Consider the following 72,089-nt stretch of genomic DNA (forward strand, 5'->3'; position numbering starts at 1 on the left):
CAGGGGCTTAGTGCTCCAATAATGCTGCTTTTATCCCCCTTGTCCAGGGTGTTCAGGATATATTTCCATTACCTGGATTCACTGACCCTAACAGGATACATTTTCACACACAGCTGGTTATCAGCCTGATCTTCTAAGAAAAATGATCCTTATTACTTCCAACTACCCGCAGACATTCAAATTTAAAGTGGAATGAACGTGATTGGCTGAACAGTGCGATGTGTGTTCTGTGTTATCTGTATTTCCATCAGTGACTCAGCTGCAGATTAAAATCAAACTGGGCAATCTACTGTGGTAGAAAGGAAACCACGTGTTAAACGTGCTATACAAATACCATATTACTGATGGTAATCAACCAGGTATGATACTTAAACCTACTGTGGAACAATAGCAAAGCCCTCTATTCCACTTCTTCCATGTACAAATTGGCCACAATGGGTGAAACTGGGGAGCCCATGGCACATCCATGTTTCTACCTGTTTTACTGACCCTTGTATTTGAATATGTGTAATGAAGACACAGGAGGGTCAAGGGTGCTGAAAGTGATCCTGTTGCTGAGGTTGGGTTCATACTGAGGTATTACAAGCTTCCTCTGCTGCTTTGGTCACTGGGACACAAGTAAAGAGAGATCAAACATCGTACGTGTCATGATACGAGTGACCAGTTGTTGTTTAAGGTGCAGTTCATGTGGAAGCCACCGGAGGGTGGTGTGGAGACATAATAAAAAAGTGATGGCAAAACCTAAAAGACGGTGTCATGTCTGCTTCCTGGAGCAATATCATAACATGGAGTCAGAAGTGAACTGATAAGGCTATACAAGAGTGTCGCACACATGGAAGGGCTTAAGCTGCCGGCTAGACTTGATTTGCTGCAAGGGAACCTTGGAGACTGTTTCGGCAGCGGTTCGAGCTGTATCTCGCAGCTACAAGAGGTGCTAGCAAGCCACCCAAGGTACAGTCTTTGCTATTTCTTCACGTTGCTGGAGAGGAGGCGGTTGAAGTGCACAATATCTTCAAGTTTGTGGAAAATGGTAATGAGCATAAGCTGACGAAAATAATGGAGAAATTTGAGGAATACTGTAACCCAAAGAAGAACATAACGTATGAAAGGAACAAGTTTTTCACGTGTGTGCAAGGGGATATGCCAATTAGCCAGTACATCACGGAGCTAAAGCTAAGGGCAAAGTCATGTGAATTTGGACAACTGCAAGAATCCCTCATCAGAGATCGCGTAGTGTGTGGAATTACATTGGATGCAATGAGAGAAAGGCTGTTAAGAGAAGATGACATTACTCTCGAAAAAGTAGTTCAGCTTTGCATTGCAGCTGAGACCACAAAAGCTCAAATCAAGCAAATGCATGAGGAGGATCACAATGCTCAAGTCTCTGCACATGAAAGTAAAGCCATAGATGCAGTGAGACATAAGCAGACATGCAAGAAAGACAAAGTAAGATGAAACCGAACGACAAAGACCACGCAAGCACGTTTAATTGCAAACGATGTGGAACTAAGCATGCATCACGCCAATGCCCTGCTTATGAAACGGTGCAAGAATTGTCGGAAAATGAATCACTTTGCCAGAATGTGAAGATTGAGAAAAGTGCACACTGAAGCCTCGGATCAGCAGGCAAGTCTGTTCATTGGGACTGTAAATGCAAAAACACAGACACGAACAGATGAATGGATGGTAGAAATAAAAGTTGGCCACAAACCTGTGAAATTCAAGGTTGATACTGGTGCACAAGCCAATGTGGTTCCATACAGTCTACTACGAAGAATAGGAAATAAGCAAATGCTTAGACCCACAAATGTCAGGTTGGCAATATACACCGGAGACAAAATAGCAGTTAAAGGAAAGTGCACTTGGGCAGTGAAATACAAAAAGAAAAGTTTTGTTTTGGAGTTCATCGTCATAAATTCAGAAACCAAGCCAATTCTGGGAATTCAAACGTGAAGAAATGGGACTCATGAAGAGAGTGATGGCACTGAACAAAAGTGATGAAATGGACATCTTCAAAGAATTTGCTGATGTGTTTGAGGGCCTAGGTTGCCTTGAGGGAGAACACACCATTCAAATTAATGATAAATTAATTCAAATTAATTAACTACACCAGAGTGCAAAAAAGATGTGGAGCGATTTCTGGGTATGGTGACATACCTAGCAAAGTTCATTCCAAACATGTCGCAACACACAGAGCAATTACATGGCCTTACCAGAGATGATGTTGCATGGCAGTGGGAAGGTGAGCATCAGCATGCGTTCAACAAATTGAAAACAATTCTTACTGAAGCTCCTGTGCTCAGATACTATGATGTACAGCTTCCAGTAACACTATCTGTCAATGCTTCTAAAAGTGGACTCGGTGCTGTCTTACTACAAGAGGGCAAGCCAGTTGCTTATGCAGCGTTATGCACAAATAGAAAAGGAGATGTTGGCAATTGTGTTTGGTGCAGAGCGTTTCCATCAGTATGTGTGTGGAAGAGAAGTGAACGTGGAGTCAGATCACAAACCACTAGAAGTGATAATGAAAAAGCCATTGAGCAGTGCTCCAGCAAGAATACAGAGACTCCTAATGAGACTTTAACCAAGGAACCAGAGTGCTTCAGCAACTGCAGGTTGGTGACACTGTCAGAATGTGGCAACAGGATGTATGGAATCCAGCCAAGGTGACAGGTTTATCTGAACATCCAAGATCTTATGTCGTTCAGATGCCTGATGGACAGACATATAGAAGGAACAGAAAGTTTCTAAGGCAGTCAAGGGACAATCAAAACATGACACAGCAAAATGAGTGTGATAAAACACAGGGACAAAGCGAGATGGACATGCAAAGTAAAAATGTCACTCCCACAGAGTTTCCAGGTTCCCCATCCAAAACTGCGAGTGGACGTATTGTTTCCAAGCCCAGAAGGCTTATTGAGGAATAAGATGAACATTATGTTTTGAGTATATGTTTTGACCTAAAAAAAAAACATGGGAAGAAAAACAAATATGTTCACTAGAGAGAAATGTGAGTATGCCAAGATGCATTTTTTCTCCCTTTCTGTTTTTTTTTCCACTGGTCATGGGCCTTGACTTGTGTTGTGAGTTACTTTGTTGTTTGCCCCTGTTGTTGAAAAAAAAAAGGGGGGGGGGGGGGGGGGGGTCATGATACGAGTGAACAGTTGTTGTTTAAGGTGCAGTTCATGTGAAAGCCACTGGAGGGTGGTGTGGAGACATAATAAAAAAGTGATGGCAAAACCTAAAAGATGGTGTCATGTCTGCTCCCTGAAGCAATATTGTAACAGTACGAGACCATCTCTCACTTTCTCAACAAAGTCCAAGGTGTTCTGGATATGATGTTCACAGCTGCCTACCAATGGGCTGAAGATTGAAGCCAGAAACTTTGAGATGTAATAGGTGACCAAGTTCATAATACAGACAATTACACTGTGTTTATGTTCAGTAAACTATACAAACTTGGTGTAGATTCCCCTGGGTATAGGCTGTGACATGAGGTCTGCATAGTAGCATTGTCTTGTTCTAACTGCTTCAGACAATTTATCACTCTCTTCACGTAACCGCTTACTGGGTCTCGTTTCAGGGACTCATAAGCGTTTTTGTCCCCTGAAGGGGAAAAATCTGGTTAAACCTAAATAGTTACTAATAGTTACAAGCACTGAATAAATAATCACCAGGACTCACCAGCAATAAGGCGAGCTGGACGGGAAATGCTGAAACAGAGGAGAGGGGGGTTACTGGGACTGGAGTTTGCATACCTGCAGGTCGACAATGAGAAGCTTTTGAGGGGGGACTGAGAGTGATGATGAGGAGACCATGTCTAGAATTTACAAAGAAAGCTAGGCAGAGCAAGATGGGCAAGAGGGCAGGCAGGTAAGTGAGGTGAATGACTGATCTTTAAACAGAGTCGGTTCTAGGTGAGTAAAGCAAGTAGGAATAGCAGCATAGAATGGATCCTGGAGATTATGACCAGGAGCTGTAGCACAAAGAAACAAGATTATACACAAAAAAAACTAGCGTTAGGCTAAACACAAGGAAGGCCTAGTGACCACCACAAGGTAGCTCATTAACTGGCAACAGGTAGAAGACAGTGCTGGCTTAAAGAACCCTCCTGCAGATTATTCATGGCTATGACACAGATGAGACACCTGAATCTCTACTAAGGTCGGACACAGGACGCACACCAACGTGGGCTGGAAAATCCACAGACACTCACCAGGCTCACCACCTGGTTTGGATTGAAAGTCTCCTTGCCTGTGTTCCCTTCCACTAGCCTGTCCCTCTGCTTGCTTGCCTGCCTGTGGCTCTGGAGATGGTATTCCTCAGTCTGAACGGACATCTGCCTCGCGCCTACCTGTGGTTCCAGAAGGCCTCCGCCTGCATCTGTATTTTCAGTTGTATTAAGTATGCTCTCCAACTCTCCCCGTCCGCATGCGTTTTTTTGTTAAAAATTCTATAAATGATATGTGTCAGGGCTTAAAGAAGCAAGGTTACCAAAAGATGACTCTCCTTCACTAACATGAATATCATTAGGAAAATTAAGTTAATAAAATGAGAAACAAATGTACACAAGATCATACAAGGTCCTAGACATAGAAAGGCATTTTATAATGTTCACGATTAAAGACATTTAATGACAGATAAAAAAAAAACATGCAAGTGGAGCAACTGCCAAAACTGAATAGTGGTATTTTTGCTCAAGTGACAGTGCCCAATTTTCAAAAAGCAAATTCTGTAAATGATGTTGTTGTAAGATTACCAAAAGGTGACTCTCCCTCACCAACATGAATATCATTAGTAAAATCAGGTTATTAAAATAGGAAACAAATCCGGTAAGCTCATATGTGGTTTGAGGAACAGACAACATGCCTATAAAATATATATACCCCCTTGGATGTTTTACTCTTTTATTGCTTTAATCAAATAAATCATATAATTTGACTTTGTTGAGATGAAAACCACTTCTTCCATGTCAAAGTAAAAGTAGAATTGAAAAAAAGAGAGCAAATACATTGAAAATATATAATGTAAAGTGAGTGACTGCATATACATTTAACCCCTTCAGGTCCGGGTGTAGTAAATACACCTTTGGCACACAATTTGTTGTGTCAGCAAATAGTTTGATAGCTTACTTTTTTCCCCAGACCAAAGAACCTTCTTCCATGCCTCTGGGTGAACAAAAGACAACACTTTCTTAGAGAGATCTAAGCTGCCCTAGATCTCCTTAAATCTTTAAATTAAAGATCCCTGAGATAGTTCAACAACTTCTTGGTAGCTGGACCCACTAGGGTGGATGATATTTGCCCTAAGTTTCTTAATGCTCAGGCTGTTGTAGGGCTGTTTTGTTTGACATGCTTCTGCAACACGATGTGGAGATTTAGGACAGTACCTTTGGATTGGCAGACTGGAGAGTGAGTCCCAATCCTTAGGAAGAGGGACAAGAGGTCAAATCTCACTTAGAGATTAGGTTCAGTAACAGAGAGTAAATGTAGTGACTTTTATAGGAATGGAAGAGAGAAGAAAAAAATCTGGTTTGAAGCATTGCTGTCTAAAAGAAATCACATCAAATTCCAAAAAACAAAACAATAGAATAAACTTGTCATGAAGCGCTATGTGGCAGGCAGGAGTTGGACCCAAAATGCAGGACTCAGATACAAGGGATGAACTCAAAACTAGAAATCACACGAGAACAAAATAGAATCACAAAGAACTAAAAAAGCGGGGTCAGGACACTCAGGATCCTGGTTATCAATTTTTTTGTTACAAAAATAGATTTTTCCACTAAAAATAATATGTGAAAATATCTCTGTGAGTTACTTTTACAAATATTCCTTGTTTATTTAGAATATACTTTTAAATGCCTGCTTTACACTGTAAATACACATCTAAAATTTGGTGCATAATGGAAAAAAATGTAATTGTTTTGCTTAGTAATTACTCCATGCTCCTCATTCTCCAGGTTATTTCAGAGTCTATTTCTAGTTTCTTAGTTTCTGGTTTTTCAGTTCCTTAGTTCTTTCTTTCTATATTCCAGTTTTTGGTTCTGTTTTCTTGTACTCAGTTGTTTGTCACAGTTCAATAAAGCTGCCTTCTTGAGTTCACTCCTTTGTTTCTGCGCTGGGTCCTCTTCCCACCTGCCACAGCAACGCTACATGACAGAACGACACAACCACACAATGGAAGGATATGAAGGATATGATTGTCATAGTGGAGCAAACAGTGGCTAAAAAGGCCCAGTCAGGAATACTGGAGAGCAGTCATTCACACACTTCTCCAGTCTCCCTTGGTTACTGGACTCATTACATCCACTAAAATTGGACTTTGTATTCATCACACTTCACCTTGATCCATCTGCTGCATCATATCTGTTATTAATCTCTGTTTCTCTTCCACAGCATGTCTTTATATTGTTTTCCTTCTTTCACCCCAACCGGTTGCAGCAGATGGCCCCGCCCCTCCCTGTGCCTGGTTCTGCCGGAGGTTTCTTCCTGTTAAAAGGGAGTTTTTCTTCCCCACTGTCGCCAGAGTGCTTGCTCATAGGGGGTCATATGATTGTTGGGTTTTTCTCTGTATCTACTGTACAATATAAAGCGCCTTGAGGCGACTTTTGTTGTGATTTGGTGCTATATAAATAAAATGGAATGGAATTGAATTGAATTGAATTGAATTGAATTGAATTGCATTGCTATGATAGCCAACACACCTTGGCCTCTCTTGGAAAGGGAGCCCTGCTTCCAGTGCTCTCAGTCACAGCCATCGTCGTTCTGTTCTCTAGCCTCCTTTCCATTGCCTGGCCCGCAGATATAAACTCCAGCTCTGCAACCAGTGCAGCCTGTCCAGCAATCTCCTGCAGCTGTCTCCACTGAGAGTTTAGCCGTGTCAGTCTCCTCCATCGTCTGCTTGGAGCTCAGGTGAACTTATCCAGCCAAATACAGACACGACAGCACGGCTTGATCTGGAGAAGTCAGCCTGAGCTGACTGTGTGCCCTGCACAGCTCAAGCTAGCTCTGTCTCTGCCAGAGGTCTCCACACCGTCTGGTCCTGTTTCTGTTCCCCCAGAGGTTTCCACCCAGGTGGGAATGGTGGAATTTGGCACCTTTCACATGCTACTCATCTCTCTCGTTAACCAGGCTCGTCAGTGAAGAGGCTTCTCCATGCTTTTAGGACTTGAGCCGTTATATCTGTATGGCTACGCCACTGTCTGACTGTACTGATTCATAGTCAGTGTCACCCACTCACCGTGTGACCACCACCTCCACTCTGCGAATTACTTTGAGCTAAAAGAACAAAATGATAAAAGCACTTTATTTCCTGGTAAGATTTCCCTGAGATTGGCTTTTAGTGGGGATAACCTTAATGTATTAATATTATTTGCTAACATCTATTATGGATTGTTACCATAACTTCTACTGAAACTCCCTTCCTCATTCTCATTTGATAGTAAAATATATGAAAAGATCAAACAATGACCTCTTTAAAAGTCAGCTTCACTCAACAGATGAAGAGAAGATTGATGGGTGAGTTATCTAGCATCAATTCTTCTATTAATCTCACTGGATTTTGAATTAATATGAAATACAGATGATGTTCTGGGTGTGTAATTTTTAAGGACTTTGATAGAAAAGTTAAATATTAAAATATTCTAAAAGTACTGAATACAATTATTTTGTTAATGTGCACAAAACTATTTATTAACAACTTCTTTTACTGGCAACGTAGTATACCGGAGAGAAGGAACATTAAATAATAAATATGGTACAAAATTAATAATGATGACAATATCCATGATAGAGAATGGAAGAAACCAGTTTACTGCTCATCCTGCTGCTCTCAGGTCAGTAATATTAAAATCTTAATTCTTGGAACTTTAGCCAATAAATATACTAAGAAACATTTCTTTTTAGATTACATGTAAAAATAAATTAAACAAAAAACAATGCATTTAATAACACATCAAGGACAGATTAAGAAAATCTGTACCTTCTCTTACCACAATAGCTGCATACATTTTGAAATATGAGTTTGTTGTTGCGTCTTATTTAGATTTTGATTCATTGAATGGCTTTTTTGTAGCTACATAATATTATATCTATCAAAACAACGACCGTCTTTGAATACAGGTGGTGACTTTCGACACCAACTGTGTGCCATCTATAATCCAGTTTTGAGATCCTTTCTTAGACGCTTTAACACCCACTCACATCCTGGGCCGTCTGACCTCAGTAAATCACATGCTAGGGTGGGGCCAGGTTTCAACTAATATGATTGTTGTCTCTTAGATGATTGCGTGCATATGTTGACATACAGATGCTTGGGGTAAAAAAGTAGTTTAATACCATATTTTTCATTTTTTCACTTAAAATCCTGTCATTTTCTCAAAAATCAACAGTACGCCATATAATCCACTATAATCTTATGTATTTATTCTGATTGTGCTTACTGACTTCAAACCGATTTTATGTGCTACACGGCACTCAAAAATCTGTGAAAATGTATAGTTTGATTTTGCTAAGCTACAAAGCCGCATCGCTTGATGGGTTGTCGGACCATGACAGCTACTGTAGTCAGGAGCCTCACGGTGTAATACGCACTGCGCTTCAACATAATATTACCGTATTGTGTGTTTAATGACCCTAAAATGGCACATGTTAAGAGACGCTTATGAAGCGGATTTCAGACTCAAGGCTATCAGTCATGCAGTAGAACATGGGAATAGAGCAGCTGCGAAGAAGAAGAAATAGATGGATCTGTGGAAGAGGATCGAACTCAAAAAGTGAGTGTATTGAACTGTATTTTATGTGTTACAACTGAACAATGTTGAGTGTTATGGTGAATGAGTTGAATGAAGACTGATCTGCCTGTTGCTCCTTAGAATCCAGTGCGCCTTATGGTCCAAAAAATATGGTACTGATTCAACTTAAAGTAAAAGCCAGAAAGTACAGGCTCTAAAATGTACTCAGAGTAAGAAAGTAATCGTTTTTGGACATTTATTTTCGTACAAAGCTAACTGAACGCTATGCTATATTAATAAAATGATATTACTGCATGGTAATAGAAACATGACCTTATCCTGGTGGAGGGGTTTGTGTGTCCCAGGCATTCGAGGGGTAGGTGAGAAGTTTTACTGAAAATCGCTTTAGTGGCATTCAGCCCAACTGGAAATGTCCTTAAGTCTCGGCCTTGGGTGATGCAACTCACCAGCCATGGGATGCAGTAAAGATCTCTCTCCCTCTCATCATGAGCTGAGTCTGTTGGGTCCGTGTTGTAGTCCTGTCATTTTTTGTGATGTTTCCTTTTTTATTATTAAATAGTAAATAATAGTATAAATAGTATAAATAATATGTAAACAACTTAACAACCCCCAAAGCGTCTAAGTCACGTCAGTGACGGCAAAGTAAAGTGTGCGTGCTCTGCGCTGACAGAAGAGCAGCAAGTCCGGTGACCTGGCTTTTTTTGTCTTTGCCAAAACCACAGCATTGCAAACAAGGGCGGAACTTAAAGTAAAGAATCGATCTCATTGGGCTAGTATCAATCCGATACCGATGCAGAATACTAGGTATCGATACAATCTATATTTGGATCAATCCGCCCACCACTACCATTTTTATGTTTAGTCTTAACAAATCTCATAATGATGGCGTATTTTAGGGCTGGATTAATAAAAATTGATTTCCTGATTCAAATCGATTTGAGTTTGAATAAGGCGATATCGATTAATTAAATCCTGAATTGATTTTTACATATAAATCTATTTTGCCAGAAATAACAGATTAAAGCTTAAGAAATTATTTCAACAACCGCCAAACAGGTAAAACAGCAAATGAGAGCGTGTAAACAAATTCTGCAAAAAGATGAAAACACAGAGCGTTTGCATACGTGCCCTTATCAACCAACGCCACATACGTGGATACGCCATTGCGTGATGAAAGCCGACATCTTACAGATTCTGAAGCTGCAGGTTTTGTCACTCTCTCACCAAAGTTCACTGAAAGTGCAGGAAGTAAAAGTAAACTATGCGAGTTCAGTTCCCACCACTCTTTGAATTTATACAGTATGACTACCCAGATTGTTTTCATTTTTATTTTTGTAGATTTGCATTTGTTATTGATTCATCTACAAGCCAGTTTCACAAATAAAAAGACTTTGTCTCATTTTTCTTTGTGAACCAGGTGATGACCTGGACTGAAGCTCAGAGTTACTGCAGAGAACACTTCACTGACTTGGTCACCATCTACAACAGCGACATTAACCAACTGCTTGTGACAATGGCACAAAATATTGACTGGGTTTGGACAGGGCTTTATAATGATCGTTACAGCTGGAAGTGGTCCATGGAGGGAAAACTTTTTTACGTTGGCAGTACACATGAATTTTTGATCTGGGCTAACGGCCAACCAGACTGTGTAAAAGAAAAGGAATACTGTGTGGCTCTTCAGGGACAAACACAGATGAATGATAGACCCTGTGGAGATTCTTACCCTTTCCTGTGTTACAATGGTAGGAAAAAAGATTTGTTGCCGTAGTTTTCCCTACAACTTTATGAGCTTCATAACGTGTTTCAAAATTCATCCTTTCTTGAATTTTTTACAGCCAAAAATATTTTGGCATTTTTTGATATATAGTTGTATATGTTTACAAAATGTACAATTTATATTTGCACTTCAAGTTATAAAAAATTCTGTCTGTGGGTTTTTTTACAGTAAAAAATACTACTAGGATATTAAGTTCTTTGTGTGATTTCAGATCAGTAATACTAATGCAGTATGTCAGTGAAAAAACAACTAAATTCAGTTGAGCTGAAAAGATACCAAACAAGACGAGGGGGAAAAAAATAAAATGAAACAATTTGAGGGGGAAATACAAACGTAAACTCAAAAGGAGTCAAAAGTGGCCGATTGTATTTCAGACCTCAGTGGGTTAATCCAACAAATCATGAAAAATTAGGTTTAAATTCTTGTTCATGACAGTGCAGATTTCTGACATTTTGTGTAGCTTAAGCTGTAACAATGTGATTGTTTTCTAACAAAAAACAGTGTGAAACTTAAGTTAGACTTGTGTTTGTAAATGAACCACCATGTTGTGTAGCTTTCTGGATTTTATACTTATTGGGCTACATATTTATTTATTATACAGGCTATACAGTACATAACATCAAAACTCACATGTTTTATGTAACTAGTATGTAAATATGATTTATTTATTTGATTTTGCCACCCCATTTGATTTCTTTGCCACCCTCATGCCACCCTAAGACAATTTCTCTAGATGACTACGCTCAAAATGTTAATGCTATCTTATTTTAATAAACAACAATGTCTTATGCAAAACTGGGGTGGCACTTGGGGTGGCAAGGGGTCATTTTAGGGTGGCACTTGCCACCCCATGCCACCTTTCTAGATCCGTCCCTGTCTTTCAAATCACTTACTTACGACCCCGAGCTGACTGTTGTGTCAGCTCGGGGTCGTATTCTTATTGGTTTCTGTTAAATAAACCCACAAACTAAAGTAATTCTGCAGAAAGACGACAACTGTGGCTCTTAAATGATAGCAGCAGAATAGTTAATAAAGTTTTAAAACATGTGAGGCTGCAGGTCAAAGTGACTGTAAACAGATTAAAAACTGACTTTTGTTTTTTGACGTCTGAACGATTCTAAATTGAAACTGTTGAAGTGTCACAGTGCAGTTTTTTCTTTCCTTCACTGATCCTTTTATATGATGCATGTCTGTGTCGTGGTGATGTTAGTGTCCTACCTGAGCTCCACAGCATCAGCAGCATCAGCAGCAGCAGGGGATTCATGTCCATGTTGACGTCTCTCTGCTCTGATCATCACATGTACTTTGCCTTTATACCTGACACAGGAGGAGTGGGAGCTTCACGCTTCTCTGACTGGTTTTGATTAATCAGTGTCATCTCACAGACTCTCGGGCACACATTGACCTTTTTTGCTGTCAGCCATGAGCAGTGGATCAGACAGTTTTTATACTGATGTCCACTCTCAGACCAGTTCTCTCCCAGTTTGTCTCTGAATACAGGAGTCTGCCACTGTGACTAGACTGCAGGCCAGAAGCTGCATATCTGGGCTGATCTGACTGGTGTTGGGATTAAATAATTTGCAGTGCCTTAATAATGCTATGCTTTTTTTTTTATTAATAAGTGTTATAAAGTCAGATACTTAAGTGGACACAGCCCTGAAAAATAAAGGCATGAGACCATATGTCCTTGGGGAGTAGAAAGCTGCAGACTCTCGCTCATGTTTGCCTGGGAAAATGTAGATAAGAGGGGACCATATCTAGTGGAAAGTTACTGAGACACTGTTGTTTAGACTAGAATGAGAGAGATTATGTAATAAAACTGTTAGGGGCGCGCCACCATTTTTGAGATCTGTGGCAGCGTGTCATGCAGTACGCATCTCCCTTCTAGAAGTAATAAAGTGTTAAATGGTCTACAGAGCAGTGTTTTGTCTTCCATCGGATGCCTCTGAGGAATGAAAAGAACTCGGTGTACTGTTGATATTTACACTGGGAGGGGGAAAAGACCACATATTGATCGATTCACAAATCTGCTGATGAAGTTATATGCGAGGGTCAAAGGTTATAAAAGGCTTCTTTATTACAAAGAGACTACTATTAATTCTTAAAAAAAAACCTGAATACAATAAGTTTACATACCCCTTAAAAATGCCTGGTTTTTGTAATGTTAAAAATCATTCAAAGCTTTTAACACCTTTAATGCTAGCTGTAACTTTTTAACTTCTATTACAAAACAAATCTTTTAGGGGGGAGAATATTTCTTAAAAAGCATGCCATGCAGAAGAGATGCCTTTGTGATCTGAAAGATTTGGAGTGTTTTGCAAGGAAGAGTAGGCAAATATTGCCATGTCAAGATGTGCTGTGCTGTTAGACCACAACTCAAGAAGACTGAATGCTGTGATTAAATCAAAAACTGTGTGAACAAAGTATTAGTTTAAAGCTGTGTGCACTGATGCAACTCGCTTAGTCTACCTTTTTTATTTTATTTTTTTTATTTTTACCCTTACATATTGGTTTGTCTTTTAATTGACTGCACATGTTATAATTTACATTCATGGTGGGACAAGTTCTTTTTTATTCCTTGTATGTCCCAGATAGCAAGGAAACATTGAAACAATGTTGAGTCAATATCAGGCGACATCATTGAATCAACGTTGAAGTGTGACGTTGACCTAACGTCACTCTTGCACCCATTTTTAATGTTGAAACAACGTCAGGTTTTGATGTTGAATCAATGTTGAAACCTGACATTGATTCAACGTTATATTTTCTAATACTGTTGACATTGAAACAATGTCAGATTCTGATATCGAAACACTGTTGAGCTATGGTGTTGATTTTCCACCTCTTTTGCACAGTTCTTTTTCATTGAAACAACAGTTAAATCATGACTGGAAATCTATCTTTCTTTATAGTTATTTTAACCAATACTAAACTACTGCATGTTTCCATCAATACTTAAACCACCTAAACACATAATTGCATTTATTCCTCAAACTGGACACCCTTTATAAAAATCAAATGTCTCACAATGTATCATGTCAATATTAATATCCTAAAATAAGAAAGCATTGCATGTGATGTAACAGAGAAAAAAAACCTAAACAAAAAAAAGTTAAATAGACATGTTTCGTTTGCTAAATACTTTATTAAAACACAGTTTTCTATTTACATTTATATTTTAACATAACTTTGTAGTTTTTACTCCAGGATGGGGACGGATGATGTGCGTCCTGCGCCACCCAAACGGTCTGGGGTCAGGCCATCTGCTGCTGCGTCAGGCCATCTACACTGAAAAAAAGGCCATGTTGGATTTACTTGATTCAATAGTGGACATTGGTTGCACACAAATGTTTTGCTTTGGCAGAAACTTAAACGACTGAGTTAAATCAACACAACTTTTTCATATTCAATAAACCTGTGCATTTTGTGTTCATAAAATGCGATTGAAACATGTTTAGATGAAGTAAGCTGAGCTCTTGGAACATTTTAATCCTTCGCAATTTTGTCATTTTATTTCAACACTATTCAATAACTTTTACCCCAATACTACTTGGTCACTTAAATACTACATGTTGTCATCATATTACATAATGTTCAACAAAGTCTAGATACTGGTTACCATAAAATTTAAATGGGTTTACAACAACTACCATCCTCCTATCTTTATCCTGGTTGCAGGGGGGCTGGGAAATAACCCTGAAGGGATAGGTTACAAGGCAGGGTACACCCTGGACAGCTCACCAGTCTATCACATAGAAACAAACAACCATTTGCACTAGTGATGGGATTTCTGGCTCTTTTTAGAGAACCGGCTCTTTCGGCTCGGCTCACTATAAAGAGCCGGCTCTTTCGGCTCCGAACCGGCTCTTCAGGTTGTTTTGTTGCTTTAATTAATTTATTATTACAATAATATAAAAATTATGCACAAAAGGAATTACTAATGTAAAAAAAGTGGTTTTATTTATATATGTTTATATATAAATATATACAGTGGCCCCTAGAGACATGTACAAACTCCAAAAAGCACGTACAAACTCTAAAACACATTTCTAGCGTTAACTGAACTTCCAAAACAGAGCTACCTAGATCACTTAAATTACACAATTGAAAGCATTTGTATATTGTTTGTGTATTTATACACAAGCACTCATATATACTCAAATAATTAAAAAAAAAAGTTAATTTACCTCTTACTACCACACACCGGTCGTTGGTACTTGCTGGCTTGTGTAGCCTCTAGGTAACAAAAGCTCAACATTGCGCATTCTGAGCACTTCTGTTGTCTTTTGTACATGTTTTGGAGTTTTTACGTGCTTCTGAGGCTACGTCCACACGTACACGGCTATTTTTGAAAACAGAGATTTTCCGTTTTCGTTTTAAAAAATAATCCCGTCCACATGTAAATGCAGAAATGAAGGAAAACGCTGCTAGGAGCATGCCAAAGCAACAGGTGCCGATATATTCCTAAACGTGTAGAAATGTTGGCCAATCAGAAGTCTAGAAGCCTCGGTGGGAAATAGTAAACAAAGATGGGGCATAGAAGCAGAACCGAGTGGTATGTGTGGAGGGACAGTAACTGTGTGTGTATATGTAAGCATTTAAACACTGCAGAGAGTACAATTAACAGTAACAGTATTGTAGAAATTCATTTCACTGAAACAAAACGTGGCGCACAGTGTGACGTCAAAAAAAGGCGCACATCTTTGACGCTGCGTTTTCTCCGTTTTCCTCATCCACGCGTAAATGCAAAAACGGAGTTTTAGAAAATATCCACCCTGACAGGCATTTTTTAGAAATCTCCGTTTTCAAAAATACCGGGTACATGTGGATGTAGCCTGAGTTTTTATGTGTTTTGGAGTTTTTACGTGCTTCTGAATTTTTACGTGTTTTGGAGTATGTACGTGCTTCAGGGTTTGTACGTGTTTTGAAGTTTGTACGTGCTGCTTTGTCTCTAGGGGCCACCGTAAATATACTTTTATTTAGTCACTCCACATAAAATGTAATAAATAAATCATATAATACAAAAACCAACTAGTCACTGTTCAACTTTTAACTATTTAAATTTTCAGCTTTTCCTTTTAAACAAATTTAAAATGAAACACAAAACACTGCAAACCACAGCACAATTAAATATAAATTAAGATATGAAAACAAAAAGAACATGCATATTCTCTGTCATGTGGGCCTGCATGAATAAACTTTCTGAATCCTTTATCATCTGCAACTGAAAATAGTTGTGGATGATTACTATACCTTTTTAATGTGAGGTTGTTGTCCCTGGCTCTCTTTCTCTCTCTCGCTCTCCCTCCCGCTCTGTTCCTCTACTACTGCGACTGTAACTACCGCCCCTCCCCCCTCTGCCCAGCGCAAAGCACAAGGCTGAGTGAAGCGGAAAAAAAAGTGCGAGAGAGAGAGAGGGTGAGAGAAAGAAAAGAAAAAAACCCACGGCTCGCGATGAGGAGCCGGCTCGCGTCGTTCACTTCAAAGATCCGGCTCTAAGAGCCATTTCGTTCGCGAACGACCCATCACTAATTTGCACTTACATTCACGGGTAATTTAGAATCACCAGTTAACCCTTACTTTAATAACTGCATGACTTTTAACTGTGGGAGGAAACCAGAATACCCAGAGAGAAACCACTGCAAACTAGCCAGAATGTAGAGCTGAACCCAGGAACTTCTTACTGTGAAGCAACAGCACTAACCACCATGCCAACAATCTAGGAAATACAGGAAAGCTATGATTTCCTGTATTTGATTTAGAATTTTTTTGTTTTTGTCCTTCACAGGTTAATCCACAATAAATAGCAATAGCATGCACGTGGTGTGTGTGTAGTTGTCTGCCTCTTATAACTCCACTGATTTTCCTGCAGTTTGAAATCTCGTGCGATCTTGTGAATTTCATGAGTTCAGCAACTAACCACTCTTACTAGATTGTATCATGTCATCTCAACAAGAACAAATTAAGTTGTTGAATTTCGTACAGATCCTTCATGATTTAATTACGTTCATAGAAACATGAAATTATTGTGTTCAAATTACAAGTTAGACTTTTTTAATGTAACAACCACCCAATTTACTTTTTTCGGTATATCAAAAAAAGTAGAGATGGCTGCTCGACTTGACTGAGATGGATGCCTTCCTCAAACCACAATCCAAAGAGCGCGAGACTGAAACCCGTGCAGTGTCGCGGGATTTAACATTGCTATATTATTGACTTACTTCACTTGAACATGATATGAAAAATTTAATCTAGCCTCTCTGCATATCATGTAGTTTCTACACTATATAGTTACACTTAACTTTAAAGCATGAGGCACTTGTGTTAAATACACGCAAGATGCTTACATAAATCCAAGAGCTGGCCAATCCCTTTTTTTCAGTGTAGGACAAAAATACACACACACACACACAAACAAAAACAATAAGTGATGGTGTAACATTCTGCATTCAAGTATTAGTTGTTTTAACTGCTAAAAGTGTTTGATAGTTTTTGCCTGTCACATATATATATTTGTATATGTAGCTTGCCATCACCAGTGCGTGAATGTGTGTGTGAATGGGTGGATGACTGAATGTGTAAAGCGCTTTGGGGTCCTTAGGGACTAGTTAAAGCGCTGTACAAATATAGGCAATTTACCATTTATACCATGGAAAATCTGAAATTCCAAGATGTTAGAACTTGCCTTGTAATAGTGGCCTCACAGAGTCTCTGGAATCTACAGAAAAACAAATCACAACAAGATGACATTCAGGAGTATAAACTGGTGTTTTGAAGATAAGAACACAATGATATTGTGATTCAGCTTTAAAACAATTTTAAAAGCATACCATCTATAGGGAAGGCCTTGACATCAGACTCTGCATGCTGGGGAGATCGCAAAGCCATGTTGTTTGGAGTGTTCTGCCAGAGTGGTGAAAGGTGCCGGAAGCTGGGAGGGGCATTATGATGCCTGCTGTCAGTGGGCTGGGGGGAAGACTGCGGAGTGGTGAGGGCTGTTTAGAAAAAGAGAAATTTTTTTAAGTATTTAAGAATACAGACAACTTGTCCAAAAAGTTTCCATGTGTCACACACAGATATGTACACAGACACTGGACATTATTTTATTACCTGGTATTTTCACTCGAGGTGCCTGGGGAAACCGTTTTTTGTGGGCTGCTCATCCTCTGAGTCACTTTATGTGTACAGGGGATTTGGTCTAAAGAAATAAGTAGAAAAAGTTCTGAAGTAATTACAAATGTGCTAATTACATATTTTTTCCTAAAGTTACAGTTTGATTTATAATAACAAACACACAGGAAACGGAGATGTGCAAGAAGGTGCAGTATACAATGAATTTTTGAAGTCATGTACACATAATATAGTCCAAAAAGTGTAAGTTTGGCTTTGCATTTTTTTAAAAAAGGAAAGCCAAACTTACATTTTTTGGACTATATTATGTGGTTATATTGCAGTATTCAGGCATCACAGATATGTACAAAAGACAAGATTATAAATTCTTAACAATCAAAGATATGTTTGTGAATAAAAAAAGTTTTACTAGTGCTTTCTTTTATGACTGGTCTGAGTTTCAGCTTCGGACTGAAGGTCAGACGTATCACAGTGTTCACTTAGTCCTATGTGTGAAGGGACAGTTACAGTGTGTGTATATGTAAGCATTTAAACACTGAATATACTAAAATTAACAGTATTTTGTCTAAGGCTGCCATTGTAGGAATTCATGGCACCGAGACAAAAACGTGGCGCACAGTGTGACGTCAAAATTGGCGCAGACCTTTGACGCTGCGTTTCCTCAGTTTTTCTCGTCCACACATAAATGCAAAAACGGAGTTTTTGAAAATATCCACCCTGGCAGGCGTTTTTAGAAATCTAGATTTTCAGTGACCAAAAACGCTGTTTACGTGTGGACGAAAGGTGCAAACGCAATTGGTCGGTGAGCGTGCAACGTAAAGTTTGAAATGAGTGTGAATTGAAGCGAGTGCTCTCCAATCATTAAAAGTATCAAAGTCCTTGAACACATTTATACAATTACCATTACGGTTATCAATCATATATCACAGATTTAGAATTTTTTGTAGTACTAAGCAACAACAGAGCGAAAGTCTGGTTCAAGCGCCGAGGCGACGGCAAGAAGAAAAGGAAACCTCGAAGCGTTAAAGCTAGCTTTGTAAGGGGATATAACGAAGAAATTGTGAAACGAAAATGTTTTCTTTGTTGATATACTTTGTTCACAGCGCAATTTATTTGTTGCCGGATTGTAAGAAGTAGACACAATTTCGGGCTCCCCCATTTTATGGGAGCAACGTCAATAACAGTAAAAAACTTGTTAATGTACAACATTAACGAGTTTTTTACTGTTATTAAAATGCAAACATGGAAATAACGAGTAGAAAAAAATAATTCATTCTTACCTTATACTAATCGTGGTGCAGGCCAGTGCAGTGCATGAACTGATGCCTTCTCCGGTCAATTCCGTTGAGAGTAAATCAAATGTCCCGCTCTACTGTACAAGACAATGAATACCTGGGCGGATGTACCACTGTGAGAGGGGTGCTGCGGAATAGTCCAAGTGATCGCTGCTTTAATTTCCCGGTCAACTATACATAAACTATACATAAATTGCACGTAGACACGATTTTTTAAAGCTGGTGAACTATACCAAGTCATTGATAACAAATGAACAATAAATCTACTTTCTCTGGTACTTTATACCCGATCAGTTGCAATGCAATTTAATGCTCAACTAAAAACCGATGGTTTTTGATGGTGACCGGAGCCGAATGATCGTCAACTATAAATAGACGTTTTCTCGACGTTGTTGTTGTCACCTGGTCGACTACAAATAGATGAAATATCAATGACAAAAAAACAACGGTAAATCAACATTGTTACAACGTCCCTATAGTAAGACCGTCGGTTTACCACAGTATTTCAATGTTGTTACAACATTGGCATTTCAACCCCGACCATATACGACGGTTTGGATGAAAAATCAACATAGATTCAATGTCGTCTTGCTATCTGGGGTGTGACTTTGACAAATATAAATGTAAATGTATGTACAAATGTGTTGAAAAAGGCATAAAAGCAGATTTTAGTTATCACTTTGAGCAGCTTTTGCTTCTCGTTAGCAAAGTTTGATAAATGTGTACTGGGGCACTTAACTACAAAATGTTAATAACGTATTGGATTTGCATATGACGTGCTTTGATACATTACGTGTTTCTATTTTGTGAAACATTCGGCAAAAAACCTTGCTATACAAAGTTTGTGTTGAATGAAAAACAAAATAAAAAGTTGAATGAAAATATTGGGTAGTTTTGTCCACGATAAACAGGTTAGTCTGCAGTAATGTGATGAATTAAAATTTTTGGCTGTTGCACAGTGGCTGTGCTCTCATACTCAGTGTTAGGTTACATCAAGTGTACTGGAGATAAATTTGCATTTAAGATGATGATGCTTAGATTTATTCAAAGAATTTCAACTTATTTCAATTTCAATAAGTAGACAGTCTTTTCGAGTTGCACTGCAGCCAGTCTCCCAGCAGATTCAGAATGGAGAAAACTCCTCTTGATGGTTCAATTATAAAAGGAACTAAGTCCAAATGAAATCTGCTCTTGTTCCGTAACACCCTTCATCTCATCTACCACAATGCTGAAATATTCACAATTTTTTACATTCATAACGGACCATTTCTGCCAAACAACCAGACCCTCATTCTGAAATAGAAGGAAAACCTTATTAGATGGATCACCTTCACCTGTTCCTCTAATCTCCCTGGCACTGGCCCACCTCCCCTGCAGCTGAGCCATGGACCACACCTCTGCAGCAATATACTAACATTATGCATTAATATAGAACAAGGTTAATTTAGCTTTGCACAACAGCTGGGAGAAACATCCTCCAGAGACTTACATTTTATTCAGAGTACATTTCAGAGCCTGTATTTTTATGGCTGATGTATTGAGGGCAAATGTCATCAGATGTTAACTCAGTACATTCCCGGCATGGCGATGATAACAGAGGTTGCTTCACAGTAGTCATGATCTTAACTGTTCTCCACCTCTGCTCAGTGTGTACATACACACACACACACAGTTTAGCTGTGTGGTAACATGCAGATAAGAGCAGTGTGACAAATGTTTACTACACAAACATACAGAAGTAGGTCATGGAAAATAAGCATTGATTTGTAAATATCTGGACTTGAATAACAACATTAATAGAAATTATAGTCGAGTATATTTCACAGTACGTACTCGCCGAGAACGAACGGGAGGACGTACCCGTCGAGAACACGAGCACGGACTCACGATATGTACAATTGGAACACCTGCGTACGTGATGATGTCACAGGTCCGGAGTTTTTACTGCCCCCCTCTTAATTTAACTGTGAGTAACATGTTATGAAGCTTAACTTTAATCACAGCCAAGCCGGTTTACTAAGGAACAAATAAAACACAGAAATAAACCAAACATTAACATTTAGAAGTGATGTAAGTGACTTATATATCATTTGTAACCTCAGTAGTGAAACCTCTATTAATAAAAATAGTGTACATGTACATACGTGTACATACCTTAATAAAAACAAGCAGGTGAGATGTTAGAACGCTTTTATTTCTATTCTAGTGGACACTCAATACTATATACAGCTGCTGGAGTTTCTTTAACCTGAGTAGTGAGAAGTCCGCGAGCAGGGGGGGTTGAAAATGTGCCGGGAGTCCGCTGTTGAGTTTTGGATGAAATGAATTCTGGGATATATAGCTGTCCCAAGTCCACACCGATGCATGCTCGATAAAACGGGCGGATCGAGAACACATCCGGGACTTTTTCGCGTTCTCGGCTTGATGCGTACGAATTGGAACAGTACTTGGTCTCCGACTGATGACGTATCACGAGTACACGAGAACGCAAGTACGCACAAGTACGCATATTGATCAAAGGAGTTTGCAAAGAAAAGCGTCTGGACTTCTTTAAGTTGCTTGAAGACGTTTCACCTCTCATCCGAGAAGCTTCTTCAGTTCTAGGGTCAAATGGCCGAGAGTCCCAGATTTAAACCAAGTGGGAGTATCCCCCCAAAGAGGGACAAAGGACCCCCTGGTGATCCTCTAATCACATGAGCCAAGGTGTGAAAGCGGGTGTGGGACCTAATCAGCCAGGGTTTCGGGTGTGCTCATTGTGAAACCTGGCCCCACCTTGTCATGTGAATTCCTGAGGTCAGATGGCCCAGGATGTGAGTGGGCGTTAAGGCGTGCTGGGAGGGAACTCAAAACTGGATTATAGATGGCAGACAGTTGACACTCTAAAGGAAAAGAAAGACAACGCGAGAAATTTCACAACTTGCTTTCAAAAACCCACACTCCTCAGTCTGAACCCACACTACTCAGAAAAGAAAACACACCTGAAGACAGTCGGGAGAAATGGGTGAAGAACTTTTCAGACCGGAATCTCACTGAACCTGAAAAGAGTGTTTTAGCCAAAGGACTCAATTTCGCCATTTCTCCGCAACAGCTGCCTATAGTGGACCTCATCACAGCCACAGAAAACAGCTACAAAAAGAAAGTTATAGCTTGCCTTCAAGACCTCGAAAAGGACAAAATCATTGACCGCATTACATATCACCGCCTTTATCCAGGGGATGCCATACCCTGCATTTATGGACTTCCTAAAATCCACAAGGAAGGGATCCCACTCAGACCCATAGTCAGTAGCATAAACTCAGCCACTGATAACATTGCTAAACACCTGGCTACCATCCTAGCACCTCTTGTGGGGAACACCCCACACCACATCAAGAACTCCACCGACTTCACCGACAAGGTCCAGAAACTTACCCTGGATCCAGATGAAACCATGGTGTTCTTTGATGTAGTCTCTCTCTTCACTTGCATACCCACCACGGAGGCAGTGGAGACTGTCAGAAAATGACTACAAGAAGACAGCTCCTTGGAAGACAGGACCAACTTCACACCCAATCGGATCTGCACACTGTTAGACCTCTGCCTTACCACAACATACTTCAAATACAACGAAGGCTTCTACAGACAAAAACATGGCTGTGCCATGGGCTCCCCCGTATCACCTATTGTAGCCAACCTTTACATGGAGGAAGTAGAAAGGAAGGCTCTTGGCTCTTTCAAAGGAAGAGTACCCAGCCACTGGTACAGATATGTAGATGACACCTGGGTCAAAATCAAGACACGAGAAGTGGAATCCTTCACTGCGCACATTAACGCTGTGGATAAGAACATCAAGTTCACCAGGGAAGACACAAAGGACAACTGCTCGCCTTTCCTGGACTGCGCCGTGCACATTGAAGAGAATGGCAACCTCAACATCGAAGTTTACCGGAAGCCCACACACACGGACCAGTACCTCCTCTTTGACTCCCATCACCCTCTGGAACACAAACTGGGAGTAATCAGGACCCTACACCACCGGGCAGAACATGTTCCCTCTAAGCCTGAAGGGAAAAAAGAAGGAACACACACATGTAAAGGAAGCACTTAAAACATGTGGTTATCCTAATTGGGCGTTCTTAAAGTCAACAAAGAGGCACAGAAAAGAAGATCAGACACCAGCGAGGGAGGATAAGAAAGACAGACGCAACAACGTTGTCATCCCTTATGTAGCCGGTGTATCAGAGAAACTCAGGAGAGTTTTCTCCAAGCACGACATCCCAGTGTACTTCAGACCCAGCAACACACTCAGACAGAAACCGGTTCACCCGAAAGACAAAACTCCAAAACACAGACTTAACAACGTGGTATATGCTGTACAGTGCAGCGAGGAATGCCCAGACCTCTACATTGGAGAGACCAAACAGCCACTTCACAAGCGCATGGCACAACATAGAAGAGCCACCTCCACAGGACAAGACTCAGCAGTTCATCTGCATCTTAAGGATAAAGGTCACTATTCTGAGGATGCCAGTGTTCACATTTTGGACAGAGAGGACAGATGGTTTGAAAGAGGAGTGAAAGAGGCCATCTATGTCCACTGTGAGCAACCATCTTTGAACAGAGGCGGTGGTTTACGACACCAACTGTCTGCCATCTATAATCCAGTTTTGAGATCCCTTCCCAGACGCCTTAAGGCCAACTCACATCCTGGGCCATCTGACCTCAGGAATTCAAAAGACAAGGTGGGGCCAGGTTTCACAATGAGCACACCCGAAACCCTGGCTGATTGATTGGGACACACACCCACTTTCACACCTTGGCTCATGTGATTAGAGGATCACCAGGGGGTCCTTTGTCCCTCTTTGGGGGGATACTCCCACTTGGTTTAAATCTGGGACTCTCGGCCATTTGACCCTAGAACTGAAGAAGCTTCTCGGACGAGAGGTGAAACGTCTTCAAGCACCTGTCACCCTTTACAACACCACAAAGTGTGGCGTGGATGTGATGGACCAGATGGTGCGGAAGTACACGATCCGCAGAGGAACACGGCGCTGGCCAGTTGCCGTGTTCTATAACATGATTAACATGGCAGCACTGAATGCACATGTGCTGTATCAAGCATGCACCGGGACGCAGGAAAGACGGGTGGACTTCCTGGTGGTCCACTGCTACAGATACACATGTGGTAAATGCAGACTACAGATACCATGGCAGTGCCAGGATTGTGAGTGATTGAAATGTACTCACTCACTTTTTATTGCTAGTTGTAAATATGTGTACAAATGGTTGTTTTTTTGTTTTTTTGTACTGTTTTTATCAATAAATCTCAGCAACAAAGGAAATACACCCATGTGTGTTGATTTCTCCCTAAGAAGGCAAACTGAAACACAAGTTTCCTTGTGGCTCAGGAAACTAACCACTCCAAGTGGTTCAGCATGGCCCCACCTTATTTACATAACAAAAGCAGCTGTTCACAGGTGATTAAGGATATTAGCTAAAAGCCTACCAGCCATTTGGCTCGACGGCGGGTTTTATAGGTAGAAAAGCCAAATGGCTCTTCTCTGGGACTTCTAGTGTTAAAGAAGTCCAGACGCTTTTCTTTACAAACTCCTTTGACTACGATGACCTGGATGACTGAGAACCTTCACAGACATACACATATTGATAAACGCCCACTGATTCACCCCCTCCCTCCTGGCTCACAGCTTCTTCTTCTTCTTCTTGGTTGGCAACCAATGTTAAGGCACTTCATCGCCCCCTGGCTCACAGCTCAGTGGACATTTAGATGAGAAAATATATATTTGACACATTGAAGGAAAATACAAATAAAATAAAAATTAATAAATGTTCCCTTTAGAATTTTTTTGTTCTTTTTTGCTCTAAAGAAAATAGTTGTTTTCTTTTACAATCATTCATCTTAGCAGTAGGATTTACATTAAAAGATAAACAAATTAAGTTTGAGTAAAAATATACATTTTTGCACTCTCTGGTCAACTGACTCGGTGACTCAAATGACTCAAGAAACTCGATTCTCTTTGGTGAGTGACTCATTAAAACTCGATTCAGTAACCAATTAACATAAACCAGTAGGATGAGGAAAGAGGATAATATCCCTTATGTCAATACGAGTGATTTATGAGCCCCAATAAAATGGGGATTTATGACTTGGGAAGTAATAAAGAAAGTGATGGTAGAAGTGATCTGTGGCAGTCTGCCATCATGTTTGGCTGCACACACTAAATGTGACTCACTGAAAGCTGACAGAGGCAAACTCTGATTGTGTTTGTGCTGCTCACAAACTGGAACACACTCAGCTGTGAGAAAGTGTCACATGTGTTCAGTTTGACAAACACAAAGCTTTGTCTTCATGTGTGTTTGTGCTGTTTGAACAGGACCTCCTTTCTTAGTTCAACTCTTCACATTTTTTTTTCTTTCATGGACAAAATGAATTTGTGATGAATGATGGTGATATTGAGTCAGAAGCTGTTTGACTTTGGATTCTGGCTTCATATATTTAACTTTGTGTTTTTCTACACTTTGAACTTTGTGTGATTGTTGTTGTGATGCTTCAAACTCTCCTGCTGTACATTGGACTGATTCCATCAATCACTTTGAAGTTCTTTAATGAACATGTAACAGGGCAGCCCTTAGCGGCTGGAAACACAGTGAGATGGATGAAGCCAAGTGTAGTGGAACAAAGTATTTATTCACGACACATCTCTCCTTACAACAATTAAATTATCGCGCTTCTCTTCTAATGACAAACGGCAGCCTTAAATATGTTCAGCTGTCACCGACTTAACCATTATTCCACTCTTAGGTAAATTCTTAAATCCCAACCTTCCACCACAGTATACAATATATCAACTATAATAAATAAATACATAAATACATTTCACATTTTCATATTAATAAATATTTCACACTTTAATGTTACACCAAACCCAATATTATAAAAACCCAGAAACCCAAGCACAAAAAGATTCACCACACTCTCTTTACCAATGGTCTCTCCCGGAACCTTTAAATGGTGTCTGGACCCCCGGGGAAACATTTCCCCAAACACCCTGAAGATGACACAGGCAAGAAAGGTGAGTAATCATTATCTTCCAACACTTATTTGCACCACTTTTATTCCTAGATTTCACACACACATTTGCATTAGTTTTCCTTACTGGTAAACCTTAATCACAATCTCAATCACCATTCTTCTTTCCTGACAGACAACCACCACATTCCTTGATGAGGAGCAGCTGTGCAGGATCTGAAACAAGGCTACCAACTGATTTTAAAATTCCCAATAAATAATCAATAAATATTTAAACTTCTTGTGTGCAAATGTTTTACTGTGCAAATCCATGCTTAAAGTGCAATGCTAAATAAAGTGCTTGATAAGGTGCTTTTAATAAAGTGAAAGGTGTGCTCTAAAGTGCTATACAGAGAATATAATACAAATAAATGTAGTAAGGGAGTCCACTTCCTTACAGAACACATCAGTACTTTTTCATTAGGATCTGCTGTCAGTAATGGAGTACCAGCTGTCAGCTACATAGAAAAGGGATCCTGGTGTTATTTGTTTCTCAGAAACAGTTCATAACTTCCCTTCAACTCATTCATGTTACCTAAAAGGTAAACCTGTTTCTCCATCACCTTTTCAGCTCTGATGATTCAGTAAGGACATCTCCTGGTTTCATCTTCATGTTTCCATCACGCACAGCAGCTTTTACAGCTGTGGCTCCAGCAAACATCAGTTGATACTAGAAATTAATATTAAATAAATTCTAACAACAGCTGATCAAGCTTAAAGGTGCTGCTGTTGTTTAGCGCTACATCTGCTGGTTTCCTCTTTCTGGCGCAAAGTGGACGATAAACAAACAAGAGAGAAAAACCGATCAGCTGATCATTGATCAGTTTCATGATTGTAGTAGCAACAGGTCAATACCAAACATGTAATATTTTCTCTGAATGAGGGATCATTCCATTTTTTAAGGAGCTGTTGGCAACTCTACTAACGAAACTTATAAATAAAATAAAGTTCACTATCAGCAACATCACAGCACCCACCCAGCTGAATAGAAACTCCGTCATGCTAGCTAGCACGCAGTACGAGTTATTGTAACTGACTGTAAAAAGTCAGCACAACAAAAATAAACTCCACCTAAACTTAGTTTATATCTGACCCAGATAGACTGCAGATCATAACTTCTTACCTGAAGTTCAGTTCACCTGACACTTGGACTGGCGGCTGCCTCGGGTCTCTCCTCCTCCTGCCTGGCCTTCCCTCATCCACCTGCTGCCTCTGTGGAAGCTCCGCCACAGCCACCACCAAACAACTGAGTTATCTTTACACATCGGCCAGTAGCTGGCCAATCCACCACCTCTCATTGTTCATGCCGTTACAAAAAAATAAAATAAAAATAAGTCGTCAGCCCACCTGGCAAATGCTCGGTATGCTCGATGGCCAGTCCAGCTATGTTAAACTGTTAATCTTTTGCCGAAAAATTGTTTTTTGCGGTGCCGTCTTTCGTGCTTGGCTCTCCTACCTTTGCTAACATGACGCTCACAGTGAGCGATGCTGCATTCACTTACACTCGGATATCTGATCTTCACTGTGAAAACATAATCGTATATTTGATATTTCATTGACTTTTATTGTTTTAGCTTCGGGGTGGCACCTGGGGTGGCCAGTCTGGTTGTGGGGGTGGCCTGTGCCCCCCCGGGCCACCCCACTGGACACGACACAGGTGACGGCAAAGCAAGGTGTGCCTTTTCTGCGCTGACAGAGGAGCAGCAAGTCTGGTGACCTGGCTTTTTTGTTCTTGCCGAAACCACAGCATTGCAAACAAGAGCAGAACTTAAAGTAAAGAATCAGTCTCACCGGGCTAGTATCAATCCGATACCGATGCCAACCAGGTATCAATACAATTGATATTTGGATCAATCCGCCCACCACTACCATTTTTACGTTTATTCTTAACAAATCTCATAATGATGGTGTATTTTAGGGGTGGGATTAAAGAATCAATCAATCCCAATTCAAATCGATTTGAGTTTGAATAAGGCGATATCGATTAATTAAATCCTGAATTGATTTTTAAATACAATCTAATTTGCCAGAAACATCAGAATCTCAGGCTAAAGCTTACGAAACTATTTCAACAACAGCTAAAACAGCAAATCAACCAAAGCCACGTATGTGGATACGCTGTTGGGTGCTGAAAGCCGACATCTCACAGATTTTGAAGCTCCAGGCTTTGTCACTCTCTGACAAAAATTCACTGAAAATGCAGGAAGTAAAAGTAAAATGCTTAACTTCATTTCCCACCACTCTTTGAATTTATACAGTATGACTACTCAGATTGTTTTGGAGATTTGCATTTGTTATTGATTCATCTACAAGCCAGTTTCACAAATAAAAAGATTATGGTCTCATTGTTCTCAGAAGGACTTTTCACTCTTCCTCCCCACTCCAGAGAATAGCACTTTGTGAACCAACTGATGACCTGGACTGAGCTCAAAGTTACTGCAGAGAACACTTCACTGACTTGGTCACCATCTACAACAGCAACATCAACCAACTGCTTGTGACAATGGCACAAAATATTGATAACTGGGCTTGGACAGGGCTCTATAAGATAAGATAAGACAAGATAAGACAAGATAAGATAACTCTTTATTGTCATTGCACAGTCATACATAGTACAGTAGTACAATGAAATTGGAAAACTGTCCTACGTTGGCACTACATATAACACAACACGACACGATATAACACATTACAATGCAACACAAACAACACAACACAGTATATTAACTTAAAAAAAGAAGAAGAAGTGTATGTGTATTGCACACTGTTATTATTGCACATTAATTAATATTGCACCTTGTTATAAATATAAATATTATTATTGTTGTTACCGTTGTTACCTCCCCCCCCAAAAAGTCCAGGGAGGTAGCCAGTCAGGACAGCTATTTGCATTGATTAGGGCTATTGCACTGTTGTAAAAGCTGTCCTTCAGTCTGATTGTCCGTGACCTCAGCAGCCTGAACCTCCTGCCAGACGGCAGCAGCTTAAACACCCGGTGTCTTGGGTGTGTACCGTCCCGTAGGATGCTGTGTCCCCTCTTGATACAGCGAGTGCTGTACAGGTCCTTCAGGGAGGGAAGAGGATGTCCAATGATTATTTGGGCCATATTGATGACCCTCTGGAGTGTCTTACAGTTTTATATGACTCATAATTTACCAGTTTAAAACATCTTGATGCATTCTCAATCATCCAGGAAAGTAAATCTCCAAAAAGTTGATTCTGTTCATGTGGACGTAGCGTTTTGTGGGAGAAACGTTTCATCATTCATCCAAGTGACTTCATCAGTCTCAGCTGACTGCAGGTTTTCCCAAATCTTATAAACAGTACATTTGCATAATGACTGAAACCAGCCCACTGAAGGAACAATGGGCTATAAGGTCAGCTCCTTAAACTTAATTATGCAAATTCTCATGACCATTGATCAACAACCACTGACCAAAACCCACTGATCAAAGACCACTGATCAATGGCCATGAGTACCATTCACAGAGAGTTGGGGAATGGCTACAATCACAGCATTGTAAGATGGCGAAAGCAATCCTTGCTAAAGGGTTGAATTTTGCTGTCACACCGAGACAAATCCCGCTATTGGAGCTGATCACAGCCACAGAAATAGCATTTAGTAACAACAATATTGCAATAACACGTTTGTAGTATTGTCTTCCAATACTTTAGACACTGTCCTTGTATGCACGTGAGTCCAGAGGCTTTTTCTGCAAACAGTTTATTGGGATCCATAATTCTGTTTCATTCTGACAGCAACCTCTGCTTACTTAAACACATGGTAAAGAAGAAAATGAAAAATGTAAAGTGAAAAATTGCTTTGGGAGGTCAGGATGGATACCAAAACATTGTACTGTTTATGTCCTGTTTCTACTTAGACTTTTTCAGACCCATAAGAACCATGAATGGGACAATTAGAGTCCCAATCCATACCTTATTTAAATTGGGATTGTCAATTTTAAAGGACTGGACTTTTAATACAGACTTGATGTCCTCGTATTGGACACTCTTTCAATTGGATTTTTCTCTGCTCATCAAATGTTGAATTTTTCAGAAGGAATCCATTGCTTTCCTCCTGGATTATTTTCTTTAACACGAATCACTGAGATAAACACATCTACAGTGCCCGTCTCCTCACCAGTCTCTTTCCTTCCAAAGATATGAAAAGCATTAGCTCAGAGTAGGTTAATTAGACAAGTATAACTGATGTTATTTCATTATTTTTCTGTGATTGTTATTATCATTTGCTGTAGCTTTGCTCCTGCTAAATTTCTTTGATAAATATCCTTCAAATAAAGTCTACATTAAATTATGACCACAACAAAAATAGCAGAGCACACCACTGGATTATTTAGAGGAAACTCATCACCTGTGCTCATATTTGATTTGTCTAGTAGGAAACAGTGAGCAGAGAGATTAGACAAACTTGACAGACTCACAGACACATTGATAATTTTAGTATTTTAATGCTGACAGTAAGAAAACTGCAGAATCATTACAATTGAAGGCTGTTAAAGGGAAAAAAGTCAAATCTGAACTGATGGTTCCTCATTTGTCAGCTGAAAATGTGTCTGACTGTGAGATTAGCTCACTGGACTGCCTCTTCTGCTCCCTGAAAGCCTCCCTCTTCAGCCAGCCGTCCTTCAGCAGCACCAACACAGAGGTTAAAGTCCACCAGGCACCTATTTTCCCATCTGCCCTGCACCTGCCCCCTGTTATCCTAGAGAGATATGACAGCACAGAGATCCATCTTTAGCAACAACAACAACAATAACAATAACAATAATAATAATAATAATGAAATGTATTTATAAAGCACCTTTCAAGACACCCAAGGACACTTTACAATAGGAGAAAACACATAGTAGAACAATGACAAAACAAAGAACAATTAAACAAAGCACAAGATAAAATTAACAAACTGTGGGTTCACACTGAATATGCAGATTTGAATAGATGGGTTTTGAGTTGAGGTTTAAACTGGGGGAGAGAACCAATGTTTCTTGTATCTGGGGTTAGAGAGTTCTACAGCAGCTGAAAGCTCTGCTCCCATGGTGGTGAGGGGGAAGGAAGGCACAGAAAGCTGGATAGAAGAAGAGGATAGAAGTGAGCAGGCAGAAAAGGTAGTGCTTTATAGATCAGAAAGGTAAGGAGGTGCAAGATAATGAATGGCCTTGAAGGTGAGCAGAAGAAGATTGTATATTATCTGGAATTTCACAGGGAGCCAGTGAAGTTCCTGAAGAACAGGGATGATTTGCAATGACTTGCAATAATGGTTTTCTCTATGAGTTTATCAGACTGAGGAATTTTGGTCTACTGTTCTTTACAGAATTGGTTGTGTCATGGACCCGGCTCTGGAGGACTCGGGGGTCCGTGAGCAGTTTTGACTGTTGTTGTTGTTGTTGTTATTATTATTGTTATTATTTGGGGATGTGTGTTTTTCTGCACTATGCTGTGTTATTCTGTGTTCCACTCATTATACGTATAGGCAGGGTGTGGGTGTGTACATGTGTGTCTGCGGGTGTGGCTGGAGGATGGAGAACAGCCACATGCAGGCCTGATGGGTGTGGCCCTGCAGGAGGACTGGCCACACCTGAAGTTCCTGCCACACACCTGTTGGTGATCAGGGCTCGTCGGGGGAGCTACTTAGGAGAGTGTTGGAGCTCTCACCGGCGTGGGATCATTGCGTTGTCATCCCAAGTTAGTGTGTGTCAGCATATGTCAGTGCGGTTCGTGTGTGCCCGCCGGGGTTAGTGTTGACAGCTGCTTCTATGGTTTTCCTGCAGGAGGAGGAGTAGTCCAGAAAGGCAGCACGCACAGGGTGTGTGGAAACACAACAGCGGGGAACACGAGCACGAGCACAGACGTCGGAGGGAAGCACACACACGGGATTCAAGGGAGCAACGGGGAGTTATTGTGTTTACAGCTTCTCACTGTAAATAAAGAGCACTGTTTGCATCGCAAAGTCTGCGTTTTGGGTCCTCATTCCCCATATCCCCACGGTCTGCCTGCCAGACCGTGACAGGTTGAGTGTATTGAGGTCTGTGGGTTTCTTTAAGCCACCACAATACTTCAGTCAACTTGAGGTCTGGACTTAAAGGACATCATGAACCACAGTGATTCTTATTTCTTACTTAGAAGTACATGTAAAAGTACTCAATTACAATAAGCGTGTGAAATGTGCATCTGTCCGATTTAATCGGATTCAATAGAATTTTATTCATGCAGCAGTAAATCAACAAACTCTAACACATTCAGTGAGCTTTAATGACACTTGGAGAAGCAGAATAAAGCAGGTTACTCAGTCTGAACAAAAGATGGAACTCCAGAAAAGGAAACTCACCCTAAGAGGGAAACAGAGATATGAGGAGAGCAGCAGGTGGTGAACAGACACTGAAAGCTAACTAATGAAACGGCTGGCCTTTAAAGTAAACAAGGAGCTAATCAGAGAAGAAAACACTGAGGAGGGAAGGCCATCACTAGGGCAGGAGAGGATAAAGGTGGAGCTCATAGAATAATAACTATCTGTAGTGCTGGGAGCTAAATCAGTCCCAGTAATGTGAAGTGTATTTAAAGGCTCTGTATGAACCGAGCTCCTTACAGTTCAAATCACAGGATGAAAAATGTAATGTTAATAAGCCACAACTAATTCTCTTCCACAGGACAAACATCATGGCTATCAAAGAAACATCAGTGATTTCTAACACCAATAAATCCTAACTACCTAAAAGGAAAAAGATCAGAAATCAGCTGATTGTATCACACGCATCACAATTAGCTGACGTCAGTTCACACTAAAACACATTCAGACAACAGACAGAGCTTCAGAAGAAAAACGTCATTCATTTGATCTGTAACAAAAATATGAAGGAGAAACTAAAGAGTGACAATAAAATCCAGCTAAGATGCAAAAACAAAAGCTGTTATCAAAAAGCACATTTGCTGAACTTAAGTCTGCTCCACCCACCTCTCGTTATACAATTGATGATGTGACAGGTTGGCTTACCTGAGCAGGTGAGCTCCAGGACTGGAGGAGACCTCCATGATGTACTGATAATGATTGTGTGTTTTAAACACCCCATCGCAGAAAAATAAGTAAGTCCACAGTAAGGTCTGGGAGCCCACAGAGGTCTGTTTGAAGAATCGCTCTGTTTTACAGACACATCTGAACCACAGTCCAGATGTTCGCAAAAAGCAGCTGCTTCCTTCAGGGTCAAGTGTAATGTATGCACTGGTCTCCACTCTCCCAGTTTCACTTCCAGTATACCAGCACAGCGACTGGCTCCTCCCACTAACCTGATAGGCTCTGAACAGAAAGCAGAAAGTCATAAATAAAACATGAAGTGAGTTTGTAGCAAATCAAAGCTGCAGCTGCTTTTCTACCTGAGCAGGTGAGTCCAACAGCTTTGCCTGGTGAGCAGCTGTTTCTAGTAGAGTTTGAGCTCCTACAGTCCAGGAGAGTAGACTCATGGCCTTTACACTGGAACTCTTTGCTCCACACTGGAGCCCCTGCGTCTCCATAGAGCGCCCCCTGGAGGGATGAGGGGGGCCCGCAGCCAAGCTCCCTACAGACCACCTCTGCATCCTGCTGGTCAAAATCAGCTTCACACATGGAGGTCCAGCTCTGCTTGGACTGGTTAGACTGGTTGTAGTTGACCTCCAGTCTGCCTGAACACAGACTGGGCCCATTCAGCAGCCTCACAGAGTCTGAAGAGATCAGAGAAGATCAAATAGAGAGAGATCAGAGACAGCAGACATGAGAAGAAGAGGTCAGCAAACAACTTCACTGATTCAAACTTTCAAAGTGTGAAAATCAGAGTTCATCCAGTAAATCCAAACCAAACATGCACAAAGACAACAAAAAACAGCTTAAGAAGTTACAAAATATACAACTGAACTGTGACAAATGTGCACAAATATGAAAGAGAACCTAAAGACTGCAGAAAAAAATCCAGCTAAGACATACCATCAAACAGGTCTTTTACTTGACTCAAGTCTTTGGGTGCTTTTCATGACGCCAACTCAGTTCACATCTATTTATACAGTCAAATCACAACAACAGTAACCTCGAGTTGCTTTGTATTGTGAAGCAAAGATCCCACAATAATACAAAGCAAACATAGAAAACCCGACAATCATATGACCCCCAATGACCAAGCACCTTGGCCACAGTGGGATTCCAAATCTTTGTAATATGTCTGTGAAGGTTCTCAGTCATCCAGGTCATCGTAGACTAAGGAGCTTGGAAAGAAAAGCGTCTGGACTTCTTGAGTTGCTTGAAGACATCTCACCTCTCATCTAAGAAGCTTCTTCAGTTCTAGAACTGAAGTCCAGATGCTTTTCTTTCCAAGCTCTTTAAAACTTTGTAATCAAATTACTCTACTTATTATAATGTTTCACATTTATCACAGATGTGATGTTTATGGAATAATATGTATGTTACAACAGATGCACGACCAAAAAAACCAAGCAAATATTTTCATTTCACGTAGGAATCAAACTCCTATTCTAAATCTTATACTTGCTAAAAACGCTGAAAATATCCTCCCGATGGCACTGTGAATGTAAACAGTTGGTTCTTCTTTCCCTCACCCAACCAGGAAATCAGAAACCAAAAAAACATCCAACTTATTTTGAGTGTTTTTGACATTTATTATTTTCCATCAAATCAAACCACCGGGTCTGATTTGTTCATCCATTGCTTTTAATGAATCACATCAAGTGTTAGCAGAGAAGGAGTTAATATTAGTAAATTTGGTAAAAATCGAGATTAAACATGTAGAAATCATAATTATCACTAATACCGCGGAAGCACTAGCTGGTAGTCGGGCCATACGTGTGTCCTTGTGCAGTTGAACATAATCCACAAAGCCTGCTTGTAGTTGAAAAACAAACAGGCAAACATTTATTTCCACAGTCTTGAAATACAGTAATCCATTTGAATGTTCCTGTACACTGCAAACACGGTAAGAAAACTGTTTGACTGCACAGGTAGTTAAAGCACCGTTACTCCACACTGCGAGTAGTGAACGCTCACCGCGTGCACAGTTACCATAAAGGAATAGTACGTAAAAATTCAATAAGGAAAGAAAATAGAATTTAACTGTAAATCTTACGCTAAACAAATTATAAAGTAAAAATGGAAATTCCCCATTATCTTACACTTATCCTTATCCAAAATGATTCAAATTATTAACAAATATACACTCTGTGCAATCTGAGTAAACTAAGAGATGATTAGACCTTCATCTTATACAATCACAACTAATTATTTAACTTTTTACTAAATGACAGTAGCTGGTAAATCAATATTACTAAGTTGCCAAAATTCTAATTTTATGTTCTGCATTTTCAGACAGATGCTAAACAATTGTGTGGCTTAAGACCGCATGTTCCTGTGGCCGGTTCGTGAACGGTGGCTTCTGATACCATCCCCTTTCAAGCATAGTGTGTTTGAGGTCATGGTCTCATATAAATTGACAAGGGCTGGCACTCTCTACCAGTATATTTCCAACAAACCAGATAAGTGGGCCTTAACATTTTTCTGCCAAGCAAGTTCATCTGGCATCATCCACAGCTAGCTTATGTATCAAGGGGGATCCACATTCTTCAATGTTGTCCTCTGTAAATAGGAAGAGAAGCTATTTCCAGGAGCCAAAGTGATGAGAACACTATGCAAAACCATAAAAGAACTGCAGTTATTCATAAATTTTAGCTTTGTCCAGAACTTACACACTTTCTTGGGAGTCAGGTGCATTGGTAGTGTACAACCAAACCGCACTGGTGGAGCTCCCTTGATAGCAGAAAAGATCTTCTAAAGACGGGCCATGGAGCTCATGATTATAGGTCTGCTGAAGGTCTTGACTGCAGTAAAATGGTTTGACAACAAATGTGTCTACCTTCTGAGCAATGCCTGTGGGATGATGTCTCTTTCAACTGTAAACGGTGAGGCAAAGAGACAACGCAAAGATCGCTGTTCCATGCCCATCACTCATCCCTGCAAATACTGAGCATATGGGAGGATTTGAGCTTTGTGACATGCTCTGACATCTGTAAGACAATGGCCAAGTTAAGGAGATGGCATATGTTGCTGTTTGGATACATCCTTGACTTGAACTCTTGGCTGGACAACAAGAAGGACTGTGCCCTAATGAACCAGAAAGTGATGGCTCTCAAAAGATTCTGCCTGGCTGTGGCTCACACTCTGAACCAAGTCAACAAGCCAGTATCTAGAGTTGGATAACCAAAATTCAGCTCTTCACCAAAGAAGGAGTGCTACACCCCAAGACCCTAGCAGCTCAAGCCACAAGCAGATGTATTTGATTTACAATGTTTTTGTTGTTGACGCAAAGCCACAGCTGAATCAGAGGACAAGTTTCTGAGAGTTAACAGCTTGTGTGATAGGTGGCTCACGGGATGACAGCTTTAAGCACAGCTTAATAGTGGTAGTAGTAAGTAAGTCTCAGTTTCAACTGTGACGAGAAGACTGAGCAGCAGGTTTGACAGGACGAGTTGCAGCAAGAAAGCCACTGGCAGGACATCAAAATGAGACAAAGAGGCATGCCATAAAAGAGCACTTCTGAAGACTAGAAGAAAGTATTATGGACTGATTAATCAAAACTGGAAATCTGAGGTTCATCACGCAGGTTCTTTGTATGCTGTTGAGTAGGCGAAAGGATGCTTCCACAATGTGTGGGATCAACTTAAACATGGAGGAGGAAGTGTGATGGTCTGGGGCTGTTTTGCTGGATCCTGAATCGGTGACTTGTACAGAGTGAGACGCACCCTGAACCAAAACAGCTACCACAGAATTCTGCAACACAATCCAGTACCATCTTGTATGTGCCTGGTGGGTCAGGGGTTCATCCTACAGTACGATAATGACCCAAAACATAAGTCCAAGCTATGCCATAACTACCTCAAGAAAAAAGAACGAGATGGTAAGCTTGAAAACATGGAGTGGACAGGCAGCCACTGGCTGCCTGTCCGTCAGAGGATAGACTTTAAAGTTCTGATGCTGGTCTATAAAGCTCTGAATGGTTTAGGACCAAAATACATCAGTGACCTCCTGACCCAGTATGAACCTTCCAGATCCCTCAGGTCATCTGGATCCGGTTTCTTATCAGTTCCCAGAGTCAGAACCAGACACGGAGAAGCTGCATTCAGCTTTTATGCTCCATATCTCTGGAACAAACTCCCAGAAAGCCTCAGATCAGCTGAAACACTCAGTTTATTTAAATCCAGATTGAAGACCCATCTATTCTCAGCTGCTTTTGAATAAATCACCAAATCCACACTTTTAAGCTTAAATTTCAAAACTTACATTTTAACTACTGACTTTATCTACTGTTCTGATTTTATCTACTGTTCTGATTTTATCTACTGTTTTGATTTTTGATTTTAAATACTGTTTTGTTTGTTTGTTTGTTTGTTTGTCTTAATCAATTTTAGATCATGCTTTTTATTTGTTTTTGTTTTTAATGTCTCTGTAAAGCACTTTGAATCACCTTGTTGTTGAATTGTGCTATATAAATAAACTTGCCTTGCCTTGCCTTGCCTTAGTCTCCAGACTTAAACCCCATCAAGCTGGTTTGGCATGAACTGGACAGAAGAGGGAAACCAAGGCAACCTACAAGTGCCACATATTGTAGGTTGTGGGAAGAACTTTCTGAAGAATATTTTATTTCTATTGTAGAAAGAATGCCATGGGCAGTTTATCTGCCAAAAGGTGGCTGTCACGGCTACAGGGATGAGCCATGTGGAGAAAAGAAGTGAGGATCCAAGTGAAGGCACTTGTGGAGGTGCGAAGGAAGTTTATTGCAAAATAAAGCACAAAGTGAAATAAAATGACAAAACGGAACTAAAGCTAATCTAAACTGGGACAAACTAAACCACAGAACAGCAAACATGAACAGCAAACATGAACAGCAAACATGAACAGCAAACATGAACACAAACATGACGGAGGGTGAGCAGAGGCACTTGAGGGTGGACAGCAGGGAGAACACACAGTAGATACACAGACAGACCAGCGACCAGTACACGGGTAGACGTGACAATAAATACACACAGAAGAACACAAGAAGATTACACACAGGTGGGGAACACAGCTGGAAGTAACTGACAAGACGAGAGAGGGGAAGCAAAACTGAAAACACTCACATGAGACACGGGCCTTCACAAAAAGACAGGAAACGGGAAACAATCACACCAAGACGCAGACTTGACACCTACAGTAAACACGAGGGCATAAGACACAAAACTGTTTTGGTTTTGGTTGAAAGACAACAATTTCCATGTCAAAGAAGAAAAGAGGACATGAGGAAGGCCCAACAGTGTCTCCACTTCCTGAGAATGCTCAGACAAATTGACCTGAAGAAGTAGTTGCTGATCGTCTTCTACAGCTGTTCCATTGAAAGCGAACTGACAACTGAGTCTGTGTGTGGTTCTCCAGCTGCACCATGGCACACAAAAGGCACTTCAGAGGGTCAAAAATCATTGGAGAATAGCAAGTTAAAATAAATAAATAAATCCCCAGGATCAGATGGATATACGGCAGAATGGTACAAGGAGCTAAAAGAAGAATTAATAACAGTGATGCTTCTTACACTGAATTGGGTCCTAAAGAAAGCTCAAATACCTTCTAGCTGGAAAGAAGCAATTATTTCTGCCATCCCAAAAGAAAACAAGGATAAATTAGAATGTGCGTCATATAGACCAATATCTGTTCTTAATACAGATTATAAGCTGTTTACATCTATCATGGCTAGACGATTAAAAAAGTTCTTACCTAGTCTAATTCATAATGATCAAACATGTTTTATTCGAGAGCGCCAAATACAAGATAATGTACGACGGACATTACAAATTATTAACCATATTCAAAAGAATAAAATAGAAGCAATGGTAATCAGTATCGATGCAGAAAAATCATTCGATTCGGTTAATTGGAACTTTCTTTACCGAGTCTTGCATAGATTTGGCTTGCATGAAATTATAATTAAGACAATACAGGCACTTTATCATAACCCTACGGCAAGGATTAAAATGAATGGCTACCTATCAAATAGTATTGAGCTGCAAAGAGGAACAAGGCAGGGCTGTGCGTGCTCACCATTATTATTTGCGTTATATCTGGAACCATTGGCTCAATATATAAGGCAAAACAAAGAAGTAGAAGGTATTAATATCCATGAGAAGGAGCATAAGTTAGCCTGCTATGCAGATGACATTTTAATATTTTTGGGTCAACCATCAAACTATCTACCTGAATTAATGCAATCATTTGAATACTTTGGTCGACTATCAGGATATAAAGTTAATATGAGTAAAACACAGTTGCTTAAGTACAACTATATTCCGTCAGAACAAATTAAAAATAAGTACCAATTACCATGGCAAACAGAATACTTTAAATATCTGGGAGTCATAATACCTAAGGATCTTATAGAACTATTAGAACGAAATTACTGACCAATACAAAAGAAAATTAAGGAAGATATAGCAAGATGGAATCTAATTCCATATTTAAGTTTATATTCGAGAATAGATTCAATTAAAATTAATATACTTTCTAAATTATTATATTTATTTCAAACATTACCAATAGAAACTAACCAGAAACAATTTAATGAATGGGATAAAATTTTGTCAAGATACATATAGCAAGGAAGAAGGCCCCGAATTAGATTTAAAACCTTACAACTTAACAAAGGAAAAGTGGGGTGGGGCTTACCTTCTTATTTGTGATATTGTGAATATTAGTTAAATAATAACTACGTCACACACTTAGTGAGACGTTAGAAAAAAGAAAAAAAAGTCATTGGACATCCTCTTCCCCCCCCTTAAGAGGGCATGCGGCATCCTACGGGACTGTACACTCCCAGGACACCGGGTGTCAGGGTCCTGGGTCTGAGCGACCCAGGATCTATGAGCAGTTATGGACTTATGTTATATTATATGTATTTTATATGTATTTTTGGTGCTGCTGCCACTCCTCTCCGTGTGTGAGTGTGTGCGAATGCCGGTGTGTCTGCGAACACCAGTTTGCGGGCGCCGTCAGGCCTGGTGGGTGTGGCCCTGCTGGTGGACTGGCCACACCCGAAGCCACACACCTGCTGCTGATCAGGGCTCATCGGGGGAGCTACTTAGGAGAGTCTTGGAGCTCCCACCGACGCGGGATCGTTCCATGAGACTCCACGTTAGTCTTCAGCTTAGTTAAGTGTGTAAGTGTATGCCTATTGGAATTAAGTGTCTTGACGACTGCCTCTGTTATTTCCCCTCAGGAGGAGCGTGGAACACCGGAGGGCAGCAAGCACGGGGTGTGTGGACACCCGAGAGTGGAGAACACAGACTTTTTGAGAAGACACGACACGGGAGTTACGGGAAAGCACGTTGATTTACTGTTATTGTTCCATTCACTGTAAATAAACGCACTGCTTATGTAGCCGGTCTGGCCTTAAACTCCGTTTGCCGTTAGTTCTCTGCGTTGTGTTGTGTAAATAACCAGAGGATTCAGCTCTCTCTTTGCCAGCTGGGGCAGATTTATTCTCCCAGAACTGTTCAAAATAAACATAAAACAGTACAGCGACTTCACTTTCTGGACTTCTGCATGAACACCTCTCCTCAGCGGGACCTCTAGGCGACTGAGGTGCAACATCACAACGAATCTACTTAACAATAATACTGCTAAAATGTATTTATAATCATATATATAACAAATGAAAATGCACTGCATCGTGAACATATAGTGACAAGTACCTCATCAACAAAATTATAGTTTAGGGAGACTTCATTTTCCAGTGGCAATTTTACATATTTTTTATATCTAACAGTAAGTTGAAACAATGAACATGAATCACAAACAAAAGATATAACCAGTACACATGACACAAAAATAAAGAGGGAGCTCACATACCTGTTCAAAATAAACATAAAACAGTACAGCGACTTCACTTTCTGGACTTCTGCATGAACACCTTCAAGGGAGAGAGAAGGATAGCGGACCACATGAGAAGTCACCTGCATGCTCCTATGCTCTCATCTGAGGATGGCTAACTAGCATGTTACAATAAAGTGCTGTACTTGACAGAGAAACAATAATTCACACTGAAACATCTAACAAAACTGTGAGACAAAATGTACAAAGGGAACAAGCAGCGTTTGAATCACTTTTAGTTACTTTAACTGTGTTTATTCACTCTGTAACTGAGAACACTAGCGTACGCTCACCTCTCCTCAGCGGGACCTCTAGGCGACTGAGGAAAATAGCGCGCAGCTACAGGAAGTGACTTCGCGGGAAGTCAAAGGTCACACAAACAAAATAAAAGCTCCCAAAATATAAATACAGAAAATAAATATATATAAATAAACACATATACATAACCAGTACTGACAAAGAAAATAACACTGCAGGATGGATCTTTGGTGAAATATAAATTATTTTTTAATACACCCATTACATCCACCCCTCCTAGATTTCACCAAAATCCAGAACAGTCAGGTGAACAATCTAATTGGAACACAGGGACAAATCTACAGAATTTATGGTTCCTAGGCATGGGTTTAAACCTCCGAGCTATAAGCTCTAGTCTCAGCTGTATAAGCCACCTAGCAGATAGGTTCAGAAAGAGCATGAGGGTGATCAGGCCTCAGCCTTTCTTAGATCAGTGTGATGCCAGTTACACCACACACATTCCCAGCCATCCACATACATCAATACCTTAAAACATATTATATATCTAATTGCGCCATAATGACACTGTCCCTTAGAACAAAAAAACCCGAAAGATCTCTAAACACCTGGGTTCACTTAAAACAGCGTAAGAAGAGACTGAGACCTTCTGCTAACTGAATTCGCCAAACGCTTAAAGCCAAAAGGCTTTTGAACCATGGACTCAATGAGTCGATTAACTCTTTTACTAACTCGGCCGGCTCGCGTCATGACAACATTGTCCGGGCCTGCCCGTGGCTGTTCTTGGGGACCCACATCATGACACACATCCGTTGGAGACATCTGTGCGTCGGCAACATGCACTGGGGCTACTGGTAGGGGCTTGGTGTGTGCATCACGATCTGTGCCTGATGGATGCGAGTGGGTGAGTGCAGTTTCTGGAAGTGTATCTAACACAGACGGGGAGTCTAAGTCAGGTTCTGCTACCAAACTGTCCAAGTCTGTGTCTCTGTCTGGGCAGTCCTCTCCTACCAGGGAACACTGGGCTGAATCCCCTGCAACCACCTCTGGTCCCTCACTCAGGGTCTCCTGACTCTCATCATCATCCGAGTTGATCCAAGCACTGGTCCTGTCCTCTGCAGTCTCCTCATCCAAGGAATCTAACTGGTCTGACGCACATGACCCTTCCTCTGATCCAGTGTCACCCAGTTCAGCTGTCACTACTGGCAGGAAGCTGATATTCAAAACCAGGTTGCGATGTACCACCTTTGTGTTGCCTCTGTCATCTTCCAACTTGTATGTGTGAGTCTGCAAATTTCTGTCTCTGACTGTGTACACTGTTGCGTCCCACTTGTCAGCAAGTTTCTTCTTTCCTCTCTCGCCCTTATTTGCAATGAGTACTCTGTCTCCTATGTTCAGATGAGTGCCCTTTACTTTTCTGTTATATCCTTTTGCCTGTTTGTCTTGTTCCTTGATGGCATGAGTCTGGGCAATCCTAGCTGCCTCATGAAGATGTGACATGAGTGTTTTCACATAACTTTTGTGATCCACAACTACAGGATCACAGAGCACCTGTTTAAACATCACGTCAACAGGGAGCCTCGGGATGCGGCCAAACATGAGCTGAAATGGGGCAAAACCCGTGGTCTCATGTACAGTTGCATTGTATGCAAATTTCAGACTCTGTATTTGTTGAGGCCACTTGTTCTTTTTTCTGAGGGGCAAGGACCTAAGCATGTTGCCAAGTGTCCTATTAAACCTCTCAGTCCCTCCATTTCCCATGGGATGGTACGCCGTAGTATGGGATTTGGAGACCCCCGAGAACTTGAGCAGTTCTGCCAAGAGCTCACTTTCAAAATTTGCCCCCTGATCGGAGTGAATCCGCTCAGGAAACCCATACACACAGAAAACATGGTCCCATAGTTTCTTAGCCACCTGCTTTGCAGTCTGGTTTGTGCAAGGGAAGGCATGGGCTAGCTTAGTGAAATGATCTGTAAGGACAAGAACATCTACTGAGCGCTGCTTACTATCCTCTGCACTCCAAAAATCCAAACACACCAACTCCATAGGAGCGGAGGTTCTGATGCTCTCAAGTGGGGCTCGAGCAGAGGGTTCTGGTGTTTTGGCCAGGATGCATCTTTGACAGCATTTGACATACTCCTTTATATCAGACTCCATCTTCGGCCAAAAGAACCGTTGTCTTGCCAGATATAAAGTCTTCGCTTGCCCCTGATGTCCTGCAATATCATGGACACCATTCAATGCCTCTGCTCTGAGACTTTCAGGCAAAACAAACTGGTGTCTCCTTTGTTTACTCAGGGGGTCCTTTGTGATCCGATAGAGAACTCCATTTTGGATCCTAAGCCTCTCCCACTGTTTAAATAACACCATGGCTTTCGCATCAAATCCTGCCCTTTCACGCCTGGAAGGTCGCCGTCTCCTTGTGACAAATGGTAAGATCTTTGAAATACTGGGATCAAGTTCCTGGCTACGCTGGAGTTCCTCTAGTGTGGACACAGGAAATGACTCCTGTCCTGGCAACACTAGGTCCTGAACTGACTGGAACAGTTCCACAGCCCTTGTTTCAGCAGCCAGATCCCACTCACTGTGACAATCCAAGATTGCCTTAACATCCATAGCATCACATCCAGGCTGAGACGAGGGCGGCTGCAGTCCTGTGGTGCGGAAAGGTGGTGTGTCCACGCGTTGACCTTGGACCTTCAACCGGAATGTATTTTGTATTCCCTCAGAACTGACACTCTCAGATTCAGTAAGGAGGTGACTGTACTGCTCTGTGATCAGCCTATGGCTGACTGTTGTTGCAAAGGGGTCTCTGCTGAGAGCATCAGCTACAACGTTCTTGGTACTAGGTATGTGCTTCAGATCAAATGTGTAAGGAGCAAGCTTGGACACCCAACGCTGCTCACAAGCATCAAGCTTTGGCTTTGTCATGATGTAGGTGAGAGGGTTGTTATCTGTCCACACTGTAAAGGAATGACCTCTTAGCCAGTGACTGAACTTCTCACACACACTCCACTTCAATGCCAAAAACTCTAGCCTGTGGGCTGGGTACTTTTTCTGTGAATTGCTCAGGGTCTTACTGGCAAAAGCAATTGGACGGGCTTTCTGCTGCCCAGCTGGTATTTGTGACAATACAGCACCGAGCCCATCTAATGAAGCATCAATGGACAATATGAAAGGCAAAGAAAAGTCTGGATGTGTAAGGACTACACAATTCAACAGCTTCTCTTTCAGATTAGACAGAGCTGCATCACATTCATCTGTCCAGTCAGAGGGCCTCAGTTTTCTGTATACACCAGCATTGGTGCCTGTTTTAACTCTCCCTCTCCTCTTTTGTCCAGCAGTGAGGGCAAACAAGGGCTTCGCCATAGAGGAGCAGCTAGGGATGAAATGCTGATAGTAGAATATCATTCCCAGGAATGACTTAATCCTCTTAACTGATGGGGTGCAGCCATCATCCTCCATCAATTCAGCCTTTGTCATCTTTGCTATGACCTCAACCTTCGCCAGGTCCACAGCCACTCCATTGCCATCTATGATGTGGCCTAAAAACTTGACTGATGACCTCATTAAATGGCATTTCTTAGGACTTAGTTTGAGGTTATGGATACGCAAGCGCTGAAACACAGTCTCTAGCCGCTCCAAGGCCTCCTCTTCTGTCCGAGCAAATACAAGCAGATCGTCGAGATAGCACAGCAGACTACTGAAGTTCAGATCCCCAAAAATGCTGAGCATCATTCGCATGAATGAGGCGGGGCTGTTGCAGAGTCCCTGGGGCATTCTGTTGTACTCGAACAATCCCATTGGGGTTGTAAATGCTGTGTATTTCTTGTCTTCCTCTGCCATTGGGATGTTATAAAATCCCGAGGTCAGATCCATGGTGCTGAAGTAGGTATTTCCACCCAATGCGGCAAGGCAGTCAGACTGGTGCGGCAGTGGGTGTGCATCTTTGAGGGTCCTTGCATTCAGCCATCTGAAGTCAGTGCAGATTCTCAAACTACCATCCTTTTTCCACACTAACACCAGTGGAGAGGCATACTCGCTCACGGACCTTCTGATGATTTCCTGTTCTTCCATTTCAGACAAAACTTGTCGCAGCTTTTGGTAATGTGCTGGAGGGACTCGGCGGTAAGGAAGGCGGAATGGCCTCTCATCAGTGAGCCTGATGCGGTGTACAAAGCCTTCGGCCTTGCCACAGTCATGTGTATGCTTCGAGAAAATGTCATTGTACTTCTCAAGCATTTTAACCAATTTCTCCTTCCCCCCTTGACCAACATGGCACAGGTCAATATCAATTTCGCTGAGCCCAACCTGTTTTAGTCTCTGTTTAAGATCAGTGAGGTGGGCATCATCCTTTTCTTCCTCCTGCTCAGATTTCTTGGGTTGACAGGTGCCCTGGAAAACTTCAAAATCCTCAACAGCAACACAAGTGGACACGTCAGCCAACTTACTGTTTCTTTTCAGGGTGACTGGTTTATCCAACAGGTTAGTGACCTTCATGGGAACCCACCTATCACCCCACAATGGCGTTATGATGCGGCCAACCATGATGCTACGTGGCATGGACTTTGATGAAGTGGCTTCAACAATCACTGTGCTCCCTGGTGACATAGAAACATTACTCGGCAGCTTGCCCCAGACTAGATGCTCTTGTCTCGCTAACAAGGTGACTGATTGCTGAAGCTTGACTGTGCCGATCTTGTCTGGGAGCTCTCCACCTCTCCATCGGGATGAATTAGCCATGAGGTCAAGAAACTGCTCACACTCTGGGGGACAACCGCCACCTGACACGAGGCGCCAATAGTCATTGGTTATTTTCAACTGGTGCATGAGAAACCGGATGACATTTGTGCCAATGATTATATCATCACGTTGACCTGGCACTACAAGGATGGGAACAATACAGGTCTCTCCATACAGTTTCATTTCAACTTCATACATGCATTTGGGCTTGGTAAGTGTGCCACCACAGCCTACTAGCACTATTTCTTGAGTCAGGGGAGTGGGTTCTGGCAGTATATTCTCACTCAGCATACTCTGTTCTGCTTGCTCACTGAGCGTGCACGCCATGGAACCAGAGTCAAGCATACCCTGCATGTGGTGTTTGTTATTAATGCTGACAGGAGTGTAAAACAGTTTGTCAAACGGGCCAACTCTCTGTGTGTTTTGTACTACCACCTTAACACCATCTGGTGTGGCTGCACATGCTTTAATGTAATGCTTTTCAACATCATCACTGCCGAGGGTTTCAACATCTGTGCCCACACATCCCCTCACCAAATGCGGGCCAGCTAGTTTAAAGGCTGGGTGTCATGAGGTTGGGAGGCAGGGTGCCTTTGAATAGGTGAGCGACGAGGGCAGTTTCTCTTAATATGATTTGGCTCAAAGCATGCAAGGCATAGGTGTTTCTGCCTACAATGCGCAAGGGTAGAATGTTCAGGGGACTGGCATACTCTACAACATCTGGGTCGGGCCAGACCTGGAGGAAGCTGCTTGTCTGCAGCCTGGTTATTCTGCGACAAAGCATGGTCAAAAAGGCTGATTAGTAATTTCAGGCAACTGTCGTTACAAGGGGCCTTTACTGTCTCATTTGATCCCGCCTGCACCTGTGTTTCTCCGGGGTGCATTGATGTTGCTAGACCATCAGCTGCAGGGGTCTGGATGTTAGCTTTAACTGGTGTGAGACACTTAGACCTGGGGAGCATACGTTCTTTCATCTCAAGCTGGTACCGATTCACATGCTCCTGAATCTCACTGGCTGCCCACTTATCTGGTGCCTTGAACTTGAAAACAGCAGCAAGGGTGGGATCAGGGCAGTACTTCACAAACATCATGGCTGCCTCCTGGCACGGATCCTCTATGTGCCGTCCGAGCCTCTTCAGGCTTTCCTCTGCTGCATCAACTGCCTTATTCAGTCTGACCCAGTATTCTACAGGAGTTTCTCCTGGCGCTGGAACGGTGCTGTAGAAATCGGCCATAGGCATACACGAATATGTCATGTCACTGAAATGTTGCCTCAGTATGTCATATCTAACATCAGGATTCTCACAAGGTTTCAACGATGGGGTGCTTCTCAGAGTTATTCTTACAATGTCCTTAGCTTTGCCCATCAACTTGAACATTATTTCTTGGTACTGTTCCTGAAGAGATGTGGCTCGCTTCTTGAAATACATTCTCATCAACTCCTCCCACTCACAGACTGTATGTTTATCCGACCCATCTCCTCTGAAGACTGGAGGCTCTCTCACATCTGACTGCAGGACTAGCTTTGCCCCAGTCAGGTTGAGGTAAGTGGGCTCGCTGGGTGGCTGGCTTACACTGCTCTGAGCTTGTGTGGCCCCGTCATCCCTTTCCCCACATTCCCCTTTCAACTGATCCCTAATGGTCTGCCCCACCTGTTGAGCTATGTGTGTTATCAGGTCATTTAATGCTGGGTCTGCTGTGGCTGAAGGGTCTGAGAATGATTTACCTTTACCACTACTGGAAGACGTGCAACCAAGTATGCGAGTGGAACAGAAAGCTGGGGAGCCTGCACTACGAACTGGCGTACTAGGCAACCCCTCAATTACCCTCCCTCTTCCCATGGCAAAGCTGAACCCGTCACTTGAAACTTTTTCATCATCCATTGTTCTAATATATATACAATGCAAACAGAAGAATTAAATTTTTTTGCAAACAACAGTCCAAAAAAAAAGGTGCAAGTGTCTCCTAGAACGCTTGGGATTTGTGTTCAAAGCTTACATTACATTGTCCATTACAGCAACCTCTGGTGACCAAACTGACGTTGATCGCGTCTCCACAAACCACGATGAGCAAGTCTGAAGTGGTGTGGATCCGGGTCACGGCACCACTGTAGCCGGTCTGGCCTTAAACTCCGTTTGCCGTTAGTTCTCTGCGTTGTGTTGTGTAAATAACCAGAGGATTCAGCTCTCTCTTTGCCAGCTGGGGCAGATTTATTCTCCCAGAACTGTTCAAAATAAACATAAAACAGTACAGCGACTTCACTTTCTGGACTTCTGCATGAACACCTCTCCTCAGCGGGACCTCTAGGCGACTGAGGTGCAACATCACAACGAATCTACTTAACAATAATACTGCTAAAATGTATTTATAATCATATATATAACAAATGAAAATGCACTGCATCGTGAACATATAGTGACAAGTACCTCATCAACAAAATTATAGTTTAGGGAGACTTCATTTTCCAGTGGCAATTTTACATATTTTTTATATCTAACAGTAAGTTGAAACAATGAACATGAATCACAAACAAAAGATATAACCAGTACACATGACACAAAAATAAAGAGGGAGCTCACATACCTGTTCAAAATAAACATAAAACAGTACAGCGACTTCACTTTCTGGACTTCTGCATGAACACCTTCAAGGGAGAGAGAAGGATAGCGGACCACATGAGAAGTCACCTGCATGCTCCTATGCTCTCATCTGAGGATGGCTAACTAGCATGTTACAATAAAGTGCTGTACTTGACAGAGAAACAATAATTCACACTGAAACATCTAACAAAACTGTGAGACAAAATGTACAAAGGGAACAAGCAGCGTTTGAATCACTTTTAGTTACTTTAACTGTGTTTATTCACTCTGTAACTGAGAACACTAGCGTACGCTCACCTCTCCTCAGCGGGACCTCTAGGCGACTGAGGAAAATAGCGCGCAGCTACAGGAAGTGACTTCGCGGGAAGTCAAAGGTCACACAAACAAAATAAAAGCTCCCAAAATATAAATACAGAAAATAAATATATATAAATAAACACATATACATAACCAGTACTGACAAAGAAAATAACACTGCAGGATGGATCTTTGGTGAAATATAAATTATTTTTTAATACACCCGTTACACTTATACACAGAGCACCGTGCCTGGGTCCTCCTTCCCCATTCCCCACGGTCTCCCAGCCAGACCGTGACACCGGGTGTTTACCCTGCTGCCGTCTGGCAGGAGGTTCAGGCTGCTGAGGTCATGAACAAACAGACTAAAGGACAGCTTTTACAACAGGGCAATAGCCCTAATCAGTGCTAACAGCTGATCGGACTGGCTATCTCCCTGGACCTTTTTCTTTTTTTTTTTTTTTTTTTTGGGGGGGGGGGGGGGGGGTATAATAACAACAACAACAAATACAACAACAATCATACTACTACTACTACTACTAATAATAATAATAATGATAATAATATTAATAATAATGTGCAATAAAACTAAACTCATTCTTTGTATTTATTAAGCTAAGCTGCTGTCATGCACTTAATCTTGTTATTTCTTTTTAATTATTACGCTAAGTTACTGTGTTGTTGTCTTGTTGTGTTGTGCTGTGTGTAGTGCCAACATGAGACCAATTTCCATTGTACTATTGTAGTAGGTATAACTGTGCAATGACAATAAAGAGTTATCTCTCATAAGTCAGCATGATGAAACACACACTGTCTACTCTACCCATCTACTTATGTGACAAATGATGAAGTGACGTGTTTACCTGAGCATGTGAGATACAAAATGGTGGAAGAGATAGCGGATCTTGCAAACTCCCTCAGAGGGGATCCACTCCAAACATGGTTCAATGATATCCTCCACACAGCTCTGTCTGAGGACTGCCTATCTTCTATAGCAAGAGCAGAGCCACAGTCCAGATGTTTACAGGCAACAGCTGCTTCCTTCAGGGCCCAGTTAGGTCCATCCACTGGTCTCCATTCTCCTATTTTCAACTCCAGTGTACCTGCACACCGACTGGCTCCTCCCACTAACCTGATAGGCTCTGAACAGAAAGCAGAGAGAAATGAGTAAAAAAATGAAGTGAGTTTGAAGCAAAGCTGCAGCTGCTCTGCTACCTGAGCAGGTGAGTCCAACAGCTTTGCCTGGTGAGCAGCTGCTTCTAGTAGAGTTTGAGCTCCTACAGTCCAGGAGAGTAGACTCATGGCCTTCACACTGGAACTCTTTGCTCCACACTGGAGCCCCCACGTCTCCATAGAGTGCCCCCTGGAGGGCTGAGGGAGGCCCGCAGCCAAGCTGCGTGCAGACCACCTCTGCATCCTGCTGGTCAAAATCAGCTTCACACACGGAGGTCCAGCTCTGCTTGGACTGGTCAGATGGGTTGTAGTTGACCTCCAGTCTGCCTGAACACAGACTGGTCCCATTCAGCAGCCTCACAGAGTCTGAAGAGATCAGAGAAGATCCAACAGAGAGAGATCAGAGACAGCAGACACGAGAAGAAGAGGTCAGCAAACAACTTTTCACTGATTCAAAGTCTACTCAGCACAACTCCAACATCAGATCATCATTAACATCAGAACACACACAGTTCATACCGATATATGTCATCAAATGCAGACAATCTGAGACAAACTCCAAGACATCCACTGAGCTTTAATGACACTTGGATCAGCAGAATACAGCAGGTTACCCAATCTGAACAAAAGATGGAACTCCAGAAAGGGAAACTCACCTCGCCAGGGAAACACAGAGATATGAGGAGAGCAGAAAGTAGTGAAGAGACACTGAAAGCTAACTAAGCTGGCCTTTCCTGTGTTTAGGACCTCATAGTATTAAAACTCCCCAAAAGAGCACTTCCTTTTTAGACTAGGGCATACTTGTGGCCTTTTCACTCACTGTGTGGTTTTACACACACTGTGTGTATACACACTGTGTGGCATGTAATTATGAGACACCCCAAAAGGTTGATTCTGTTCATCGAGACGTTTTCAGTGGACGAAACTTTTTGTCTCTCATCAAACTGACTTCAGTTTCAGCTGACTCATAAGACTGAAGAAGTCACTTGGGATAAACTTACCCTGATGATTGAGCATGCATCAAGACATAATTATGAGACACTACTGCTCTCTGGCTCTCTTCCACAGCATGTTATTTGTCATTGATATGGTTCTGCCAGAGGTTTCTTCTTGTTAACAGAGTTTCTCCTTCCCCCTATCACCAAGCAGTTGCTCATAGTGGATTGTCAGATTTTTGGCGTTTTCTCCCGATTAATGTAAGGTCGTTACCTACAATGTAAAGTGCCTTGAGGCGACTGTTGTGATTTGGCGCTACATAAATAAAAGTGAATGGAAGGGACTTTAAATATACAAGCAGGTAATTAGAAAAAAAACACAGGGCAGGACAGGCCATCACTGAAGCACCAAGGTTAGCGAGAGGTGGAGAATAATAGTTGTCTGTAGTGCTCAGAGCGAAGTCAGCCATAATTTTATGCATGATGACATAAAGCTCTAATGACATGATGAAAATCCAATTTTATTTATAAAGCACTTTAAAATACCCAGCACAGGACCAACGTGTTGTACAGAAAGTAAGTTAAAAACAATAAAATAACAGAAAATAGCCAAAAAAAAAACCCAAAAAGCAAGCACGGGGTGTGTGGACACCCGAGAGTGGAGAACACAGACTTTTTGAGAAGACACGGCACGGGAGTCACGGGAGAGCACGGGAATTTACTGTTATTGTTCCATTCACTGTAAATAAACAAACTGCTTATACATAGAGCACCAGTCTGGCTTACCTGAACAGGTGAGCTCCCGGACTGAAGAACCAACCCATGACAGTACACATCTTGGCAGACCATAATCAGAAGGATGACATACCTCTCTAAGTAGCCACATAGATATGGAATAGGACATCTCTATCCTTCGTAAAGAAACAGCAGAGCCACAGTTCAAATGTTCACAGACAGCGGCTGCTGCCTTCATTTGAAAGGAATCTCCACCATAGCCTGGTCTCCATTCTCCCTGATGCTGCAGCTCCAGTGTGCCTGCACAGCGACTGGCTCCTCCCACCAACCTCATAAACTCTGAACAGAAAGCAGAGAGTTTCAGTAAAGAGGGGAAACTCCTCGTGAAATTTGCTAGTGAGTTTGATTTTGGTACTATTTTTGATTTCTCTGTTTACCCTTTGAATTGTGTTTTACTTCAGCCTGGAGTCCTGAGGAGAAAATAAAAGAACCATCATTTTGTGTTTTTCTTTCTCTTGGCTGCATCCTTCAGAGGTCCTCACCTGAAAATCTCCAAGCCTCTTAATTTTGTTTCAAAAACTCTTGGAAAATAATATGGAAAAGAAACCCAACGTAAATCATACGATTCCCTATGAACAAGCACATGATCACAGTGGGTATGAAAAACTCCCTCTTAATAGGAATAAACCTCCGGCTGAATAGACAGCACAAAGAGAAAGCTTAATGGGACGCCGATCATAGCTGGACTGGTGATTTTTGGTTTTTATGGGCCGATGGGGTTTTTTTTCAGTTTTTTCCCCGTAACGGTATAAACAATCAAACGTGGTGGATTGGCCAGAAGTTGGGAGATGTGTAAAAATAACTCAGTTTTTTGGTGGTGGTTATTGCGGAGCTTCCACAGATTCAGTAACATTAGTGGAGCGTGTTGCATCTGCTGGTGGAGGCCAGCAGATGCAACATGCTGGCAGGTGGATGACAGAAAGGCAGGAGGAGCAGAGACCCGAGGCGGTGAACTGAACTTCAGGTAAGAAGTTATGAGCTGCAGTCTATCTGGGTCAGATATAAACCAAGTTTAGGTGGAGTTTATTTTCGTTATACTGACTTTTTACAGTCAGTTACAATAACTCGTACTGCTACTAGCTAGCGTGACAAAGTTTATATACTGCTGGGCGGGTGCTGTGATATTATTGCTGTTGAACTTGTTTTATCTTATTTTATTCATAAGGTTAGTTAGTAGAGTTTACAACCGTCCAGTAAAAAACGGAATCATCTCGTATTCAGAGAAAATATTGCGCGTTTCGTATTGCGCTGAAAAGCAACACAGTTTGTTCCGGACTTCAGCTACAATGAAAAAGACACAAAGCTGGAGTTATTCTGTGTCTTTGCTGCACAGCTGCCTCTTCTTCTCTCATTTTCTCCCCCTCCCTCTCCTGTTTCTACTTCAATCATGAAACTGATCAATGATCAGCTGATCAGCTTTTCTCTCTTGCTTGTTTATCACTCACTTTGCGCCAGAAAGGGGAAACCAGCGGATGTCACGCTAAACAACAGCAGCACGTTTAATCTTGATCAGCTGTTGTTAGAATTATTTAATATTACTTTCTAGTATCAGCGGATGTTTGCTGGAGCCACAGCTGTAAAGCTGCTGGTCATGATATCGGTTTGGTTTTCTGGTAAGAGGGAAACATGAAGATGAAACCAGGAGATGTCCTTACTGAATCATCAGAGCTGAGCAGGTGATGGAGAAACAGGTTTACCTTTTAGGTGACATGAATAAGTTGAAGGGAAGTTTTGAACTGTTTCTGAGAGACAAATAACACCAGGATCCTTTTTTTACGTAGCTGACAGCTGGTAACTGTGCAGGGGCGGGTCTAGCAAAGTTTTGCCAGGGGGCCAGGTAGAGCATTAACAGGGAGAGGGGGCACAAAGAAATGCTTTCTTATTAAGTGTGCCTATGTAATGGCACACTTATTACTATTTGTTGTATGTTCACCAGTATGATAATGATGAAGCAGTAGATTCAGTTAACGTGGTTTTATTAACCAGCAGAGCAGCAGAGAACTTACATGCTTGGATTCAACAACGGAATGCTGCCTATACCACTCAAAACATACACAGACCTACACGGAGGTACGGCAAGTGGATTAGGACAAAATAACAAACTAACAGCAGGTTATCTACATCCCCCTTCTTTAGTACATCCCTAACCGGATTTAAAGTTTAATACATACTGAATAATAATAATAAAAGCATTAAAGGTGACATACACTGATCCTTAGGAACATTTAAATTTGCAACTAGATGGAAGAAATAAACATGACAAAATATCATTTTGCTGTATAAAGTGAAATATGATTACTACTGAAAATTAACTCAAACAGAATTTAACTTGAAACGTGAACATCAGTTACTGTTGGATCAAATATCAAACCTGAACAGGTTCTGTGTTTTAACTAGTACCCGATTGACCAGTGGCTGATGGTCTGTTTCTACAACCACAGGCTTGCCATAAATGTAGTCATGAAACTTTGTACATGCAAAAACAACAGCCAATAGCTCTTTTTCTATCTGAGCATATCTGGTTTCAGTGTCTGTCAGAGTACGTGAAGCATATGCTACAGGTTGCCCTCCCTGTAAGTAAGCTGCACCAACACCATACTGTGATGCATCGCATGTTATTGTCACAGGTTTGCTGACATCATAATATGACAGAACAGGTGGATTAGACATGTGCTCTTTAAGTGTGTCAAATGCAGTCTGATGCTGTGTGTCCCACATCCACTCGCTGTCCTTGTGTGTGAGCTGTCGCAGAGGAGCTGACAGATGGCTGAAGTTTGGAATGAATTTTCCAAGATAATTGACCATCCACAGGAACCTCTGCAGGGCTTGGACATCCGTTGGAACTGGCATCTGTTTCATTGTGGCTGTTTTGGAAGAGTCTGCTTTAAGTCCCTCGCTTGTGAAAATGTGTCCGACATAACTGACCTGATTCAGCCGGAATTTGCATGTTAATGGGTTTAGTCGCAGGTTTAATTCTCTGGCACGATCAAGGACTTTTCTCAGGTTGTCGTCATGTTCTTTCATAGTTCTCCCGCTGATCAGTATATCATCAACAATGATGGCACATGGATACCCAGCGAATATCTGCTCCATGGCTCGCTGAAACACCTCGCTGGCAGCATTAAGACCAAAAGGCATTCTGAGGAACCTGTAACGACCAAAACAAGTGCTGAAGGTCGTCAGCATGGATGAATTCTGATCCAATGACACCTGCCAAAAAGAGTTCTTAGCATCCAAAACAGAGAACACAGTAGCATTTGACATTAATGCAGCCACTTCTTCTACTGTGCGCATGGGATGGTGTGGTCTTTTCAGAGCTGTGTTTAAATCTCAAGGATTTATGCATATCCTGATTTCGTCTTTGCCCTTCTTGTTGGTGGCTACCATAGAAGACACCCAGTCTGTCGCCTCTGAGATGGGAGTAATGATCCCTAATTTCTCCATCCTGTCCAGCTCTGCCTTGACTCTGTCTTTCATGGTCAAGGGAATGCGATGTGCTGGGCGAACAACTGGTTTCACATCTGGGTTCAGTGTCATGCGATGGGTGACTAGCAAACTTCCAAGCTCATCAGAAAATAAGTCGCTGTATTCTGTGATAAGCTGTTGTGACAAGGTCATCTGCAGACGTGCTCAATTGGTGATGTATGATAGTATGATAATGATGAAGCAGTAGATTCAGTTAACATGGTTTGATTAACCAGCAGAGCAGCAGAGAACTTACATGATTGGACTCAACAACGGAATGCCGCCTGTACCACTCAAAACATACACAGACCTACACAGAGGTACGGCAAGCGGATTAGTACAAAATACCAAACTAACAGCAGGTTATCTACACTATTCGGCAGATTTATTATCCTTATTATTTTTCTTCCGCCTGAAATTATGAACCGTTTCACGGCCCGCAGCTTTGAGACGACCCCCACGTATGTTACACCGTTCCGTGCGGCTCGATCGGGCGGCTCAAATATATTTTGCCCTGCCATGCTGTTTATTGATGTGGTAAATGAATGGTTTATGAAAATATATCTAAATCTGTCATCAGTAATCAGTAATGATCATGTCTCACCTCTGGTCTTCTCTGTCTTAATTTCAGGTTTTCACCATGTGTTGTAGATAGTTCAGGAGGTTAACTCGACCAAGCAGTCTACTTTCGGGTACTGTTTAGAATACCAGAAGAGGGAGGATGGCGTAGGTTTAAGTTTATTAGATTGATACATATATACCAACAAGACAGTGTACATCACTGTGACAACAGCGTTTGTTTTCATTCAAAGGTTTTATGGTTTTTCTTATAATACCTGGTGGGCCGGTCTCTACTCAAAATGCCCGGGCCGATTTTTTGTCCCAGTCCAACCCTGACTCCGATTAAATACTGTTAAATGAAAGCACATAGGAATAAAGAAAAACATAACTAGTAGTAGCAGTCTGTAAAGTCTTTTTTTATGGACTTTTTGGAATAGAGATTTAGTAGTGAGCCAATCAGTGACTCAAGCAGTTATTGATCGCCTCTGTGTTTGCACAGTGGCATGAAAGCAGAATGTTCTCAGCCCCTGATAAGTTATGTGGAAACAGCAGCTCTTTCTGCAGCAGGCCACTAGGTAAAGAGTCATTCTGCAGCAACAGTGGGATGATTTCTTGGATCAGATCAGGAAATCTTCTGCTTGAAAATCTAAATGTTGAATGACAGCAGCAGGTAAATGTAACCCAGTACTGTCAGTGAAGCAGCTTCAGGTTTTTAAAAATACACCAAAAAGACAAAACAGGAATACGATGACCTGTTTAACCCTTTCAAAGGCACAGACTCTTCTAGTTTGAAGACTGTGGAATGCATACTAATGTTATTACTAGATGTGGTGAACTGTTTGTAGGGTTTGGTACTGCAGTTGCACTTTCATCTGTATTTTATTGTTCTTTCAAATCACTTACTTACGACCCCGGTCGTATTCTTATTAGTTCCTGTTAAATAAACCCACAAACTAAAGTAATTCTGCAGAAAGGTGACAACTGTGGCCCTTAAATGATTGCAGCAGACTAGTTAATAAAGTTTTAAAACATGTGAGGCTGCAGGTCAAAGTGACTGTAAACAGATTAAAAACTGACTTTTGTTTTTTGACGTCTGAACGATTCTAAATTGAAGCTGTTGAAGTGTCACAGTGCAGTTTTTTCTTTCCTTCACTGATCCTTTTATATGATGCATGTGTGTGTCGTGGTGATGTTAGTGTCCTACCTGAGCTCCACAGCATCAGAAGCATCAGCAGCAGCAGCAGGGGATTCATGTCCATGTTGACGTCTCTCTGCTCTGATCATCACATGTACTTTGCCTTTATACCTGCCACAGGAGGAGGTGGAGCTTCACGCCTCTCTGTCTGATTTCGATGAATCTCTCAGATCTCTGGCACACATTGACCTTTTCCTGTCAGCCATGTTTCCATTGTGAGCAGTGGGTCAGACAGTTTTTGTACTGGTGTCCACTCTCAGACCAGTTCTCTCCCAGTTTGTCGCTGAATACAGGAGTCTATCAGTGGAGGAATCTTTCTTCCTACTTCCTGTTGATGTTCTTTTTTCTGTTGCTGTGACTTGACCGCAGACCAGAAGCTGCACGTGTGTGCTGATCTGACTGGGAGGGTAAACAAGACAACATATTGATCAATTCACAAATCTGCTGATGATGCTATATGTAGCACAGAGTGAACACATATGCGCACGAGTGAGTCAGTGAGGGGTCAAAGGTTATAAAAGGCTTGTTTATTACAAAGAGACTACTATTAATTCTTAAAAAAAAAAAAAAAAAAAAAAAAACCCAATACAATAAGTTTACATACCCCTTCAAAATGCCTGGTTTTTGTAATGTTAAAAATCATTCAAAGCTTTTAACACCTTTAATATTAGCTGTAACTTATTAACTTCTATTACAAAACAAATCTTTTAGGGGGGAGAATATTTCTTAAAAAGCACGCCATACAGAAGAGATGCCTTTGTGATCTGAAAGATTTGGAGTGTTTTGCAAGGAAGAGTGGGCAAATATTGCCATGTCAAGATGTGCTGTGCTGTTGAACCACAACTCAAGAAGACTGAATGCTGTAATTAAATCAAAAACTGTGTGAACAAAGTATTAGTTTAAAGCAGTGTGCACTCACGCAACCCGCTTAGTGTAACTTTTTTATTTTTTTTTATTTTTACCCTTACAGATTGTTTTTTTTTTTAATTGACTGTACATGTTACAACTTACATTAACGGTGGGACAACTTCTTTTTTATTCCTTGTATCTGTGACTTTGACAAATATAAATGTAAATGTATGTACAAATGTGTTGAAAAAGGCATAAAAGCACATTTTAGTTATCACTTTGAGCAGCTTTTGCTTCTCATTTGCAAAGTTTGATAAATGTGTGCCGGGGCACTTAACTATAAAAATGTTGACAACGTATTGGATTTGCATTGCTATACAAAGTTTGTGTTGAATGAAAAACAAAATAAAATGTTGAATGAAAATATTGGGTAGTTTTGTCCACGATGAACAGGTTAGTCTGCAGTAATGTGATGAATTAAAGTCTTTGACTGTTGCACAGTTGCTGTGCTCTCATACTCAGTGTTAGGTTACATAAAGTGTACTGGAGATAAATTTGCATTTAAGATGATGATGCTTAGATTTATTCAAAGAACTTTGTGCCAACTGTCCATGACCAAATTTACAGTTTTGTTCTGTAAACCATGGCGTTTCAATAAGTAGACAGTCTTTTCGAGTTGCACTGCAGCCAGTCTCCCAGCAGATTCAGAATGGAGAAAACTCCTCTTGGTGGTTCAATTATAAAAGGAACTAAGTCCAAATGAAATCTGCTCTTGTTCCGTAACACCCTTCATCTCATCTGCCACGATGCAAAAATATTCACAATTTATTACATTCATAACGGACCATTTCTGCCAAACAACCAGACCCTCATTCTGAAAAAGAAAGAAAATCTTATCAGATTGATCACCTTCACCTCTTCCTCCAACCTCCCTGGCACTGGCCCACCTCCCCTGCAGCTGAGCCATGGACCACACCTCCGCAGCAATATGCTAATATTATTTTATTATTGCATTAATATAGAACAAGGTTAAGTTAGCTTTGCACAACAGCTGGTAGAAACGTCCTCCAAAGACTTACATTTTACTGTGAATATATTTCAGAACCTGTATTTTTATGGCTGATGTACTGAGGGCAAATATCTTCTGAAGTTAACTCAGTAAATTCCCGGCATGGCGATGATAACAGAGGTTGCTTCACAGTAGTCAGCGCGCGCACACGCACACACACAATTACAAAATAATTACATCATATTAAATTCAGCTCTTTACATTCTTTTGACGGCGAAGAAAGACAAACAGCTCAAAGTGGTCTAACTCAAAAAATGATCTTTAATTTTCAGGCTTAGGGTCACTTCTGGGGCAGTTACTTCAGGCTGGCACCGCCTCGGGAAAGTTATAATAACAGGCTGTACCATCTCAGTTACGCTCTTTGCCCTTGCAATGAACATGGTGGTAAAAGCTGCGGAGGTGGAGTGCAGAGGGCCTCTAACAAGGTCAGGTGTTCGTCAGCCCACCCGTCAGAGCCTATATGGATGACCTCACCATTACAACATCATCAGTGCCAGGGTGTAGGTGGATCTTGCAAGGTCTTGAGAGACTCATCTCATGGGCAAGGATGAGTTTTAAACCTTCCAAGTCAAGATCGATGGTACTGAAGAAGGGCAAGGTGACGGACAAGTTCCGGTTCTCAATCTCAGGAACCATTATTCCATCCATAACGGAACAACCAGTCAAGAGCTTGGGAAACTCTTTGACTCCAGCCTGAAAGACTCTACTGCCATTCAGAAGGCAAATGAGGAGCTGGGAGTGTGGCTCATTAAGGTGGATAAGTCCGGCCTGCCTGGAAGATTTAAAGCCTGGATCTACCAGCATTCCATCCTGCCCCAAATCCTGTGGCCCTTGCTTGTCTATACAGTTCCAATAACTACTGTGGAATCCCTGGAAAGGAAGATCAGTGGCTTTCTTCGTAAGTGGCTGGGACTTCCCCGCAGTCTCACCAGTGCTGCCTTGAATGGGGCAAGCAACAGCTTGCAGTTACCCTTCAGTGGCCTCACAGAAGAGTTCAAGGTGGCTCGCACACGAGAAGCCCTACAGTACAAAGATTCTAAAGACTGCAAGGTGGCACCAGCAGGTATTGAGGTAAAGACAGGAAGAAAGTGGAAGGCTGAGAAGGCAGTTGAGGTGGCAGAGTCACGCCTAAGGCAGAAAACACTGGTGGCGGTCTTAGCAACAGGGGGAGCAGGCTTGGGGTACTTCCCAAAGGCCCAGGTCAGCAGGGCACCGGGAAAGGAGAGACACCAGCTACACCAGGAAGAGGTCTGAACAGGTGTGGAGGAGGAGCGAGTAAGTAGAGCTGTAGGCCTTAAGCAGCAGGGAGCATGGACAAGGTGGGAGAGCACCTTGCAGTGCAAGGTCACCTGGGCAAACATCATGCAGGCAGACTTCCACCAGATCCGATTCCTAGTGCAGGCAGTATACGACACTCTGCCAAGCCCAGCAAACCTCCATCTGTGGCGGAAGAGCGAGACACCTGTCTGTCCCCTGTGCTCTGGAAGAGGGACCCTAGAACACCTCCTTAGCAGCTGCCCATCGGCCAGGGCCCTTGGGCAGCTGCTAAGGAGGCTAAGTATCGTTGGCGGCACGACCAGGTGCTCAGAGTAGTTGCTGAAAAGATTGCCTCAGCAATCAGCACCAGCCTAAACACCTGAAAGTAATTAGACTCAATGAGATGAAGCAAAACTGAACTCAGGGACTATCAAAATTAAGAACTTAAGAAGTTACTAAGGATGTACTATTGCATGAGGAAAGGTCTCACTTCATGCCTGTTCTTTCTAGCCTAGCCTCTTGAATCACTTGGTACATGTCTCCTACCGTGTCTTGTCTGTTGTGATTTAGAGTCTGTGTTCACAGGCAGAGGTTTTTGCTTGGGAAGTAACCATGGTCTCATTTTGAAATCCATCTGTAACATTTAGTTTTATGAAACACATCAGAAAATTCTCTCCCACCAACAGTCAAACGGCTGAGATCATCTTGAGCACAGCAGAGAAAAAAGTGCACTGAGGGTGATTTTGAACCACAAACTTTAGCCCATTGAGCCTCAGGTCATAGGCATTACAGTCATTACGGTAATCCCAGGCAGGGTGTTACATCAAAATCTCGGTAAATAACACAGAAAGCAACACATCATAAACAAACCAATTAAAAATTTACCCATCCTTATATTTTTCTTGTTCTTATGTTATTGTATTGTATTTTGTACACCTCTGTTGCTTGTGGAGCTTGCACACTAGAATTTCACTTGCATGTGCTGTAGCAGTGTACCTGCACATTTGATGTGAAAATAAAAGTGATCTGATTTGATATGATTTGAAAAAACACGGTTAAAGCAGCCCAATTGTTCATAACAATGTCAGCTTTCTGTAGAGCTACATCACACTGACTGATTCTCTCTTTCTCTCAAGCAACAACCTTCGTCTTTGCGCGGCTGCTGTGCGACCGTGCCTAGGATTGCTGTAATGACCCTGAAATCAAATCTTTTTCCTTTAGAGAAGCACAGGTATGGACACATTACCAGAAATATGCAACTATATTTATCTATTTATCTATCTTAAACATTTTGAACTGCAGCCTTATTATTCAAGTTTTATTGAATACTTAGTTTTTGCAGCTATTTCTATGATGGCTATTAAACTAAACTAACAAGAAGCAAATGTATTCCTAATGTGGGTCCCAAGCACAGACAAAATAAGATGGCTTGCATAAGTAACAGCATCAAATCACTGGCAAATCAAATACATAAATAAGAGGTAAATTTTCATACTGGATAGTTACCTCCCTGAGTTAACACTTGGCAACTGTTAGGCTACGTTCACACTGCAGGGGAAAGTGCATCAAATCAGATTTTTTGGACCCTATGCGACCCATATCCGATCATGGCATGACAGTTTTCACAGCACAAATCCGATATTATATCCGACCTAGGTCACTTTTGTATGATATCATGATATGACATCAAAAAACATGCATGATGTTTTAGAAAGTGACTGTCTGTTTGAATGGTCATGTCACATTAAATCTGTCTTTTACATCACTGACACAACACAGACGGCAATTGTCAGCGCCGGAGAAGACAAACTACCGAGGTAGCAGCAGCTGCTCCAAACAAGGCCATTGTTAAAGCACGGCCTGTCACCAAAACAGTGGTATAGTATATGTTCATATTAGTTTATTGTTTAGTTACTCAGCTCAGATATTCAACAGTACATATCAGGTCTTTGGCATTTGATATTCTTTTCAAAAATATTGTTCTTTTTAAAATATCAACAGTTCAGTATTGTTATTCGTGTAGGCCAAGAAAATACAGCTGAACTGATAAAATGTACTTAAGCTGTTAAATTTAGGAGTACTTAATGCAGCTGAAGCAAACAGTTTTGTTATTGGTTTTTTTTTTTTTTCATTTTGTCTGACATGTTTTTTGAGTTTTTAATCACCAGATCTTTGACTTTTGTGTAATTAAAAAATAAATCAAAAGTGAAAAATACAAATTGAGTTTTGCTAAACTGAAAAAGTGACTGTTTTACTCATTCCATTCGTTCCCAACATGTTGTAATACATGAATTGTTAGTTGTACATGGCTGTACTACACATAGTTGTTGTGGTTTGACTACAGAAAAGATAGAAATAAAAATAATTAAAAATAAACCTCATTCACCAGCAGGACTTTCTTTTATGTTCTATCACTTCCTCCATTTAGACTCAAATAACGTTGATATTTTAAGGTTCACAGTGATGTGAAATACAAACTTCCTCCAAAAGGTTTGAACCAAGAAATGTGATAACTCAAAAGTTATAAAAACAAAAAGGACAGAATCTTTGTAAAATATAAGAAGCAAAAATAAAATACCTGAAAAAACCTGAGAAATCCAACATCACGCTCACTTTGAATGGATCAGGGGTTCAGTATGTGTGGATTGACCTCTACAGGGATCCCTGGGGCTCCTGGTCTGACAACAAAACCTCCACATTCAACAACTGGGGGCCTTCTGAGCCTAATAATGGAAATTCAGGCAAACACCTGTCATCATGTAAAACACTAATGTTTGTGTTGTTATATGTGGTTCATTTTTAGCAGTGACAAAGCAAACAGTGGTGAAAATGAAGCTTCAGTCAGAGGCAGACATGCACAGCACAGAGATCCAGCAGCAGGTTTCACAGCAGGTCAGCAGGTCAGTCACCAACACAAACTTGACACAAGTTCAAACTATGCTTCATGTTTTTCATCATCTGCACATTTTGTCCAGCTGTCAGGCCTCATGCTGTCAGAAGGACTGACAGACTTCAGGATTCGTTGGAGGAAAGTCCAGAGTTACCGTGACGACCAGTCGAAGAAGCAGGATGTGGACGGTGACTGCAAAACTGAAGTCTGACTGGACTGAACCACTTCATGTGTGAAGTTAATAACATGCTGTGCTGAGCTGTCTCATCCTTTAAATCTTTCAGAGTGTAAAGTTCCACCAACAGCTCATTTGTTCAGCTACAGTTGTAGTTTGGCAGAAATTATTTTAGTGATCTGCTCAATAATTTTGTGGTTCATCTTAAAATCTTTGTGATAAGCGAGGATTCATCTTTTACACTTTCCTTCTGTGGACATCACTGCACAGGCTTTGTCTGCGTGCGGTTTATTGAGATCCATAGTTCTGTTTCATTGTGACAGCAACGTCTTCGATATGGAGGGCCAAGAGTGCCAAAATGAAAAAAAAAAAAGATCACCATTAAATAGTTAATTAAATGTTTATTTAATTAATTGAATTAATTAAAAAAAAATACACTACCGGTTAAGGCCAATTGGAGTGGGCACGCTCCGTTTTGCGAAAATATTTTTAAATCCCAGTAGAACTGTAACCACATAATCTACCACAATAATTCTTTTTGCATATGAAACCGGAGTAGTTGTACTTACATGTTATGCATTCAGCTTGTCCTAGGTCCCGGTTTCCTTCCACATAAGGCTTTACAAAACTTGCGTAAACAGCAATTGGAGCAACAAAAACATAAGATTCCAGAAAAAAAGCTTTGCCGATCTGATCAGCTGTTCATAACACTTCTTACGTTGGAATAGACGTCAGCGCGAACTGTCTTTCATTACCTGCCAAAACCGGACGTGACATATTTCGTGAGAAATGTAGTTTTTTCCCTTCAGGTCATTTATAGTCATTTTTAAAAGTCATGTTTGACTTTCTGCCTTTCTGTATAGTTTCTGGTATGCTTAGAACTCAAATTACACTGTTGGAAATAGATTATTTTGATGCACATGCTGTTTTTGTTGTTGTTGTTGTTGTTGTTTTTTTGCAAATTTGCGTTATAATATTTATCGTTTTTCCTGCAGCATATAAGACTTGGTGTATCTCAAAAATAAAATTATGAAGACACTCAAAATGAATTTCCTGTGGTTGGGAAATATTTTGTATTTATAGTTTTAAGGGATAAACCTCTGAAATTTCTCTAACTAGAAATATGTGATAAAAAAAAAAAGATTTTCATTTTTTTTGCAGTTTATTGCACTTGCAGATTATGTAGTTACTATGGACTAAATCCATACATATTATTACAATTTGGAATATAACAGTTGTATTGATGTATAACAAATTGAAAAGCTCCACAAAATGGCACTACAGCATGTAAAAATATAAAGATAAGCTCTGGCAGACTTGGTTCTATGGTAAATGGCCTGTATTTGTATAGCGCTTTACTAGTCCCTAAGGACCCCAAAGTGCTTTACACATTCAGTCCTCCACCCATTCACACACTGGTGATGGCAAGCTACATTGTAACCACAGCCACCGTGGGGCGCACTGACAGAGGCGAGGCTGCCGGACACTGGCGCCACCGGGCCCTCTGACCACCAACAGTAGACAGCGGGTGAAGTGTCTTGCCCAAGGACACAACGACCGAGACTGTCGGAGCCGGGGCTCAAACCGGCAACCTTCCGATTACAAGACGAACTGCCAACTCTTGAGCCACGATCGCCCCATGGTAGGCTTAAAGGGTTAAAGGTTTTAGAACACCCCAACTTTTTCCAGTTTTTTATTGGAAATTATGCAGTTTAATGTCTCATTGCAGTCTGAAATTATATACAAATTATACAAATAAGTTGTACTTAAAAAAGAAATCATGGAATAAGTTTATAGACCAAAATGTATTCTAAACGTTTGACTCATCAAAGTAGCCACCTTTGGTAGATATAATAGCTGAACAAACCTGTGGTTTTCCTTCTATAATAGAAATCAAATATTCTCCAGAAAGGTTTTCCCATATCTGTTCCAGAAGTTCCCATAAATGTTGACACTTGTAGGTTGCTTTGCTTTCACTCTTCTGTCCAGTTCATCCCAAACCAGCTTGATGGGGTTTAAGTCTGGAGACTGTTCTTACGACCACTATTTAGCTGTGCTTGAAGCTGTTGTACTGTGAGCCATGCACGTGTCCTCTGATTCATTTGTGGCTTTGGGTCTTCCAGACCTCTTCCTGTCAGAGTTTACCCCAGTTTCGGAGAGCCTTTTGATGGTGAAGGAAACTGTACTCACTGACACTTTGACTTTATTTGCAATTTCTCTGTTTGAATGACCTCTTTTTATAAGTGTTATGATGGTCTGTCTTTCTTCCATTGTTAATTGCCTTTTTCTTGCCATTTTTGTAGCAACATGTACTTTCTGTAGTACGGTGTTGTTCAACTGATGCTCACCAGGGTATGGTACCACAGCGTGTTCCAGCACTGCGTTAATGCAGACAGAGGGGGTTGTAAGTAATTGTAAGTAAGCACCAGCTTTCAAGGCTTGATCAGCCTCCATTACAGCAGCACAGCTTAAAATTTTGAACCCATTTTGTGTTCCCTGAAAACGGCCTTTTTGTATTATTCTGAAATATACATTATTTTTCAGTTTTGGGTAACCTTACCTTTCTTTTAACCTCTGGTAGTTCACATCGTACCTTTACCATTTCAAGCTATTCATTAACCTTGAATGACTTGGTATGCAATAAATAACTGGGAAAATTCAGGTGTTCTAAAACTTTTGACCAGTATAGTAATAATTATATACCTTCTAATTTCATTTAAAATATTAATTGACTTTTATATTTGCAGTTTTAATTAAATGAAACATTTGATTATTTATTTTTTTTTATTAATCATTAACACATTTAATAAATTATCTGATGATGGTTTGATGATGAGCCATTAAAGTCCAGGGTGCTGACCAAGCTTTGGCCTGATTCTCAATACCAATCAGGCCTACACTCAAGCGTTTGGACATGTGTGGACCCTAAAGTGTACTTTATCTTTTGAAATACTCTGTGTCTGCCACCAGGTACACTTTTAATATTTTTTATAATTTACTGCCTTTCAACATTTGCAAAAGTACACCAATGATCATAGAGATGGCTGCGAGCTCACCTCACAAGTGGTCAAGTTGGTACATATTTGCATAACTCTCGCTAATGTTCACCTGTTTGAGGTCGAATACTGGACTCAATTTACTGAGATTATTTCTATTGGATATTATTAAAACTAACATTGAAATCATGTTTAAGGAGGAAAGAGAACATTTTGATCACAGCATGTTTTCTGTTCATAGATACCAAAGTCTGGTGTCAAACCTGCTTCTAAAAAGATTCAGTTATCTTTACTCTAAACACCAGCTGGCTGTTATAATTTTTGGAGTCTTTATGTGATTTATGTGATTATTAGAATAAAAATTGAAATCTGATTAACATCTTATCTTTGTGGTGTTTCTTTTCAATAATCAGCATGGCCTGTGTACACACACATAATCTTTATTAAAAGAGATAATCCCTGTTAGACACTATGAAACACATCATATACACTTCAGGATGTTCAACTAATATTTTTGTTGTGAATATTAAACATGAGGATAAAAAGGCACTCCAGCTGCTGTGCCCTGTGTGCCACGGAGCATATCCAGGATATCTTTCCATTACCCAGATTCACTGACCCTAAGGGGATAAATTTTCACGCACAGCTGGTTATCAGCCTGTTCTACTAAGGAAAATGATCCTTATTACTGCCAACTACCTACAGACATTCAAATTTAAAGTGGAATGAATGTGATTGGCTGAACAGTGTGATGTGTGTTCTGCGTTATCTGCATTTCCATCAGTGACTCAGCTGCAGATTAGAATAAAACAGGTTTACCTTTTAGGTGACATGAATGAGCTGAAGGGAAGTTATGAACTGTTTCTGAGAGACAAATAACACCAGGATCCTTTTCTATGTGGCTGACAGCTGGTAACTGTGCAGGGGCGGGTCTAGCAAAGTTTTGCCAGGGGGCCAGATAGGGCATTAACAGGGAGAGGGGGGCACAAAGATATACTTTTCTTTCTTATTCTCATTTAAAATTTCTAGTTTTTAATAAATAATTATCTGAATCTTACAACCAAAGTGGTCATCTGATGTAAAAGGTATAAAAATCATTCATATATAGCAAAAAGACTGTACATCACTGTCACAACAACATTGTCTTCATTCAAATGCTTTTTCGCTTTTCCTGTAATACCTGGTGGGCCGGTATTACAATGCTCCGGCCGATTTTTGTCCTAGTCCAGCCCTGGCGACAGACGTCTGGTGTCGGAGTATTGTTGCTTCCACAATTGGTGAGGTGTTTTTGAAAAGACTCTAGAGATTGACACTACATCTACTAAATATTCAGGATCGGGGCCGGCTATACACTGGGGCAAGAGGGGGCAACGCCCCCGTTAAACAAACATCCTGCCCCCTTAAATCAAACTTTTAGAAGTTGAGAAATAAAGTAATAGGCTACCCCCAAACTGAATATGGACATGATTTACTACAGTAGCTGAAAAATCCAGTGCAAAAGGCACAAATGACATGATAGGTTTCACCTCTCATTCGCTCTTTCACTCCTTCCTCTGTTTGTATTCAGACTCACACAGCCCTCACCCTCCCCCCGGCTAAACAGCCAATCACTATTAGTATGCCAATAACCCGGTATCAAGTTTCTCAGTATGCAGGGCAGAGCAAAATGAATCAGCAAATCTCTGTAATCAAAATCATAGCACCTCGTCAGATAATTAACAACTAAAAAATACATCTATATTTGTACAGTCAATGGGGGACTTGTCCTTTGTTCTTCTCACAGTTTCATTCTGGTAGAGACGTGCTTCTCTCTGTGAGCCTGTCTGCTGCACAGACTGGAGGACCTGTGTCTGTCAGACCTGACACATAGCCCCACCCACTTTCAACTCCGCACTTACCAGTTTTCCTTGTTTCATATACTAATGTAGTCTCAGCGATTTTAGTAAAGCTTGTTCACTTTTGTTACATAAAGAGAAAGAAATGTGCTGATCTTGGCCCATAACAAATAACTTGGATATGGATCACTCTGTAAGAGTTTTTGGAAAGGGAAGCAGGAGACTGTTGCTGTAGATTGGATTGAAGACAAAGGAGAGTGGAGCTGTTCAGCTGCAAACAGAATTTAGTTCCTTGCCAAACAAACAAGCTTAAAACAACACATGAAAGAAGAAAATGTTCTGTTCTACAAATTAGTTTGAGAAATGTAGGAAAATACATGGTGAATTGTTTTTTATTACAATGCCAGCCCTTTTTAGTTTTGTAAGTATTTCCTATATTGAGAGGTCTTATTTTATTCTTACTTTATTTTTCAGTTTTATTTGAGAATTCGGCAATTCGATTAACACTGATTTTGTGTTGGTGGTTGTAAAGAAATGGATGGATATTTTATTCTTTATTTCATTTTTTATTCTATTTTTCAGTTTTATTTGTCAAGATTTGGTGAATTGCCATTTTTAATACCTTGCCTTCCCTTTTTATTTTTGTTAATACTGGCAATTGTTATATTTGATATATGCCATCCAATAAGGTATGTCATGTTTTTAGTCGTTATAATCTGATTAGAAGGCTTTTATTTCAATTAAGGTTCTTTTATTTTTCAGTTTCCCCCCTGAGGGTTTGCCATCTTAACATGGTCAGAGGTTTGCTTGCCTCAGTGAGGCTAAGAGCTAAGTTGGTCAGGTCATAGGGTAGAGGCCTGTCAAAGTGCAATCCAATTACATGGCTAAAACAGTTATCCAGAGCACCACCACCACCCCACCTCTTTCCTGCCTCATTTGCCACCATTTCCCCCCTTTACATTTCTGTCTCCCCCTTCATATAAGCCTGTATAGAACCGGCCCTGTTCAGGATTTGTCTCTGTTAAGCTCTCTAAGTTTGTGCAGCTTCCCCGCTTGAAAGGGAGTGATGCGTCTACAACAGGTGTTTAACTGGATTTCACGCAATGACCAGGCAGATTGTTTGTTTCTCATTTCTCTTTAATCTTTCTTGGGGCATAGTAAGCCATAGGTGAAAAAACTTTAAATACAAAAATACCAACCATGTTTGTTATCACACATCTGTGAATATTGTGAACAATCCAAACCTTTTTTAACACATCAACAGCAGTGTATAGGCTTTATGGTACTGTGGTTATATTTACTTATGCATTTTTAAAATGCTCGAATTATGTGATTTGCTCTAACCATTGTACACACAAGCTTAAAAGATACTGCTCATTTTTAAAGTACTGAACCAAATGCCCATTCATCACTTTACTTACTTGTCTCAGGGCTCACCACCTGGTTTGGCTTGTCAGTCTCCTTGCCTGTGTTCCCTTCCACTAGCCTGTCACTCTGCTTGCCTGCCTGTGGCTCTGGAGATTGTATTACTTGGTCTGAACTGAGATCTGCCTCGCCCCTACCTGTGGTTCCAGAAGGCTTCTGCCTGCATCTGTATTTTCAGTTGTATCAAGTAAGCTCTCCAACTCTCCCCGTCCGCATACGTTTTGCTCTTTGCTTACGGAGTCATTCCCTTAACTCTGTTTTGTCCTTCTCCCTTAGATTGCTCCAGCATGCCACCAATCCTCCCCGCACGCTTGCAGCTCTTTGATTTCATTTTTTCCTCGTCATTGTACATTTAATATGTTACTGTAAATAATGTTCACGCTTGTAAATACCCTGTCACTGTGAATAAACTTTATTCATTGCTACTTCCTAACTTAACTGTTGCAGCATTGCAACAGTGTTTTGCAGATATGTTGTACAAATTTGCCACACTTCCATTTGGCTAGATTGGACCCCCCCTCACCACCACCTTCTAGCGCTTCATAGACCCAATACTGTCTCCATATGATTCCTATGCACCAAATACCACAGCAACACCTCAAAGACCCTATTTTTGTTTAAAATTAAAAATTCTATAAATGATATGCGTCAGGGCTTAAAGAAGCAAGGTTACCAAAAGGTGACTCTCCCTCACCAACATGAATATCATTAGCAAAATCAAGTTATTTAAATGAGAAACAAATGTACACAAGATCATACAAGGTCCTAGGAAGAGAAAGGCGTTTTATAATGTTCACGATTAAAAGACTTTTAATGACAAATAAACAAACTTGCAAGTGGAGCAACTCCCAAAACCGAATAGTGGTATTTTTGCTCAAGTGACAGTGCCCATGTTTAAAAAAAGCAAATTTTATAAATGATGTTCAGAGCTTCCAGAAACTTAGGTAAGATTACCAAAAGGTGACTCTCCCTCACCAACATGAATATCATTAGTAAAATCAGGTTATTAAAATAGGAAACAAATGCGGTAAGCTCATATGTGGTTCGAGGAACAGACAACATAATGCCTATAAAATGTATATACCCCCTTGGATGTTTTACTCTTTTATTGCTTTAATAAAATAAATCATGGTTAATATAATTTGACTTTGTTGAGACAAATCAGATGAAAAACACTTCTTCCATGTCAAAGTAAAAGTAGAATTGAAAAAAAGAGAGCAAATACATTGAAAATATATAATGTAAAGCGAGGGACTGCTTATACATTTAACCCCTTTAGGTCCGGGTGTAGTAAATACACCTTTGGCACACAATTTGTTGTGGCAGCAAATAGTTTGATAGCTTACTTTCTACCCCAGACCAAAGAACCTTCTTCCATGCCTTTGGTCGAACAAAAGGCAACACTTTCTCTTTTGTCACTGCATAACAGAAAAAAATGTAATTGTTTTGCTTAATAATTACGACGTGTATTTTCCTCTCTATGTTGCTGTGTATATTTCTCCGAGCTCCTCATTCTCCAGGTTATTTCAGAGTCTATTTCTAGTTTCTTAGTTTCTGGTTTTTCAGTTCCTTAGTTCTTTCTTTCTATATTCCAGTTTTTGGTTCTGTTTTCTTGTACTCAGTTGTTTGTCACAGTTCAATAAAGCTGCCTTCTTGAGTTCACTCCTTTGTTTCTGCGCTGGGTCCTCTTCCCAGCTGCCACAGCAACGCTACATGGCAGAACGACACAACCACACAATGGAAGGATATGAAGGATATGATTTTCATAGTGGGGCAAACAGTGGCTAAAAAGGCCCAGTCAGGAATACTGGAGAGCAGTCATTCACACACTTCAATCCCTGGTCTACAGCCTCCCCTGGTTACTGGACTAATTACATCCACTAACATTGGACTTTTTATCCATCACACTTCACCTTGATCCATCTGCTATGATAGCCAACACACCTTGGCCTCTCTTGGAAAGGGAGCCCTGCTTCCAGTGCTCTCCACCACAGCCAACATCGTTCTGTTCTCTAGCCTCCTTTCTACTGCCTGGCTCGCACATATAAACTCCAGCTCTGCAACCAGTGCAACCTGTCCAGCAATCTCCTGCAGCTGTCTCCACTGAGAGTTTAGCCGTGTCAGTCTCCTCCATCGTCTACTTGGAGCTCAGGTGAACTTATCCATCCAGCTACAGACACGACAGCACGGCTTGATCTGGAGAAGCGGCCTGAGCTGACTGTGTGCCCTGCACAGCTCAAGCTAGCTCTGTCTCTGCCAGAGGTCTCCACACCGTCTGGTCCTGTTTCTGTTCCCCCAGAGGTTTCCACCCAGGTGGGAATGGTGGAATTTGGCACCTTTCGCATGCTACTCATCTCTCTCGTTAACCAGGCTCGTCAGTGAAGAGGCTTCTCCATGCTTTTAGGACTTTTAGGGCTTTTTACGCTACGCCACTGTCTGACTGTACTGATTCATAGTCAGTGTCACCCACTCACAGTGTGACCACCACCTCCACTTGGGGAATGACTTTGAGCTAAAAGAACAAAATGATATAAGCACTTTATTTCCTGGTAAGATTTCCCTGAGATTGGGTTTTAGTTTTGATAAGCTTAATGTATTAATATTATTTG

The 72,089-nt window shown here is 41.1% G+C and overlaps 1 protein-coding gene across 1 annotated transcript; it reads right to left on the reverse strand.

Moving 5' to 3' along the window:
• Positions 1-17,206: 17,206 nt before the first annotated feature.
• LOC134646760 (scavenger receptor cysteine-rich type 1 protein M130-like) lies at positions 17,207-57,048 on the reverse strand. The gene is made up of 8 exons (XM_065469968.1): positions 56,994-57,048; positions 51,755-52,042; positions 50,076-50,399; positions 49,724-50,002; positions 33,411-33,734; positions 33,034-33,333; positions 17,363-17,527; positions 17,207-17,250 (listed from the first exon to the last, which is right to left on the reverse strand). Exons 1-8 carry the CDS (start codon positions 57,046-57,048, stop codon positions 17,207-17,209), a joined length of 1,779 nt encoding a protein of 592 aa, XP_065326040.1.
• Between the last annotated feature and the right edge of the window lie 15,041 nt (positions 57,049-72,089).

This window comes from Pelmatolapia mariae, linkage group LG3_W (assembly GCF_036321145.2).
Source record: "Pelmatolapia mariae isolate MD_Pm_ZW linkage group LG3_W, Pm_UMD_F_2, whole genome shotgun sequence".
In the NCBI taxonomy this organism is placed as follows: domain Eukaryota; kingdom Metazoa; phylum Chordata; class Actinopteri; order Cichliformes; family Cichlidae; genus Pelmatolapia; species Pelmatolapia mariae.

Coding starts and splice junctions, on each gene's coding strand:
- LOC134646760 (XM_065469968.1), bottom strand. CDS start 57,048: ATGGACATGAATCCCCTGCTGCTGCTGCTGATGCTTCTGATGCTGTGG. Junction 50,003..50,075: donor TGTTGGACTCACCTGCTCAG/GTAGCAGAGCAG, acceptor CTTTCTGTTCAG/AGCCTATCAGGTTAGTGGGA. Junction 17,251..17,362: donor CAAGGCCTTCCCTATAGATG/GTATGCTTTTAA, acceptor GTTTTTCTGTAG/ATTCCAGAGACTCTGTGAGG.